At 45.4% G+C, this 71,485-nt stretch overlaps 1 protein-coding gene across 7 annotated transcripts; it reads left to right on the forward strand.

The window, feature by feature from the left end:
• The first annotated feature begins 1,542 nt into the window (after positions 1–1,542).
• Positions 1,543–49,197, forward strand: PIAS2 (protein inhibitor of activated STAT 2). 7 transcript variants are annotated; one of them, XR_013942892.1, is made up of 15 exons: positions 1,543–1,701; positions 13,705–14,179; positions 18,574–18,658; positions 19,865–19,915; positions 20,041–20,131; positions 31,135–31,269; positions 33,624–33,729; positions 34,341–34,414; positions 35,275–35,435; positions 36,022–36,155; positions 36,606–36,777; positions 43,924–44,063; positions 44,564–44,622; positions 45,875–45,912; positions 47,309–47,410. XR_013942892.1 is itself a non-coding variant. In XM_080572160.1 (14 exons), the coding sequence occupies exons 1-14, from the start codon at positions 1,678–1,680 to the stop codon at positions 47,489–47,491; spliced, it is 1,869 nt and encodes a 622-aa protein (XP_080428286.1). In that variant the 5' UTR covers positions 1,543–1,677; the 3' UTR covers positions 47,492–49,197. The 7 variants fall into 7 exon arrangements, 5 of the variants coding, with proteins under 5 accessions (XP_080428286.1, XP_080428289.1, XP_080428285.1 ...); XR_013942893.1 differs by having other exon boundaries at positions 47,335–47,372; XM_080572160.1 differs by lacking the exon at positions 44,564–44,622 and having other exon boundaries at positions 47,309–49,197.
• The last annotated feature ends 22,288 nt before the right edge of the window (positions 49,198–71,485 follow it).

Genomic DNA, 71,485 nt, shown 5'->3' on the forward strand with positions numbered 1-71,485 from the left:
TTCCCAACAAGTTAGTCCCTGCCTCGGTGCATACAATAATTGCCCAGTGATCATTCTATCCCTAGTCTCAGCTTGGTGTACCCAAAAAGTGGCACTGTTATCCCAGTCCCTTCTACCCCCATCACATTTAGGGTTTCATTAGTTAATTTAAGCCTTGATACTTTACAGGCCAGTAATGACCTAGCTCCCTCAGTGTATTGGGTTCACATGGCAAGGTTCTGGTAGCAGGGGGGGGCTGCAGTGGTAGCCCCTGTGAGAAGAATCCAGCAGCTGCCCCATGTTAGATAAGGGCCAGTTTCAGCTGGCTCCAAAGGGGCCCACCACTGCCCAGAACCAAGCCATGAGCAATGCAGTTTAAATCTCTATGAGAGCATATCCAAGAAAAGGAAAAAAAAAAAAGCTGCACAACAGCAGCTGGGAGAGTGAGGAGTGAGAAACCTCCCTGCAGACATCAAGGTCAGTGCAGAGGAGGGGGAGTGCAGTGCAGAGCAGAGGTGCTCCAGGTGCTGGAGCCAAAGCCCTCCCTGGGGGCTACAGAGAGGCCCCTGGTGGGGAAGGCAGACCCCCGCAGCCCATGGTGTACCGCAGCGGAGCAGATCTCCACGCTGCAACCTGTGGAGAGGTGCCCATGCAGGAGCAGGTGATCGGGGGGGAGTTGGACCCCAGGGGGTCCCAAGCCAGACCAACCCGGTCCTGATGAATAAACCCCATGGCACAGACCCACGGCTGGAGCAGCTCCCAAAGAGCCCGTTTTTCACTGCCTGTGGAGAAACCCACACAGGACCAGCCCAGGAAGGTCGGTACCCCACAGCAGAGCAGGGGGAGAGAATGACTGTGAAAGAGCAGTGGAAACAAAGCACCACGGACTGACGGCAGCCCCCACTCCTGCCCCCCTCCCCTGTGCTACTCATTTTGGAACAGTGAGGCTTTCTACTGGCCACTTATCTACTTAGCATTTCTCCTTATTATGACTATACAACTACCTTGGAATACAGAAAATTAGTTCTCTACTGAAAAAATACAACTTTGTTTCTCACACCGTGGCTTCACAGTGACATTTTTGCTTCATTTTTTATTAATAAGACATGTCACATTATCACTGTAACACAAATGATGTGTTTTTGATTAGATGGACAAAACTAGGAAAGCTATAAAATTACTGCTGGAGTCTGATCTTTTCATGTAACGCACTTGAACCACGAGTCTATGTGAGCTTTTGGTGAATAATTCTGCTTAAATCGTGTGTGAGGCCTTGTAGAATGCGTGTATATTTGCCTGTAGGATGGTGATGATTGAAATGCGGGACCTAGATGTTACCTAAAAGGCATATTTGCGTGCTTAAACTTAATTTTGGAAGAAGCGGCGCCCTTAATTGGGGGAGAAAAAGCAGTGCCCGGGGTTGCAGGATAGCGCCGGGCGCCCTCACAACGACGCCCTCCAGAACCCCTAGCCCTGAGATGGAGCAGGCCCGCAACTGCTCAGCAGGCCGCCTACTCCCTGCCTCCCCGAGGTTGGGGTACGGTCGGAGGCCTTTAATTTTTATTTGCCTGTTTCCCTCCCCTCCCCTCCCCTGCCGGAACCGCCCTCTCCCGTTACGTGGCGGGTGCGCGCACTGGGTTCACGATGGTGGCGGCGGCGGCGGGGCCCGGCGGCGGCGCGAGAAGGCGCGGATAGAAAATGGCGGATTTCGAGGAGTTGCGGGTGAGGAGGGAGAGGTGCGGCAGGGTCGATATGTTGCCTGGCCGTGGGGGGGGTGTGTGGGCTTTACCTTGGCCTTTTCCCCCAGGAGGAGAGGTCCCGGACTGGGGCTGCCTTCGCCCTCCCCGTGAGGAAGCGGGGCTGCTTTTTTTCTTTTATTTCTTTTTCCTTCTGTCTTCCTCCCCCTCTCGGCATCTTAGAAAGTCGGGGTGGCTGCCTGTTGCCCGAACCGGGGTGGAAGCCAGCGTCGGGCTCGTCTCCGTCGTGAAGCACAAATTGCTGTATTTCCTCGCAGCCATGTTGGCTTTAACCTTTTATCTTACAGCTCTTGTGTGACAGGCTTTGGCGGGGGGTGTCCTTCCGGGGTTTAGGTGTGTCCACAAAGAGCTGGCTGTGGTGCTTATTTCATTTTTTCCTGCCTTCTTCCCTCACATTTCTTGGCCGATACATTGGCACCTTTGATGAGAATGGAAGCATTGCCCTTGCCTGGCATTCCCACCTGCAGAAGCGCTGCCGACTGAGTATCTCAGGGATGCCGAAGCCCTCCTTGCCCCAGCCTAACTCTGCTGTGGGAAGAATAAAAGCCAGTGAAATATGGGCTGCGGAGTTAGGCTTCTGCGTAGAGAAAGGTCTGATGGCTGTGCTGCCTCATAATCTGACTAATGGTGGGAAATGTGCTGCAATCATCAGAGAATTTCCTATGCCGGGGCTTCTTCAGCACTAACGCTGCTCTGATGTAGTTGAGGAGTTCAGTCATGAACACCTCAGGGAAAGAATTGTGTTTCCTTACTGGAGAAAGCAGTGCTCTATCTCTATCTTAGGTTTAAGAAGCATTGCCTTATTTTTTCCTCAGTTGTTCAAAGGTTATTTTTAACTTGTGCTTGTATGTTTTCTTGCTTAGTGTTCTGACTCACTTGCAGCCTACTTTTTAAGAGCTCTCAGAGGGTGTAGCTCTGGAGGTGGCTAAACCCCTGCTGTTAACTAGCAGATATTGCTTTCCTTTTTGTAGCTCTTCTTGAGGTTTGAGCCAGGGCCATGATTTGCATTTTCTGAAGCACCGTGCTCCTTTATCTAGATATGTGTAAGCATTGATAGTTTGGGAATTGGGTACCTACATGCATTTGAGATTGTGTGCATCTGAGGTGCTTTCCAAAAGTAACACAGGAAATATGGAGGGGGGGAAAGGGAACGGGATTTCAGGCCAACTGCAGAACTCTACTTTCTTCACTGGAAATAAAGTATCAGCACTTTTTTTTTTTTAAGTGCTAGTCTGAACAGATTCCTCCTGACATTTCCATTCATCTTACTTTGTAACCTGGAGTACCTCGGAAATGAGTGTGCTAGCCTCTAAATGTCTGATCAACATGCAGATGATGGTCCATTTTGGGAAAGCTCTAATATTTTTTGGAAGATAATATGGTAGATTGCTCCATGTCTTTAAGGCCTTTACTGAGGTTAAGTCCCCCCCCCCCCCCCCCCTTTTTTTTGTTTGGAAAGAGGATATGTTTGCTTGTGTTTCCTTGAACACCATGCACTTGGTTTGTAGGTTTGTTTCACTTCAGACAACCGCTTCTTCCTGCCTCTGGTCAAAGAGGAAATATTACCAGACATTAAGATCACTGCCAAAGATCAAGTAAACTACTGCTTCATAGAATAACATGTGGGATGTTTTTATGGCAGTATTGTTTGCTGTCATGTTCACTGCAATTTTCTGTAGTATGTGATCTCTGCCTGCCTTATAAAAGGCCACTGGGACAATTTGAAGAGTTAAATTTATTTTATTAAGTTGTTCAGGACTTAATAAAGGAAGGAGGTCAGAGTTCTCTTAATTTTTTTATTTTTTTTTTTTTTACTGAGGGGAGCATATGGGGCAGCTTTTCTCTATTGTGAAGGTGGAGGATTGTTTTAATATTTGTTAGTATCATTCCTGCCATCCTCTGGATCTTTGAAATAAAAATTCTGGGGGCTGTGATCCAAAGGGACATGGCTGTAGTGGAACAAAACAGATTCAGAGGAACCTGCTGTTACATTGAGCCTTCTGAAAATCTTTAGATTTGTTTAAGGATTCAGGAATAGCTAACCATGGTCCCATTTTTACCAAGATACTGGTAAAATCTTGCACAAGATATTGGCGTATCTTGCACTTCAAAGCCTTAGATCTAGAGAGAAATTGCTATAACCCCCAATTAATTAGTAGTGTTTATTGCATTCTGTAGGTTCCAGTTTCAGAAATATTAAGAAGTTGCAGAGAAGACATGGTGAGCACAACTTTTCTCGTGTTTAGAGATGCAACTTCTAGAACTGCTGGTCACAGATTATTTTTTTTTAAACATGGTTCATGTTTTTATTCATAATCTTCACTCATGGGCAGCATAACAAATGTCAAAGGGGTTACGTGGACAAAGGTGAATGTGGCACAGACATCTGCAGCCTGTAGTGTGGAGGCCCAAGGTGGCATGTGGATGCTTTTTGTTTTTTTGAACAGAATATGCCCAGGAGCGGGAACTACAGCTCCTTCTGAGAGCCACCTGTGAGAACACGATTCCAACTCCCACCAAATTCTGAATTCACTGAGATTTGGCTTGAAGGTATGGTTTGTGTCCCAGAAAATACTGTGGATAAGAGGATTGGTCACATGTTATTCCTTGGAGGGAGAGCATCTCTTGGGTCCCAAGTTCCTACTGACATCCTGACTAATTTGGTAACCAATACAGTGTGCTTATTCTACTTGAACTGTTGTTGATTCCAGGTTTAGAAGATAACAGCTTCAGTCTGATACTTGATATTTAATCAGATTTTCAAGTAATGATAGTTTCATCTTTATGGAAAATAAAACCTCTTTAGGAAAATGCCTCTGCCAGAACTATTTTGTGTGACACTAGTGATTGGTTTCATGGCTGTTTAGAAAAGACGCTTTAGCAAGAAGAGATGAAAGCGTGCTCATACAACCTATGGAGAGTAAAGTCCACAAAATTTACAAATTTACTAGTTCAGGGTTTATAAATGCTGAAAGTCACACTTGAAATTGTTGCTCTTACACTTCCAGTATTTAAGTGATTCCATATGTGGAGAACTATATGGCTCAGTATTTGAGTACAGAAATTGAACTCTTGCTCTTATACCTCTTGTTCACAGCATGCTTGGTGTCTTGTCACTCCTCTGACTTCTCCGCTGGTCTGAGGGGACAGTGTTTTGCCTGTTTGCCAGGAGAAGTTGTGCTTAGCACTGTCCTTTGTGCCAGGAACGCAGCGAAGTGCTGTGTTGCTCCCAAGGAATGGGAGAGATGGGGAGCATGCAGCAATGAGGGCCCTTATAGGTGCGCAGCCTATTTAAGTCTTGTCAACAGTAGCGTTCAAACTGGTGACTATACTGTGTTGCAGATGTAAGTCTATATTTTCAAACTTAGATCCTGTATTGTTAGCCAGGAAGAAAATACTTATTTTCATGTGCCCTTTAAAAGTTCATTGCCAAGCCCACTTCGTACTAGTTTGTTTTGGCTGAGTCCATACCATTGTGTTATATGCCTACCAGTCTGGGATTTTGATGTGGAAATCAAGCTCTACATGTTAATTTTGGGGGTAAACATCAAATGATGGAAAAATAGAATAGATACTGAGAAGTTTCTGTTGGTGATGCAGTGGTCCTTAGGCTATAATTAGCATTCAGCGTGTTAAGTAACAGTATATTATGATAAGCTATTAATGGTATTTTATCAGAGGTTATCTTGCACTTGTATTTCACTTTTTCTGTGCTTTCTAGATGTGTAGTTACTTATACTAGTGAGTATTATTGTGGTAATTTGAAAGGCTTTCGTGTGCAGGTTAATTAATTATAATGGTTGTGCTGAGATACGGATGGGGGAAAGAAAGGCAATGTAGTTTATGGGGCTTTAAAAATGGGATTGCAATGAAACGAGTCAAGCTTTGTTTTGAGGGACTTGTGTGGATTGAAAATCTTAAGTCAAATACTGATGTTCATTGTGGTATTGGGTACATGCAGCTTCTCTGGACTTTTAATGTCTAATTTAAGAATCAAACTAGAGTTGGTTCAAAGTAAAAAGTTCTTTTAGTTCTGAGGACCTGATGGTCATGTTGCTTGAACCAACTGTTAGCACAGACCAGATCTGATGACTATGCTGCTTGCTGATACAAATTTAACTGGGGATGTCTTCATCCTTTCTCTGGACTTCCAGTTTTTTCATCTATAGCTACATCAGCTTCCTGAATACATTTATATCTTTATCTAGAGTCATCACAGAGATCTTTATCTGAAGAAATGAGTTGCTTTTCTTACCGGTGTTACTAATTTCTAGCCCACTCTAAATCAGTATGCATGCAAACTTATTGCAAAAGATGTAACAGATGTGCTGCTTTGCTGTAATGAGTAGTCAAAAAGGGCTCAAAGTCAGGAGTGAGGCCTTGTGAGGATTGATCCTTGATGCCTTTCTTCCCTTTGTAGCCTCCAGACATGTCCAGAAGGCAGTGGGGCTGAAGCAGGCTTCAGCAGGAACTGACGAGAACTTCTGAGTAAGCTTGTGTTGCTTCTCTGGGTTCAAATGTAGGGTTTGCTACGTGAGCAGCTACAGTTGCCCTAGAAATTAGTTATCAGTGGTTATTGTAGACATCTGTCAAGAATGTTTGTTCATATATATATATATATATATAAGTACGCTGTCTGTTAAATCGTAGGTAGCTTTGGCAAGGGGAACATGGAGATCACAGACTTCATTCTAGAGATGCTTTTCATCCTCATCCCTTATTTTGCTGTGAAACTTGCCTACCATTAATTTCAGTGGTGTCAGCATTTCCTGGAGTCCTTAAAATCATGATCCCTCTGAAATCCCACCTTTAAACTAGAGTTGAAGGGGGAAGGGGATAAAACCAGGCACGCCAGTGATGAGCTAAGGAATGGTGTGCTAGAATCAGAGGGACTGTGTGCCAGTGAGGTCCTTCGGTCGGCTCCACAAGGTGCTGTGTGTAGGGAAGTGCATTTGAAGTGCTTCTACACAAACACATGCAGTATGAGGAATAAAATGGATGAGCTAGAAGTCTTGGCCCAGTCCCACAGCTACAACATCGTCAGCATAAGCGAAACCTGGTGGGATGAGTCCTGTGGCTGGTGTGCTGCAATAGATGGTTACAGGCTCTTCAGGAGGGACTGGCGGGGTGGCCGTGTATGTGAAGCATGGGCTGGACTGTGTGGAACTTCAAGTTGGCGATGGGAAAGTTGAGAGCCTCTGGGTAAGGATTAAGGGACGAACAAATAAAGGGGATGTCGTTGTGGGAGTCTATTACAGACCACCTGGCCAGGATGACAACGCCGATGAATTATTCTTTGTGGAACTAAGAGATGCCTCGAGATCAACTCCCCTTGTCCTAATGGGGGACTTCAACTTGCCAGATGTCAACTGGGATCACCACACGGCTGACACGAGCAAGTCCAGGAGGTTCATAAAGCACCTAGATGATAACTTCTTGGTGCAGGTGCTAAGGGAGCCAACTAGGAAAGGTGCCCTCCTAGATCTGTTGCTGGAGAACAGAGAGGGTCTTGTGGGGGACGTGGCAATTAGCGGCCGTCTCGGTCATAGTGACCATGAAGTGGTTGAGTTTAGAATTTATGGTGACAGAAGGAAAACTGCCACCAAAACTTCAGCTGTGGATATGGGGAGAGCAGACTTCAGGCTGCTCAGGGAACTAGTCAGCAAGGTCCCCTGGGAAACTGCTTTTGAAGGCATTGGCGTCCACCAGTGCTGGTCAATCTTTAAGCACTGCCTCCTAAAAGCACAAGATCAGGCAATTCCAAAATATTGGAAGTCAGGCAGGCGGGGCAGAAGGCTGGCCTGGCTGACCAGGGATCTTCTTCTGGAGCTTAGGTGGAAAAAGAAAGTGTACGGCTGCTGGAAGGAGGGTCAGGCGACGAGGAAGGAATACAGGGATGCTGTTCGTGTTTGTAGGGAAAAAATTCATGTGGCCAAAGCCCAACTAGAGTTGAAGCTGGCCATGTCTGTGGGAGACAATAAAAAAGGTTTTTTTAGATATATGATCAGAAAAAGGAGAACCAAAGAAAACATAGGTCCGCTACTTGATGGGGAAGGTCTCCTCACAGACAATGACATAGGCAAAGCAGAGATGTTTAACGCCTTCTTCGCCTCTGTCTTCAGTGCTGATGATGGGCTTCGGGACCCTGGGTGCCCTGAGCTGGAGGACCATGATGGTGGGAATGACAAACTCCCAACCGACCCTGAACGTGTGCGGGATTTGCTGCTCCACCTGGATCCGTACAAGTCCATGGGTCCGGATGGGATTCATCCCAGGGTGCTTAGAGAGCTGGCTGACGTCATCGTGGGACCTCTCTCAATTATTTTTCAACGATCTTGGGAATCTGGAGAGGCCCCAGTAAACTGGAAGCTGGCAAATGTTGTGCCAATTTTCAAGAAGGGCAAGAAAGAAGACCCTAGCAATTACAGGCCTATCAGTCTCACGTCAGTGCCTGGTAAAATCATGGAGAGTATGATCCTTGAAGCTATTGAAGCGCACCTGGGGGACAATGCAGTCATTGGTCCCAGCCAACATGTGTTCACGAGGGGTAGGTCCTGCCTAACAAATTTGATTTCCTTTTATGATAAGATCAGCCATCTAGTCGATCAAGGGAAACCAGCTGATGTGATCTTTTTGGACTTCAGCAAAGCTTTTGACACAGTTTCCCATAGGATCCTACTGGACAAAATGTCCAGCATACAGCTAAACAAAACCATCATATGGTGGGTGAGCAATTGGCTGATGGGCAGGGCTCAAAGGGTTGTGGTAAATGGGGCCACATCAGGCTGGCGGATGGTCACTAGTGGGGTCCCTCAAGGCTCCATTTTAGGGCCAGTCCTCTTCAATGTTTTTATAAATGATTTGGATGTAGGAGTAGAAGGTGTTTTGAGCAAACTTGCCTACAACACCAAACTTGGAGGAGTTGTGGACTCGGATGAGGGTGGAAAGGCCTTGCAGAGAGGTCTGGACAGGTTGGAGAGCTGGGTGATCACCAACCACATGAAGTTTAACAAGAGCAAGTGCCACCTGGGACGGGGCAACCCTGGCTATACGTACAGACTGGGTGACGAGATGGTGGAGAGCAGCCCCACAGAGAGGGATCTGGGGGTTGTGGTTGACAGCAAGTTGAATATGAGCCAGCAGTGTGTCCTGGCAGCCAGGAGGGCCAACCGTATCCTGGGATGCATCAAGCACGGCATTGCTAGTCGGTCGAGGGAAGTGATTGTCCCGCTCTCCTCTGCGCTGGTGCGGCCTCACCTCGAGTACTGTGTGCAGTTCTGGGCACCACAGTACAAAAAGGACATTAAACTGTTGGAGAGTGTCCAGAGGAGGGCGACAAAGATGGTGAAGGGCCTAGAGGGGAAGACATATGAGGAGTGGCTGAGGTCACTTGGCCTGTTCAGCCTGGAGAAGAGGAGGCTGAGGGGGGACCTCATCGCATTCTAGAACTTCCTCACAAGGGGGAATGGAGAGGCAGGTGACCTATTCTCTGTAAACACCAGTGATAGGACCCGTGGTATTAAGCTGAGGCAGGGGAAGTTTAGGCTGGACATCAGGAAGAGGTTCTTCACCGAGAGGGTGGTCGCACACTGGAACAGGCTCCCCAGTGAAGTAGTCACTGCACCAAGCCTGTCTGAATTTAAGAAGCGATTGGACTGTGCACTTAGTCACATGGTCTAAACTTTGGGCAGACCTGTGCGGTGCCAGGAGTTGGACTTGATGATCCTTATGGGTCCCTTCCAACTTGGGATATTCTATGATTCTATGAAGTGAATGCCATTCCACATACACCTACAGCTTAATGCTTCAGAACAATATTTCTGCCCATGAATCATGGTTGCTGAAACTTGAAAATAAGAAACAGAATCCCATGAAACACATGACCTTCACGTATGAATCTTGGGGGGGTGGGAAGGAGGGAGTGTTTCCAAAGCATAAAAGTAAAGTGCTAGAATTATCCGGTCTTATTTCTTAAAGTTCTGTCAAACTACTTTGTGCTCATGGAGAGACAGTAAAAATAAAATGGCTTTGGTCTTCTGTGTTGAGGAAGCTTTTTATTGGGCTGTGCAGCTGTAAAGAATTTCTCTTAAGAGAAAATTGATGAAAATTACATGACACAACTTGAATGTCTCATCTTAATTCAGTGATATTAACATGTTTTTCACAGCTAGGCTGCAGTCTTTTGCGATATTGCTGAAACCCCAAAAGTAAATAACTTGGTAAGCTTTGTTGGAAATAGTCTGTCTTGCACCATGATTATAAATGCATATATATAAAAGCATATGTTATAATCAACAAGGATTTATGGAGGCATAACAAGCACCCACTTTGATATGTCTGTAAATGGAATAATAAGCTAAACTACATAGGTGAGACTACCTTTATGCTCATGGTTGCTGTTGCCTTAGAGGGATTACAGCATCAGTTTTACAGGGAAAAATGTTGCAAAAGACATTGTTAAATTATTTCCAGTAAAACTCACTTCTGCAAGACTCTTTTTTCAAAAAGACTCTTCTTTCAAAAGCACGTGTAAGATTTTTGTGTTGATGGACAAAAGCAAGTATTTTTATGGTCCCAAGCACTTTAATGTAGGAGGTGTCAATATAAAATTTTGCTGACTATGGTACTGAAGCCAGGCTGTGTCTTCTACTAAAATGAAATACGTCTTGTAACAAGATGGTAGTTTGTGGAATTCCCGCATAAAATGCTGGCTGTTTCAAGGCATGATTGACTGTACATTTCACCTTGATTAACTTGCAGGAATGCATAGAAGGCAGCAGTCAGGGTAATAGAAAGTCTTTTGCAAGAAAGACATGCTGTTTCCTTAATCTCAATTCAGTGTAAGGGGTTATTTCATTCATTTGCATTCTGATTATGGAATCCAGAATCATGCTTACTGTCTCCATCTGAATTAAAGGTGTTGATGTGGCTGTGAAGCTTGTACCACTATTTATGGAAGCACGCAATATGAAGCTCTCAGTAAATTCTTCAATATCAGTGTTATCTTTGACAATTACCACACTTACGTGGCATTACTATAAAGCTGTTCTAGTCCTTCAAGCTACTTCTAAAAATACCAAGAAACTTACTTTTTTCACCCTGCTTGCCTGTGAGACTAAGGACAAGTAGCAAGGGAAGGGCAGGCGGAAACATCCTTGCAAGCTTCACATTTCTTTTGTCTCCCTCTCCTTTTCCTGTATTGTTTCTCTATTTAGAGAAGTTGCTGGGATGAAATTAAGGTATCTGCTGTTGGCTTCTTCAAAAGTTTGGGTGAGCCACTCAACACCTCATGTGATGCTGCTTTTGCCAGCAGCTTTATCTGTAGTGCATTTATAGACGGGGCATTGTGGGGAATACCAGCCTGAAGATTGCTCAGCTCACCTCCTGATAGCAGCATCACTGTACCCAAATTGGCTGCCTGGAAACATTGAAATTTGCTATCTGAAATGTGTCCCCCTCAAAAATGAGGAAATAGTGTACCTGGTGGGAATAATACCATGGTATTTTAGATGTTGTTTTAGAATGTGTGAATTGATGTGACCTTTGAAAAGGCAGGTCCTAGTTGCTTGCACCTGTTTGCCTGTAGTGGCCCAAGCTGGCTTGGTTCCCTGATCTGTCTCCCTGGAGAAGTGATTCCCTTGATGTTCAGGAGAGAGCAGGGAGCAAGCAGTTGGGCCTGTGGGGGAGTTCCTGCCTCCTTTGGGGGCTGACAGTGGCTCTAACACAGCTGTGTTGAATGTGCAGTTTAAGGTGGAAGCTGTGTTAGAATATATCCATGTAAACTCTGCATTGGAGAGATGAGGGAAGATAAACCCAAAGTGCTCTATTTTGAGAGTTGTATCCCTCCTGAAATCAGTACCCAAAGCTTTAAGTATTGTATGCTGGTTACCAGTCAACAACACAACTTTTAAAAATCCATGTTATGCTTGCAGACTCTACTACTTCATGCTTTCTGGTTGAGTCCTTCGTCTGTTACTCCTTGAGTCTGGAGTTGGTGCAGTGCGGATTAAAGTTAGATGTTCATTCTTCTTTAAAACGTAACCTCCTTACAAAGGGGGAGTGTCACACAAATAGGAAGGAAATTGCCTAGGAGAATCTGGATGATTTTATGTCTCTCTGAATAGAGAGCTCCTTCAGAAGTGCCAGGGATGCACCTATGCCAGTGTACTTGGTTGCTCTGATCAGGGGAGAGGACCACTTCCTCTTGGGTAGTATCTCTTGTTTTAATGAGGATCTTTCTGTGTATAAACTTCATGGTTCAATCCTCTCTTCCACAATGAACTTTGATAACCAAGTAAATAGCATTATTTCCTTTGAAGTGATATTTTGGATGGTACCAGAGTATGATATGAAAGGACAGGAAGCTTTGTCATGGTCTGGTAGAATCAGTTAAATTGGTTAAATAGTGAGTTACTTTGAAATGGTGTACCTTTTAAAGCAGTTTCTGTCTTGCTGTGCCATTCTTTCAAGAGTGAAACCTGATGTGCCTGACTCTGATCAGTCATGCATTTAACATGCTGCCTGAAATCAAGGATGTCTGTAGTGGGTTTATGTGGCAAGGTTTTGGTAGCAGGGGGGCCATAGGGGTGGCTTCTGTGAGAAGAAGCTAGAAGCTGCCCCATGTTAGGTAAGGGCCCCACTGCTGACCAGAGCTGAGCCAATAAGCGATGTTGTTTTGCACCTCTGTGAGAGCATATTTAAGATGGGGGGGGGGGAACGCTGTGCCACACAGCAGCTGGGAGAGTGAGGGGAGTGAGAAACAGCCTTGCAGGTGCCAAGGTCAGTGAAGAAGGAGGGGGAGAGGTGCTCCAGGCACCGGAGCAGAAGTCCCCTGCAGCCTGTGGTGAGGCCCATGGTGAAGCAGGTTGTCCCCCTGCAGCCCACGGAGTACCACGGTGGAGCAGGTGGACCTGCACCGATGGAGACTGGGGCCTGTGGAGGGCCCCCGCTGGAGCAGATTCCGGGCCGGACTTGTAGCCCGTGGAAAGGAGCCCACGCAGGAGCAGGTGACCTGGCAGGAGGTGCTGCCCGTGGGGGATCCGGGTTGGAGCAGTGTGCTCCTGAGGGATGGACCCTGTGGTACAGACCTATATCTGGAGCAGTTCTTGAAGAGCTGCTGCCTGTGGGAAGCCCACGCCGGATCAGTTTGGAAAGGACGGCATCCCGTGGGAGGGACCCCACAGCACAGGGATGAGAGTGACTGAGAAGGAGCGGCGGCGAAGAAGCGCTATAGACTGACCATAACCCCCATTCCCCTGCGCCGCTCGGGGGGGAGGAGGTGGAAGAGGGTGGATGGGGGAAGGTGTTTTTGGTTTCTTTCCTTTGTTTCTCACTTCTCTAGCTTGTTAGTAATAGGCAATAAATCTTACTGTCTCCCTACTCTGAGTCTGTTTTGCCCGTCACGATAACTGTTGAACAATCTCCCCATCCTTATCTCAACCCTTGAGCCTGTTTCATTGTATTTTCTCTCCCTTTCCCTTTGAGGAGGGGGAGTGAAAGAGTGGTCATGGTGGAGCTTGGCCACCCGCCCGAGTAAAACTGCCACAGTGTCTCAGAATAAGCTATGCAGAACTTAAAAGACTTATTTTATTTCTTAAAATGTGCTGGAGAACAGATAACACTGATTCATCTTTTTTTTTTTTTCACGAAGTGAGATATTTTGTATCAGATGATGCTTCTAGTTTCCTGTGGAGTTAGGATAGCATTGCATTGTTTTTTTGGTGTTGAGAGTAGAAACAACTACAAGTCCTTATAACCAATAACACAACCAAGCTCAGCCTTCCTGGACATGTTACTACTTTGCTTTAAGTTAACTGTACTATTGTTCTGGGTTAAGGGTATGGGTAGTATCTAAGATGACTGGGGAAGAACTGGAATGATGGAAGTTCATATCTTCACCATGCCCTTCAGAACAGATGACTTACTGTAGTGTTGGTTCACTTACGCTTCTCTTGATTTATCTTTCCAGAGTATGGTATCAAGTTTTCGTGTGTCTGAACTGCAAGTGTTGTTGGGCTTTGCTGGACGTAATAAAAGTGGACGGAAACATGACCTCCTGATGAGGGCACTGCATTTACTGAAGAGTGGCTGCAGCCCAGCAGTTCAGATAAAAATCCGAGAACTCTATAGGCGTCGGTACCCAAGGACGATTGAAGGACTCTCAGACTTATCAGCTATAAAACCCATCGTTTTCAATTTGGACAGTAGTTCCTCTCCTGTGGAGCCTGACCTGGCTGTTGCTGGGATTCACACGCTCTCCTCTACTTCAGTCTCGCCTCAGTCTCATTCCTCCCCTGTCAGCTCCGTGCTTCTCCAAGACACTAAGGCTCGCTTTGAGATGCAGCAGCCGTCCCCTCCGATTCCACCTGTTCATCCTGACGTTCAGCTGAAAAGTCTGCCTTTTTATGATGTGCTAGATGTGCTCATAAAACCTACAAGTCTAGGTAAGTGTTTGATAGTACTGCAGGTTGTTTAATTTGGAGGATAGGTATTGCTTATGACAGTACAAAGTCCAGGCTTAATTTTTTTTTCCAGCTGGGGAAAAGTGGAAATTCCCTTCCCTTCTTAGTGCTGGCCCTGCCCTTTCTCTGCATCTTGCCCCCCAAAGTGCCAAGCCCCACTTTAGTAATAATAACAAGTATTCTGTTCTGCCGATACTCTACATTTAAAGATAAACGTGACTCTCTTTTCAGTATTAAGTTACTTCTGTCTGAATGATTTGGACCTAAAGTATCTGTTTGATACAAGGGAGGAACACCTCTGTCAGGGCCAGCAGGAGAAAAATTTCAGGGTCAGTAGTTAAGTTCCTGCAGTGTAAGGAGAACAAGTTCACTGTTTTGTTCGCTTGTATTTATCTCATTGCAACAGAGGCAACAGTTCTGCAGGTTCTGGCATCTTGCACTGAGATGCTTTCTTTGGGCATCAAATGCTGAATTTTGTGCTTGGTTTAGTGGTGGTTTCTCAGTCTGCTGGTTGTTGCCATACTGGATGTTAAAATGCAGAGAAGATCTTTGTCTTCCAAACAACCCAAAGTCTGAGTTAGCTTACTCAAATGCCTCATTCTTGAGCCTATTTATTTGGAAATAGGCTTGAAATTCAACCTGTTTTATAGGGTAGCAAATGTTCTGTAATGATTTAGTAATACTGTTTAGAAATGCTGTTAGCATTTTGCAAGTTGTTTGCATCCTGCTAAACTCTTTAGTTTCTTAAGTGATAAGTGTCTTAGGTTGTGACTTGTACCTAAGTGAGGTATATGCTAGTCATCCTCCAGTATCTAAAGCAGCAAGCATTACTAGCAAGCGTTCCTTACGCTACTTGTAGTCACTTGTGCTTGTGTCATGACACCCTGTTAGGGAGAGGGTCCCTCTCCCTGTTTTGGGTCCCTCTCCCTATTATTGTCCTAATGCATGGATGGGCTTGATATTAATGTGTGCTTTGGTATCGGCTGACTCTACAGCTCATCCTGGCTTCCTCCTCCTCCTTACGTGCAGTCTGTACAGTAGCTGAATATATTAATTATATTCCTTAATAATCCTGTATTACAGGACAACTGTTGGCTCATAGTTAACCAGGCTTGTTGCCAGCCGTGTGGTCACCTTCTCCCATCTAATGTGGTGTGTCCTCTGCATTGTATTTCTGTTATGCAGTTACTGGTTCTGGTCAATGATATCTGGAGGTGGCAGTAGTATGCTGGAAAACTATCTGTAACAGCTGTCTTCAGTTTTGGAAATGCTTGCTTCTTAAAATGAATGCTTCATCAGGGTGTCACTGTGTTATAGTTAAAGTTGCATGAAAATCTTCTTTTCCTTGAAAACCGTAGGCTCTCTTGGTGTTGCACAGCTCTCATAGAAGTACGGTTATCTGATTCTGCAATGTCTGTATGTGGGTGTGTTGTGGTTTAACCCGGCCGGCAGCTAAACATCACACGGCCGTTCGCTCACCCTCCCCCCTCCCTCTCTGGGATGGGGGAGAGAAACGGGAAAGTGAAGCCTGTGAGTTGAGATAAAGACATTCATCTATGGTATGTAGCAATCATGGCAGTGATGACATACAGTATTATATAATAATTAACATACTGCAATTCAACTCATGGGCTATTCTCACCCAGTATTAAATCCCCTTGAGGTACACACCGGACCTCCCCATTCTTTTGCATTACCCACCAAGTGCATCCAGGTCCCTGAGCAAAAGCAATTCCACGAATGGGTTTGCCTTTTCCTGAGGCAGGAGTAGCCCAGACTGTTTTACCCAGCATGTTTCTTACGTGCACTACAGGAACTTTATCCCCTTCTACAGTGCGTAACAGGTTTGATTGGGCAGGTCCAGCTCGGTTGGCAGATCCCCTGGTATTGACTAACCAGGTGGCCTTTGCCAAATGTGTGTCCCAGTTTTTGAATATCCCAGCACCCATTGCTTTCAGTGTAGTCCTTAACAGTCCATTGTATCGTTCAACTTTTCCAGAGGCTGGTGCATGATAGGGGATGTGATACACCCACTCAATACCATGTTCTTTGGCCCAAGTGTCTATAAGGTTGTTTCGGAAATGAGTCCCGTTGTCTGACTCAATTCTCTCTGGGGTGCCATGTTGCCATAGGACTTGCTTTTCAAGGCCCAGGATAGTGTTCCGGGCGGTGGCATGGGGCACAGGATATGTTTCCAGCCATCCGGTGGTTGCTTCCACCATTGTAAGTACGTGGTGCTTGCCGCTGCGGGTTTGAGGGAGTGTGATGTAATCAGTCTGCCAGGCCTCTCCATATTTATATTTCAGCCATCGTCCTCCATACCAAAGAGGCTTTGACCACTTGGCTTGCTTGATTGCAGCACGTTTCACAATCATGAATAACCTGTGCTATAGTGTCCATGGTCAGGTCCACCCCTCGATCACGAGCCCATCTGTAGGTTGCATCTCTACCTTGATGGCCTGAGGTGTCATGGGCCCATCGGGCTATAAATAATTCACCTTTATGTTGCCAGTCCAGGTCCACCTGAGCCACTTCAATCTTTGCAGCCTGATCCACCTGCTGGTTGTTTTGATGTTCTTCAGTAGCCCGATTCTTGGGCACATGAGCATCTACATGGCGTACCTTTACAACCAGGTTCTCTACCCGGGCAGCAATATCTTGCCACAATGCTGCAGCCCAGATGGGCTTGCCCCTGCGCTGCCAGTTGTTCTGCTTCCATTGCTGTAACCACCCCCACAGGGCATTTGCTACCATCCATGAATCAGTATAGAGATAGAGAACTGGCCACTTTTCTCGCTCAGCAATATCTAAAGCCAGCTGAATGGCTTTCACTTCTGCAAACTGACTCGATTCACCTTCTCCCTCAGCAGCTTCTGCAACTTGTTGTGTAGGGCTCCATACAGCAGCTTTCCATCTCCGATGCTTTCCCACAATACGACAGGACCCATCAGTGAACAAGGCATATTTCTTCTCATTTTCCGGTAGCTTGTTGTGCAGTGGGGCTTCTTCAGCACGGACCACCTCCTCCTCTGGTGATATCCCAAAGTATTTGCCTTCTGGCCAATACCTGAGGATGGCAGCAGCTGGAGCTGCAGCTCTGTGTGAGGAGTGGGTAAATGAGAAGTGAGGAACGGCTTGCTGCGTAAATAATGAATTAGTGACTTTAGCGTGGGTTCATGAGCAAATTTGAAAGAAACCCTTATTAAATATTTTCAGATTGATATGGGTAGATCATAGTCCAAGTTAATAGATATGAGTGGCTGAGACATGGAATAAATGTGTGTTTAAGAATTCAGAAATCAAACGGGCACATAGGTCAGTGCTAGGAATATAGTTTGCTTCACTGCAGCTCTTTGAAAGGCATCTGTGTATGTATTCTTTTATGAGGCCATAAGAGCAGGTGTGAATGTGGGGTTTAGCTTTAATCCACCGCTTGGTACAGTAACAGTTTCAATTTTAAATGTGTGCCAATATTTTGAAATATAAAATGCTGTCTAACGTGCATGATACCATGTATTTGAATTGCTTGAGGAACGTGCGTGTGTTTTTATGCCACCTGGATTTGTCCTTTTTGTGTTTTCCAGGCAGATTTTTCTTCTCTTAATGTTATAGTGTATGTGACAGCCTAGCTTTTCCGTTTGGCTGGTCTAATGGTGTTGTTTTCAGGCTTGTTCTCCTTGCTGGATACTTTAAACTGTTGGACAAGTCCAGTCTACCTTTATTTCAGGTCAAGTTTTCTAACTATTCAAGTGAAAAGAACTATGTACATACTATAAATCCTTAATACAGAAATACTATTGCCTGCCATCACTGACAGACAAGTAGGATTCTGATATGCAAGTTATCTTTATTTCTGGCACCATCCCTCCCCAAAGTTTAGTGCTGAGTATTCCCAGATGCAGAGTGCAGCTGGCTTCTTTAGCATTAGGAGTTGTTCCCTACCTTCCTCCCCAACAACTTAGCTACATTTAGCTGTTTCTGCACTGAGTAATTTTCCGGCCGTTCATTAATAGCTTCTGGGGTGCACTTTCCTATTATAGTACCTTAAAATAGTTGTAAACATCTCTCTGGTGGTACTTTCTCCAGGTATCCAGTGTTATATTTTGTTGTTTGTACCTTTCTTCCCCTGAGGATTACAGTGCAGGTTGCTAAGCTTCTTTAGTACTGAAAAGTAATGTGATATTAGCCATCTGAATATAGCTGAATGAATGATTTGTTCCATTGCTTTCCTGTTGACAGTGGCTTGCAGTTCAACAACAATTTGTGTTTTGAAATGACTTGTGCCTTGTTTCAGGAAAAAACTCACTTGCAGGTCCTGTTCTAATCAATGATTTTAGTCATCATGGCTAAACCTCCTCTTGTCTCTCTTTTTCTAGTACAGAGCAGTATTCAGAGGTTCCAAGAGAAGTTTTTTATCTTTGCTTTAACACCTCAGCAGGTCAGAGAAATCTGTATTTCCAGGTAAGAAGTGTTTGGCATAGTGTGGTAACCACTTTTACAAAAGTTCAGGACAAGGGGATTCTTTTCTCTTTATTTTTTGATGCGTCCCATAAGCTTGCAGGTGGGGAATGATGATCCTCACAATAGTTATGCTGAATTAATCTGTTCTGGCTGCTTCTGGAATTAGCACAGAATTTTTATGTAGTTGGGGTAAATCTGATGCCATTGAGGAGTTGACAATTATTTGAAACGGTAATTGTTACTATTTAGAGAGGTGGTAGGCTTTTATTCCCTGCATGTTTCCTGGCTGCAGGAATGGAAGGCTGCTTTTATCTCTTGTCCCGGGATTCATGTTATTACAGGACCTGTGATGTGAACAGAGTCTTTTTGGATAGCAAAAAAACTGTCCCCCCCACAGCATCATACTTTTGTTACTATAAGCCGTTGACAGAACTTGGTGATCCTGAAATCCTGCTTAACTTGCAGTACTTAATCGGGGTGTCACTCATAAGATTTGTTCATAACTTAATAAAATGTTGTGGTTTAACCCGGCTGGCAGCTAAACACCACACAGCCGTTCGCTCACCCTCCCCCCTCCCTCTCTGGGATGGGGGAGAGAAATGGGAAAGTGAAGCCTGTGAGTTGAGATAAAGACAGTTTATTAAGACAGGAATATAATAATAATAATAATAGTGATAATGATAATAGTATTAATAATAATAATGTGTAAGAAAACAAGTGATGCACAATGCAATTGCTCACCACCCGCTGACCGATGCCCAGCCTATCCCCGAGCAGCCGGCCCCCCCACCCCGGCCAGCCACCCCTATATATTGTTTAGCATGACGTCAGATGGTATGGAATACCCCTTTGGCCAGTTTGGGTCAGCTGTCCTGGGTCTGTCCCCTCCCAGCTACTGCTGCACCCCCAGCCTGCTCGCTGGCAGGACAGAGCGAGAAGCTGAAAAGTCCTTGGCCTGGTGTAAACACTGCTCTGCAACAATTAAAACATCAGCATGTTATCAGCGCTCTTCTCATCCTAATCCAAAACATAGCACCCTACCAGCTACTATGAGGAAAAATTAACTCTGTCCTAACTGGAACCAGGACATAAAATAAGAGCAAAACTTAGTGATGGGATAGGTGTTCTAGTTCTTTCTGCATATGACTGGATTATGAGACCTGCTGTCTAAATAGGTGCTTCTCTTTTCCTTTCTCTCTGTCATAGGGACTTCTTGCCAGGGGGCAGGAGAGATTACACAGTCCAAGTTCAGCTAAGGTACCTTTTTCATGATATTCCCTTTATGTTATATTAGCTAATCAAGAAGTTATGTCTTGATGTTTGTGGAGACGCATGAATGTAGTGACACTTGAAAATTATGCTTTCTCTTTTTTGGGATATAGGTTATGCCTGGCAGAGACAAGCTGTCCTCAAGAAGATAATTACCCTAATAGTTTGTGCATTAAAGTAAATGGGAAGCTGTTTCCATTGCCGGTAAGCTTGTGCTTGTACATATTTGTGGTTTCTTTGACTTGGGGTGTTTGTCTTTCTGTAATGCTAGCTTGCTAAAACAATCCAGCACTTCATTATCACTCAAATTTCTCCTGATATTGTTAACAAATGCACAGATGGTGTGCCTCTGTGAGGTAGCCATTACTGCTATCAGCTGTGATACAGCCATCGCATGGCTTAATTACATTTTAGCCAATTGTAGTAAGCCTCATCTGTGCAGGTAATACAACAAGAACACGAGAAATCTTCTTTATGGGTCTTAAAATTGAGTTTGACTTGATTGGCAGTAGCCCTCACTGGTTAGTATATCTATTTGTGTACTGGTGCGAGTTCCTACTCGTTGTGAGGAAACATCTTGTGGATGTTTGTATACTGTTCTGCACCTCTCTGGTTAGAGCAGTGTTCATTGCATAGATGAAGAGCAGGCATGTTGTAGGGCTCCCAGCAGTTGCTGGAATAGAACGATGTTAGCAGTCAGGCACTTTGGTTTCTACTGTAAAAATTACTGGGTGGGCAGGGCCACCTTGAGTCTTGAATATATACGAAAAGGGAGAAGTATTCTTATTTTTGAACAGATCTCTGAAACAGGTATTTCTGTACAACCGAAGGGGGGAAACTGTTACCCAATTCATTCTGAAATGCTTCTGGAAGATGGAAAAAGAGTGTTTTCAGCAGTATATGTAAAATGTTTGATGGGAATGGAGGTGTGAAATGTTATCCACCTTCTTGGCATGTCAGATATGTTTATCATGTCCTGTTCTTCCCTTGTGCTGCCTCCCCTTCACGTGCAACCATGGCTTTCTTGCCTCTCAACCTAAATGATTCCACCTAGCTTCTGTTCTACCTGCTTCTATAACGATTGCACCACTCTTCTGTCTTCAGCATCTAAAAGTGTTTCTTTGAGACATTTCCTGGTCAGTACTTCCTGCAGACACAAGCTGTTCTGTGATAAACTTGGAGGCTTTCCTTTCTTCAAGCAACCCAAAAGAATTGGGTCTGATGTTATCCTGTGGATATCAATGACTGATTCTTCTCAGTCCTGTTAATGTATCTTATACCCGTTACACTGTGTTATGCTATCCATTTTATGTGTAACATGCTACAGTTGTAGCAAAAATTGTCTGTGATTTTTGGATTTAAATCTGAAGCAAAGTGAAAGTCCTGTAGGTTCTTTCTGCACACTGTAAGGGCTTGTTGTTCTGTTCAATAGAAACTTTAAGTGAGGAAGTAAATAAATGACTTGGCAACTTTTCTGCCTCAGAGACAGCAATTGTCCAATTCAGTAATGTTAAGTAACTAATCGGTGATACCAGGCTCTGTTGTCAACTTGTACAATTCTTAAATTAGTACTGTTCTGCCTTTTCCTTGTATAGCAGTTCATGCCTCTGCAGATGTCTGAATTATTCTAGGTTATCTCCTTGGCTACGATTCTTATCAGAAACTTCAGAGAAGTACTGCCAGTGTGCCAATACTGATTTAGGTTGTGCCAGCTCGTGCTACCACAGTGTTTTCTTGTGTTCCTGCAACTGTCTGTGTCCACTTCTTTTCAAGTCAGAAGACACGCTGTAAGAATAAACATGGAGCATTGCATGCTGGTGTCTCGGCAAGTAACAAGGGTTTTATACATAATGTCTACAGCAGGTGATTCTCCTGTTGCCTTTTCATGTGAGTGTAGGCAAGACAAAACCAAAAAGTCCAAAGAAGTAACTTGCTTTTCTTCCAAGGAAACCTCTCTAGACCACTACAGGTCTCTTTCAAAGGACAAAAATGAAATCTGTTGAGGCAGGCTGGAAATGACCACATGGAAGAGCAATCAGACTTTCTTTTGATACTTTTTTTGGTTATAGCAGTCCACGTGTTTTGACTGTTATGGTTCTTGGAAGAAGTATGGAAGACTTAAACCCAAATAACTCTGGCACATGCTAGCTGCTAGAATTGGCAGCCTAACTGAGTAGTATTAGGCTGTGCTGGTTGTGATAGGCAAGCAGAACATTCTCTCTTTGAGTCCCAGAAGGCTAGGAACAGAGACCTTAATGTGTTTTAGGAGTACAAGATTGAGTCTGACCCCTGAGGGTCTTCGCTTTGTGGGAGAAAACATCAAAAGCTTGACTGAAATGAAGCATGTGAGCAGCGGTCAGCCTTCAAAAAGGGAAAAATGGGAAATGTCAAGAAAAACCCAAACAGTTGCATTCTTTGCTTTTTTACACATCTGCTGCTTCCATATTGTGTGATAAAGCACACATGGGAAGACTCCTTGTAGCTACTGTTGCTTATCTGGGGCGAGAACCAGTTTCGGAAGACTTCTTTCAGCAATTGTTGTCCTCTGCTCTGTCCTGGCAGACCTGGGTCCCTGTTCTGTTGCTGCAGGTAGTAGCCCTGTGCAAATAATAAAGGGCAGTACTGAAGTACAGTCATAGGTGGGCTTTCCAGGGAAGAGTATGGGCTAGTGGTAGAACTGCTCTGGAAACCTGGTAAATGACATGACAACTACTGAGTCCTCCCTGGATTAAGGGCAGTAGTTATCCAGTGGTTATCCTATGGTATGCTCTTCCAGTAAGCAGAAGAGGCCTCCAGTTCTAAGTTGCATGAGATGACTTATGTGGCAAGACAAAAGATACAGCAGAATTTCTGCTGGTCTTGCTTATGTGCTAGCTATGAAGGCAAATACTTGAAAAAAAGAAAGTGTCTGGAAACTTCAAAAATACTGCCTAAATGCTATGTGAAAGATATTCCTAAAATTCTTCCTTGGAGCTAAGAATTAAATGAAACATCAAGGCTATCATTTCTGATCCTTGAAACGAATTAAAAATGGCAAGACAGTGTTTTATACTGGGTTGCCTGATCCACTGTTTGAAGAGGTGGCCTGGGAACGTTGGCTGTGCTGCGCTTCTGGTGCAATAAAACTCTGTAGAGATGCTCCTGCTCAGGTTCCCATCAAAGGCTGGAAGTTGTGTTGACTCTACTAGTACAGGAGCTTTTCAGATTGCTTTCCCGTATCGTTAGGTGAACACAGAACATGCGCTGTGTGCTCTGTGGGAGAGTTTCTGATGAAGTAGCATACATCAGCAATTGTTGCTTATTTCTAGTTTTTATTTTCCGAACTCTTCTTTCACAGTAACTCTGTTTTTAAGCATTACACCACGAATATGTGTGTTGCGAGAGACATCTCAAATAATTTTCTTCAGACAGGATCTTCTGTGAAGGTATTTTATTCGCGATTGCAATGGCGGGCGTCCTGTCAATCAGGAGCGCATTTTAGTAAACAAATCATAACCTTTTATTCCCTGTTACCCGACACCTGATCACCTCCCCTGTTTCCTCATTGGCTGAGTGCTACAGGTTCACAAGCTACTCGACGCTCCTCTATACCATATATGTACAATTTTTTTCAACCCTTTAATTTCTCCTTTTCCCATTTTTCCCCTTTCTTATGTTTTGAGAACTTGTGATCTTTGTTTTACTGTTCTCACACTGCTCATCCTGTTTTTCTCAAGCTTCCACCTTATTTTGGAACAGTGAGGCCTTCTACTGTCCGCTTATCTACTTAGCGTTTCTCCTTATTATGACTACACAACTACCGTGGAATACAGAAAATTAGTTCTCTACTGCAAAAACACAACTTAGTTTCTCACAATTCCTCCCTCTTCTTTTCTTACTTCTATTGTTGTTTTTGCACCTCTTCACATACCGCGCTCTTGAGTTTTTCCAACATTAAGGTGCAATATTCTTCTTTGGATGTCACGGGGGATGATAGATATACAATGCCATTATTATTACAATACCAACAAATAGTTGTTTGAGCCAATTCTATTCAGGTAATCACGAAATTAGTTTCTCCCAAAAGTTTCTAAATCCCCAGGAAGTGTCATCTTGAACTACTCTATGTAAGATCTTGTTGTGTTTTTGTTTTTTTTTTCCCAAATATTTTTGAGATCAGTCAAATTCGTCCCATTTGATCTACATATATACAGCAACTAGTATTAATTACAGTGCACGCTCCTCCTTATGAGGTTATTAATAAATCTAATACCATTCAATTCTAGAGTACTATTTTTGCAAACTTATCTAACTTATTTTCTAGTTCTTCAATTATAGATGAGATATTTACAATAGCTTTTTCTAATTCACTCACCCCTAACCGAGGTAAAAACCACCTTGCAAAACTGTGAAATGCTAGAGAATTTTACTAGAGGATTATCTGGAGTCCGCTTAATTCTGTGTGTGGTCTCAAGTTGCTTTGGCTTTGTGGGTCTTCAGTAATAGTTACATTTGGAATTATTGCCTCCAGGGTGCAAGCTCCCTTCCATCCTAGGGGCAACACCTTCCTGGCTTTATTGCCATATTGCCACGTAGCCAGTACCACCCCTTGCCATTCGGGACAGGCTATCCGGTTACAGGATTCTCATGTTGTATCTGGTGTGCATTATGTATATTAGCATTCCCGTGGCTACCATATTCAGTACAGTATGGATTATTCCCTACTTCATGGATATTTCCACACCCAGGGTCAGTACTATTGCCCCCTGAGTTTTCTATCAATGTTGTTTAAAAGGCACCTTTGATAACACAGTATATTGTAGCCAGGACTATGTGTAGGGAGCTCAACTTCAAAATCTATTCCTTCCCAGGACTATGTATGATCTGTCATTTTTAGAAATCTAGAGAATCCAGACACAGTTGCTGCTGGAAATAGCAGTCAGGGACAAGGCCTTTTCAATCTTTCTAGGCATCTGGGTGCAAATCCAACAATTATTTCGAGACAGAACTTGAGAGATGTTCTGGATTAATTGGAAATGCTGGTTTTTCCCTCCATCCTATCGCTAATCCATTGAGAATAGGTATTACTAAGATAAACCTAAAATACATCATTTTTATATATATATATATATATATACACACACCCCTACAATAAAAATCACAAACTAATAAGGATTCTTCTGGTGGGGATTAAATACCCCCCTTTCTCCCGCTTCCAGGGAGTGTTCCCTGGAAACACTCCAATTCTGTGTCATTCAATCCCTTTTACTCATTAATTCATTAAGAATTCTTCTAAGGAGAAGTTAAAGGTTTACAATAGATAGTTTTAACAGTTTTAACCTTAAAAGTCTTTGTTAATGCAGTCTCTCAGGTATCAGGGTTAACTGATGCTTTTACCCAGGAATGAGTCCACCCTTTCTCAGCTGTTCTTACTGTCGTCTCAGTAGTCAGGAGCACTTGGAACAGCCCGTCCCACTCAGGTTGCAGTTTCAATTCTCTCCATGTTCGCATCAGAACCCAATCTCCTGCTCGGAATGGATGGATCAGGACTTCCAAGGGTGGGGTTTGAGCTAACAGTCCACGGGTCCTGAGAGATGACAAAGAGGACGACAGCCCGAGTATATAGTTCTTAAGAAAAGCATCTTTTGTCTTATTTTGAGGTAATTCATTCCCTTTGTCCATGTACAGCAATCCAAATAATATTTCATATGGTGAAACTCCCACATCTTTTCTTGGTGCGGTTTGAATTTGGAGAAGTGCCAAAGGTAAGCACTTTGTTTAGGGAAGCTGAGTTTCCAGAACTTAGTCAATTGCTTCTTTACTGTCTGATCCTCTCCACCCTTCCAGAAGAGGAAGGATGCCAAGGAGTGTGAAATTTCCACTGAATTCCTAGAGTCCACATTAGCCCTTGCAATATTTCTGACATAAAGCGATTTCCTTGATCGGAGTCACTATTTTCAACAATTCCATACCTGGGAGTTACTTGTTCTAGAGTTACTTTTGCTACTGTGTTCGCAGTAGCAGATACTGAAGGGAAAGCTTCCACCCACCCTGACAAATGATCTACCGAGACTAATAAGTATTTAAATCTACCTACTCTAAGGAGTTCTGTAAAATCTACCTGTACATTTTGGAAGCGTTGAATTCCTGGTTCTCGCCCCCCCCTTTGGGCTGACTGCGGATAATTTTCCTATTTACCTTCTGACATACTACACAACTCCTGCAAACTTGTTCAGCCAGAGTATATATTCCTACACATACACGTTTCCGTAGCACAGCGTCACACGTTGCTTGAATTCCCCAATGACCCTCTTGATGTAAAACAGTTAATATTTGCCTCATTAGTACTTTATTGAGCAGTTCTCTCTTATAAGGGAGTATCTGTTTTCCTTTGGACTTTGTGACTCCTAATTCCTTAAAAACCTCTTTCTCTGAAAAAATATTTAGTTCTTTTTAGTTTTGGGTAGGGGTAGCTCAAAAATTCCCTGAATCCTCTCTGGATTTATTCTTCATTCCCCCTCAGACGCTAGATGCCCTAAATGTGTGACTTCTCTTTCTATGAATTTTAATTTATTTTCCAATACTTTCACGCCCTGTTTTCCCAGAAAGTCGAATAGCTTGTTAGTGGCTTCCTTCACAACTGTTTTCTCCTGTCCTGACAATAAAAGATCATCCACATATTTGTAACAGTAATACCTCCTTGGGAGGTTGTAATTGCTCCAAAATCTGCTCTAGAACTTGCCCAAATAAATTGGTGGCCCTGTAAACCCCTGAGGTAAAATTGTCCATCTATATTGCTGCTTCCGCCCCATTTCAGAGCCTTTCCCCTCAAAGGCAAATATATCTTTGCTCTCAGGGTCTGAGAGCAGCCCACTGATAATACTGTTATTCCAGCCTAACAATTTACTATGTGAATGCCCAATTTAATTATCAAATCCTTTCCCAACAAGTTAGTCCCTGCCTCGGTGCATACAATAATTGCCCAGTGATCATTCTATCCCTAGTCTCAGCTTGGTGTACCCAAAAAGTGGCACTGTTATCCCAGTCCCTTCTACCCCCATCACATTTAGGGTTTCATTAGTTAATTTAAGCCTTGATACTTTACAGGCCAGTAATGACCTAGCTCCCTCAGTGTATTGGGTTCACATGGCAAGGTTCTGGTAGCAGGGGGGGGCTGCAGTGGTAGCCCCTGTGAGAAGAATCCAGCAGCTGCCCCATGTTAGATAAGGGCCAGTTTCAGCTGGCTCCAAAGGGGCCCACCACTGCCCAGAACCAAGCCATGAGCAATGCAGTTTAAATCTCTATGAGAGCATATCCAAGAAAAGGAAAAAAAAAAAATGCTGCACAACAGCAGCTGGGAGAGTGAGGAGTGAGAAACCTCCCTGCAGACACCAAGGTCAGTGCAGAGGAGGGGCAGTGCAGTGCAGAGCAGAGGTGCTCCAGGTGCTGGAGCTCAAAGCCCCCCCTGGGGGCTACAGAGAGGCCCCTGGTGGGGAAGGCAGACCCCCGCAGCCCATGGTGTACCGCAGCGGAGCAGATCTCCACGCTGCAACGCAACCTGTGGAGAGGTGCCCATGCAGGAGCAGGTGATCGGGGGGAGGGGGGGGGTTGGACCCCAGGGGGTCCCAAGCCAGACCAACCCGGTCCTGATGAATAAACCCCATGGCACAGACCCACGGCTGGAGCAGCTCCCAAAGAGCCTGTTTTTCGCTGCCTGTGGAGAAACCCACACAGGACCAGCCCAGGAAGGTCGGGACCCCCACAGCAGAGCAGGGGGAGAGAATGACTGTGAAAGAGCAGTGGAAACAAAGCACCACGGACTGACGGCAGCCCCCACTCCTGACCTCCCCCCATGCCACTCATGGCAGGGAAGAGGTGGAAGAGAGTGGATGGGGGAAGGTGCCCCCAGCTTGTTTCTCTGTTTCTCACTGCTCCAGCCTGTCAGCAATAGGTAGTAAATTTTATTAATCTTCCTATGCTAAGTCTGTTTTGCCCCTAACGATAATTGTAGAGTGATCCCCATTGAGGTACACTTGAGTTGCCCTTGAGGTATGCTTTTTCATTTATCAGGGAACTAGCTTTCTGAGAAGCCCTGACTCCCCTATTCTGAATTTATAACAGCAGTCTCTCCTCCTTCTTCCACTCCGGATATTCCTATTTGAAGTGGCTGGCCTGGCCACACTTAAAACATCTTCTCAAAGCCTGTCCCTGCTAGGATTTAGGCTGCAACACAGGTAGCTTTCCTTGTCTGTTATTCCTTCATCTCTCTTCCTCTCCTTTCCATCCTGGGCCCTCTATCTCCCCCTCTGCCTCACTACCCAGTACGCTGTGAATACCGTTTATTTCGCTCTCTGCTTTTCCTTCTCATCTCCCCTCCTGGCATACACCTTCATACTACCTGCACTGTTCACTCCATCCTCCCACCTTCTGGAGCTTTTTCTGTATATCTGGCCAGGCTTTAATCACAAAAGGAACTTTGAAGAGCCCTTGGGCTACTGGGTCCTCAGGATTCATCCCCGAGTACTTTCTCATTCTGACCCTGAGTCTCTCATAGGATTTCTGTGTTGTGGGTTGTTATTGTCGCAGTTAGATAAGCGGATATTTCTGCTCTATCGGAATTACTCTTGGTGTGTGTGGGGGGGAGAGTGTTAGTTCTTTCCCATTCTTGCATAGCTGCCTGCCGAATCATTCCCCTCCTAAACATTCTTCTCCAGGGAATAACATACTCAAGATTGACATTTCCCCCCCAGGAATACAAATTAGGCCTTGGAAACGGATTTGACTGTTCTGCTAGGCCCTCAATTAAAGACTTCCATTTCCTTCTTAAAACTCCTAAACTCTCTGCTGGTAAGGGGGGAGTGGCATTGGCCCTGCATGGCCCAGCTGTCGTCCCCCCCCCTCTGCTCCTGCCACTCCACGCTCCCAGGTGCAACTTCTCCAACTTCTCCAGGGACAGCATCAATTGCAGTCCCTGTCTCCCCTCCTGGAGCAGCTGCTGTTGCCTCCAGTGCAATATTAGGATTATAGGGACTATAACTTGATTCCTCCTCTGAAAAAGGAGCCTTATTGTTTACATATAAATTCAAAGCCTGAATTTTCATCAGACCCGTATTTTGGCCAAAATACTGAAGTTCCTTTTATTGGCTTTTTAGGCCAGAGAATTACACAATATCTAACCGTTTTTTTAATATGTTTTTAAAAATCTTTTTCCCTAGTTTTTGGGTTGTTTTTCCAAATCCTTGTCATTGTCCCAAAAGGACTATCTTTAGGCACAATTCCGGGGTCTCCACCCCCACCCTGCTGACTCTTGGAACCCTTAATCCCCAGCTCTTCCTGACATGCTGCTGTGGACTTTACCACCCACAGGGTACCACACGCCTTCACCTAGGATTAGGACAGAGGTGGGGTGTACTGCTGAGCACCTCACTTCACCGTGCTCGGGGTACCGTACACCTAAGGGCCCAAACCCCCGAGACTCTCTTTCACTCGTCTCTCTTTCGCTCCGTCCCTCTCCAGCTGAGGGGACTTCGTTCATCCCCTCGCGGGACTACAGAACCTTGAGGATCGGGACTCCACACTCGCTTCGCACTATAAGTGCGTCTCGTTCACGTTCCACACAAGAGTCTCCCCGAACCCAACCCGAGGCAAGATACGGTAAAGTTTCCATTACCTCGGTCTGGGTTATCAGCAGTAATCCCCGTGCCTGTTCCCGATCTGGGCTGGACTATATGTGGGCTGTGTCTGTGTATGTCAGTGCTGGCCTCCCTTCTCCCCAGAGCTTCGCAGAGCCTGTCTTCAGATTAACAGTCTCGGTCCTTTGCTGGCCGTACTGAGACAACCCACCACCCCCGACTGGACCGCTGAAATCAGCGGGGTGCACCTTCCTGTCTGTGGTGGCAAGAAATCTTCGGCAGGCGACAAGATCCCGGACGAGCCCTCAAATTGTGAGAAACATCTCAAATAATTTTCTTCAGACAGGATCTTCTGTGAAGGTATTTTATTCGCGATTGCAATGGCGGGCGTCCTGTCAATCAGGAGCGCATTTTAGTGAACAAATCATAACCTTTTATTCCCTGTTACCCGACACCTGATCACCTCCCCTGTTTCCTCATTGGCTGAGTGCTACAGGTTCACAAGCTACTCGACGCTCCTCTATACCATATATGTACAATTTTTCTCTTTTTTCAACCCTTTAATTTCTCCTTTCTTATGTTTTGAGAACTTGTGATCTTTGTTTTACTGTTCTCACACTGCTCATCCTGTTTTTCTCAAGCTTCCACCTTATTTTGGAACAGTGAGGCCTTCTACTGTCCACTTATCTACTTAGCGTTTCTCCTTCTTATGACTACGCAACTACCTTGGAATACAGAAAATTAGTTCTCTACTGCAAAAACACAACTTAGTTTCTCACAGTGTTAACTGTGCTTTAAAAAATGTATTTTTTCAGTGTATTGTTTCTGGAGAGTTTCTAGTGTAGAACAGCTGTCTTGAACAGGATTAAATTTGGCAGTCAATTCTTCTGTGCAAGATGCAGGCTCCAGTCTCTTATTGGCATCCTGATGCAAGATGAGATCGAGATGAGTGGACTGCAGGATATCTGCTTGATCTCCAGATTCTGGGTTCTTGTTACAGACTGGCTGCTTTCACAGTGACAGTTGCAGGATGAGATGAATAAGCTGCAGTTGGGCCACGTGCTTCACATAGCACAAGTATCCTCTGCTTGAAGTGTGCTTGCGTAGAAGCAAAAGGGAGCTGGGTGGCTTCTAATTCAGTTGGCAAGCATTATGTGTCTTAAAACTACAGAAAGTGGTCCAGATTATTTATGCAGTTTTGAAGAATTTCTTAGTACCTAGTAGATTTTTTCTTCTGCTGACAACAACAAAGCCTCTTAGCTCTTAAATACTCCTGGTATTCTATGCATAGCTCATCTTCAGGGCCCTCACTGGAGTGTACAAATAACAACCTGTTGCTTATGAAGCTAGGTGTAGCTAATGCAAAGCAGACATCAAGGGGTTGTCGATCTCTTGGGACAAGAATTGAATTTACTGTTTCTTAAATAAGATCAATGAACCATTCTTTAGACATGAAGGACTGAATTAACAGTTTGTGACTTGCTGCCTTTTAAACTAATTTGCTGTTGGTTTTAAACTAATAAATTGTTTAAGTAGGTTTCAGAGTACAGAGGGGAGACTTGGTAATGCTTTTTGTTTTGTCTCTTCTTCCCGTAGGGATATGCTCCACCACCAAAAAATGGAATTGAACAGAAGCGACCTGGGCGTCCCTTGAATATAACATCTCTAGTTAGGTTATCATCAGCAGTGCCAAACCAGATTTCCATTTCCTGGGCATCTGAAATTGGAAAGGTAAGCTGTATGTTTTGTAGGATGTGGGCAGTAGTCTGAATAACCTTGTCTAGTGTTCCTTCTAACCCACTGCCGGCAAGGCATGTGGTGTTACAAAGTGGCTGTGTTTATTTTTGATGCTGGGAAACAAAGCTAGCTCTAGAAGTACAGTAGCTTACAGCAACACACAAAACTTGCATACAGGTTGCAAAGACTTCCGTATAGAGTTCATGTAGATGAGGAGTATGGCTTTCTTTGAGAGCTTTTTTGGGCAAGTTTGCCATTAGGGGTTGCCTGAAATATGTCAGAAATAGTCTTTTTGTGGTGTAAACACAGAACAGTTCAGACATAAAAGGGGAAGCTACTTTGTAGCCTGATGGTGTAATCATATGAACATGAGGTTATGTAGCCATGTCTTAAAGGTTTTTTCTCAGTTTTTTTGTGGCAATCTATTGGAGGAAGGCTTTTTAAAGTGACCAGATGTGCTAAGGCCCTGTGAGTGGGAGAGGAGACGTATATTTGCTCTTGATGCTTTTGTATTTTCTAACCAAATGATACCAAATAGTTCTACAAAAGGAATTTTTATTTTATAGGGAGAACTAGTTCATGGATATTTCCATCTTTTCTTTTGAGATTCCTTATTTTTATGTGAAAATGTCTTTTCTTCATTAAAACTGCACTTGTAAATAAGGTAAAACAGGTGGAATTTCCAGCTTGGAAAGCTCCTTGGTGGCAAGTTCCTGGGAAGTGTACAGGGAAGGTGTCAGGCTGCTAGTGCCAACTGCTGCAGGGTGATATATCTTGGTGATGCTGTGCTTGGGCCATAGTGGTGAGCATTCGTAAGGCAGGGTATCTAAGCCATGTGCCCATTGTTAAAAAGGAAGAGTATTCCTGGAAGTTGGGGTAACTTGAGAGGGAGCTGACTTCTTGAGTGCAGATATAGGGAGTAATGGAGACCTGGGGGGGGGGGGGGAGAAAAGCATCTTCATAATGCAGTTCTTCATGGAGAGCTGCGCTGGGGTGGGGGGGGAAGTGTGTTGGAAGTGTGTTGGGCTTCAGTGGCAGGAGATGAAGCAGGTGGTGACAGGTGTGATACCTTTGGCTCTCCGGTCCCTGTAGGTAAATTTCTGGTTTTGGGGAAATGAGAAGTTATTAGTTTAAAAGGAATTGGCCCTTCAAATGGCCAGGTGACTGCTTAGGCCCTAGCTTTTCTAAGTAGAAGAACTTGCATAGCAGGCCTTTGCTATTCATCTTCTAAATGATGCTCCATGCTGTCCCCAAGGGTTTCAGCAGGCTGATACAGTAAGGGCTTATTGGCATCTACTTCTCTGATAGAGGAGGGCTTCTGAGAAGAGGAGGTATTCATCCCAGTCATCCCAGAGAGCTTATCTGGCTAGAGTCTGTAATATTAATCCTGTAGGCAATAAACACTACAAAGCAGTCTATCTTTGCGAGGATGGGGAAAGCAAGACATTTGTCTTAGTGGCTTCCTGTGCATTTTGATAACTTTATCTGTTCATCTAGGTAAGAGCTGTCTCTGGTATTGCTGGTAAAGGAGGAGCAGGGTGGTAGATGTTCTTAAAATTCCTGTGCAGTGTTTGGTTGTGTAAGAGCTACAAGAAGGTGGCTGGCAGGGAGTGGAAATGAGGGATTGCAGGTTGTGAGTGTTATGCAGATGAAACCATTATTATTCTGCAGTGGTAAGACTTGCAGATTCTTTTCCTCACTTGTGACCTTGGAGAGGAAATCCTGAACAAAGGAAGCTGGCAAGTGGCATGAATTAGGGAACAGCAGTAAATGCTAGGGAATATGGCCAGCCTGAGAGGAGTGGGTATGATATAATGAGGCTTGGTTTAAAAGCAGCAAGCTCAAGGTACAAAGAAATTGATGCTGTTGTGTGCCATTTGGAGGTGGTGTTTGCACCCAAAACAACGTCAATCATTTCTTTATAGCAAGTTTGTCTTTGAGCTCTGCTTTAAGAGAGTGACAGTGGAAAAAGGGAAATGTGTAGGAGACGAACACAAGAAGCTCTTACAGACTGCATGTTTTAAGAAATTGTATTGCCAGTCTAAGTCATCTTTTCAAGAAAAAGCACAGATTGTCTCTTGGTTGTGGAGAATATTTTTTGTAGTCAAGTCACAACTGGAGTGAGATAATTTGACTTGGATAGCAGAAGAATTCTGGCAGACTGCTGACTTTCATAGTAATGAAGTCATCTGTCAGTGCTTCACAAAGTATTTCCATAACTACCAAGCAAAAAATTCAGCATGATTTTTGTTTTTACTGTACGTTACAACCAGTGTAATAGTAACTTGTTGCTGTAGTAGAAGTACAGTGTTAAATCAATACTTCATCTTTAATTACTCTTTTTGTAGAATTACTCCATGTCTGTGTATCTTGTTCGTCAGCTCACTTCAGCTATGCTTTTGCAGAGGTTAAAAATGAAAGGTATCAGAAACCCCGATCATTCCAGAGCACTAAGTAAGTCAAATTAACCTTCCTGTTTGTCCTTACTGAGGGTGGTTGGCAGCTCTTTAAAACTAGAACTGGTAGTACTCAGGAGATTTGCAGCATTTTGAAAAGCAAGTCCATGCCCAGAGTATCAAAGGTTCTTTTTGCTGTTGCTGAGGTATTGTGCATTGATTCAGTGTAGGTCCCTAGCTAGGAGGGAGGAGTACTTAGGGATTTCATCTGAAATGTTCTCAAGAGAATTCTGAGAGCACTGCTTAGTGTAGTGGGCAGTGAGGTGCAGATAGATGGCCTAAATATGTGTTTTGTTCACCTGTATGTGCTGCTAATTGTCTTGTCTTTACACCTCACTCCCTGATGATTTTATCTCCTTGCATGTTGGGTAGAGTTTGTTCTACTGAATATTGCGGCCAGAACTGCATCTGCTGCACATCAAAACAGTCTCGTGATGCAGTTTGCCAGTTGCCTGTGAAGCTATTCTTATGTGGTATTTGCTCTGAACTAGCTTCCTTAAATGCTCAGGGCTTCTTAGATAGCTGGAAACAAAGTATATGTACTAGAGAATCAAGATTAGCATTTTAAATAGTTGTGCCCATCTCTAACTTCTTAATTTATTTTGGTAGTTAAAGAAAAACTAACGGCAGATCCTGATAGTGAGATTGCCACAACCAGTCTGCGGGTTTCTCTGATGTGTCCTGTAAGTAAGGCTGGAAATTACCATATACAGATTTGTGTTTTCATCTTTAGTGCAGAGTTGGTCTGCTTTTAAAACACCCTGCTTCAGAAACTTAACTGACTTCTGTTATACTGATTCATTAATGCAAATGAGGAGAAGAACCAACTATGGTTTAGACCCCTGAATACTTCAGCTGTAACGCAGTCAGAGTCAAGTTGCTACTTGTGTGTGTATTGAGGCCTTTAAAAGTAAAAGGAGTGATTTTGTACATGGAGGCATTGAGCCTACCTGGAAGGGTAATAGAATAATTAAGGGGCACAATGAGAAACAGAACTTCAGACCTCCTGGTCTTGGTGGTATTGCTTTTATTGCCAACTACTATAAAGGAAAAACAAACAGATCACCTAGCAACAAGGTGCTGCCGCCTTGGGTTTTCTCTTTCCAGGTAGAAACTGACCTTGTGTTTGTGACTGGTCTGTTTAAGTCTTACGCTGAAATGGGTATAATGCCATTCTCAGTTTAACGTAACTATAGCTCACAAAATAATCAAACCTTGAGGTATTTGGCAAAAAATGACAAAGTGGGTGCTTCAGTAGGTCTTCCTATTAAAAATAAAATCCTAGAAATAATGTTGATGCAGGTCCACTTGAAATGTTTCTGACAGTTCTTAACTTAGTAATAAGACTTTGAGGACTGCTGTATTGTTCATTCAGGTACCTTGTATGTGCTTTGGAGTGGATTTGCACGCAGTGACCTAGTGTTGGGCACTCTGTAATGAGAAGTGACTGTTACCTTGCTGGTTGCATCTGATTTCATTGTTAGCTATCCAGGTCTACTTTACTTTCTTTTCTTCTGACATTCTTTAAATGCACCTCCTGCAGCTGGGAAAAATGAGACTGACAATCCCATGCCGGGCTGTTACTTGCACACACCTGCAGTGTTTTGATGCTGCTCTTTATCTTCAAATGAATGAGAAGAAGCCTACCTGGATCTGTCCTGTCTGTGACAAGAAGGCAGCTTATGAGAGCCTAATACTAGATGGGTAAGAGACTGGGCTTGCAGAGTACAAAATTACTTCAGATTTTTCACATTGTACTAATTGTTTTTGTGACCTGAGGTTTAGCCATTTCTATTCTTGTTCTCAAAAGTACATTAGACTGGGAGGAACCATTAGAATCCTTTTGTTTCTATTCCCATGTAACAAACTGCAAGAAATCATCTTGTAACTGCATCATCAAACTCCTGAGCCTCAGCATATCCTCTCTGGAGAAAATCAAATGTGACACCTACGGATGTCTCCCTTTTACATGAACTATCTGCGAGGCTATTAACTCTTAAAATTTAGCTTATAAACTGTGTAAAACTTGATTGAAAGGGTGATTGCTTCTACTGCTGTATGGGAATCTCTAAACTGCGATAATGTTGGAGTAGAACATGGGTAGGTTGGGATAATTCTTTGATTTTGATGTATGGATGTCTGCAAAGGCTGTAACTGCAGGTCTTCAGGGAAGACAAATTAGGGGGAGAGTATGTATTGTAGGTCAGTGTTGATTGTAATCAACTTCTTAACTGTCTCCTTTTTGCTTAGGAAAAGCCTGGAATCAAAATCACTTAACTTTATTTTTCAGGCTCTTTATGGAAATCCTTAATGAATGTTCAGATGTGGATGAGATTAAATTCCAAGAAGATGGTTCCTGGTGCCCCATGAGGCCTAAAAAAGATGCTGTGAAAGTTTCAAGTCCACAGTGCACCAAAATAGAAAGTGAGTATGTCTTGGATATTGGTTGCAAACCACCAAAAAAGCTTGATGCCTTGAGACTTAATTGTAGCTGGGATAATGGGTATGGATGTTGATGTTTTTTGTGGGATGTGTGCGAAGTAACTTATTTAAACTAAAAAGAAAGGATTGTATCTCTAAAAATGTGCATTTGTGAGTTTTGTCTCTGTTCTTTATAATAGCACTTTAAAAAAAAAAAGTTGCTCTTGTTGTAGGTCCCTAAACTTAAGTGAAGATTAAAGCTTGTGCTCAATAATTCTCACACAGAATACTACTACTAATATTACTAATAAAACTGTTCCTGGGCCATGATGGCCTCTGCAGTGATCAGGAAGATGAGCTAAAACAGTATTTTGAGATGCTGGTTTTGCTTCAAATTGAAACTGCTGATGTCAATGGCCTTTTTAAAAAAAAAAGTGGTATTTTCTGGTTTAGGTTCCAGTGTTGTTAGCAAACCATGTTCTGTGACAGTGGCCAGCGAGGTAAACAAGAAGAAAGTTGATGTGATTGACTTGACAATTGAAAGCTCTTCTGACGAAGATGATGATCCTCCTGCCAAAAGGAAGTGCATATTTACGTCTGAAGCACAAGGAAGCCCAACCAAAGGGTTTGTCAATTTTAAAGTTAGTTATTCTGTAATGTCTTAGATAAACTGACGTGTAGACATATGGGATCTCTTTGGGATGCAGCTCTACTTCCCTTTCTTTACAGGGGGGATTTCGGGCCCTTGCTTTGCCAGGGGAGGCCCGGGACAGCAGTGTGACCAGGCAGCACCTGCCAGCTCTTGTGAGAGAGGCTGACAGGGAGTGGGCGTTGCCAGGGCAACAGCCCCATGCCCTCTGCCTAGAAACTGCCTCTGGGAGGGCAGTGATGCTCGCTGCTCACTGCAAGCAGGGAGGGGCAACCAGTGTGTGAGAACCACCCACAGTGTGCTGCAGCAGTGGGTGAGAGCTCATGCGGCGGGGCACAGGGATTCTGTCCCTCCTCCCTTTTGAGTCCATCCTATCTACTGGCAGTCTCTGTGACCACAGTTTTTACCATGGTCTCCACCAGGCAGAGAGCTTGCCCCAAAAAGACTGTGGTGACCCAAATGGAGGGGCTGTCCAAAGCTGTGGCTATACAGGTCTCTGGCTGCAGGGAGTGCCAGAGCCTGCTGCTGACGGGGGAGGGCGGCAGGTATTCCACCTGTGTGAGGTGCGAGCAGGTGGAAGATCTGGTCAGCATGGTGGCAGAGCTGAAAGAGTAGGTTGAGAGACTGAGGGTCATCAGGGACTCTGAGTGGGAGATCAACTGGTAGAGTAGCTCCCTGGTGTGCCAGAGGGAGAGGTGCCAGGGAGATATCTCACAACTGGTGCTGGACCCCCTGCCCTGCCCCTGTTGGGCAGAGGAGGGGGACCTGAGGGATGGGGAGGGTTGGTAGAGGGTCCCTGCTTGGCATCGTAGGTGAACCCCCCCACTTCCCTCACGTCCCCAGGTCCCCCTAAGCAATAGGTTTGTAGCATTGGACATTGAATGGGAGGTAAGTGGGGAGGCGTGGGAAGGTTCCTCAGAGATGTTACTAAGGACGAGGCAGTAGACTCCATGTATTCAGGCTGCCTCTGCCAGGAAAGAAAGAAGGGTGGTTGTGGTAAGTGACTCCCTTCTCAGAGGAACGGAGGGCCCCATTTACAGATCAGACCCGGACCTGAGCCATAGGGAAGTGTGCTGCCTACCTGGGGCTCAGGTCAGGGACATAACTAGAAAACTCCCAGAGCTGGTTCACCCTACTGATTATTACCTATTACTCATAGTTCAAGTGGGCAGTGATTAAATCACTCAGAGAAGCCCGTGAACTATGAAGAGAGATTTTAGGGGTTTAGGATGAATAGTTCAAGGAGCAGGAGCGCAAGTCGTGTTTTGTTCTATTTCTTCTGGGGAGGTGAAGGACATGGAGAGGGTTAGGAAAACACAGGTAATGAATAATTGGCTGAAAGGCTGGTGTTGAGACAGGAGCTTTGGGTTCTTTGACCATGGGGCAGTTTACTTGACCCCTGGCTTGTTGTCGATGAATGGAACTCACCTGTCTCAAAGGGGGAAATGAATCCTAGTGCAGGAGCTAGCAGGACTTGTGGAGAGAGCTTTAAACTAGCTGTGGCAGGGGAAGGGGGTAAAAACAGGGCTCACCAGAGCAGTGCATAGGGGAACAATGCTGAAGCTGGTAGTGAGGCAGATGTCTCATCTGAAGTGCATCTACACCAATGCATGCAGCATGGACAACAAACAGGAGGAGCTAGAAGTGATTGTGCGACAGGCTAACTACGACCTAGTTGCAATAACTGAAACATGGTGGGATCACTCCTACGACTGGAGTACTGTGATGGATGGCTACAAGCTCTTCAGAAGGGGTAGACAAGGTAGGAAGGGTGGTGGTGTGGCTCTTTAATATAAAGTGTTTTGATGTTGAAGAGCTTGCGGTTGGGAATGATAAAGTTGAGTGTCTATGGATAAGAATCAGGGGGAAGGCCTGTAGGGGTGACATCTTGGTGGGGGTCTGTTATAAACTGCCTAATCAGGACGAAGAGATGGATGAGGCATTCTATGAGCAGCTTGCAATAGTTACACGATCGCCAGCACTCATTCTCATGGGAGACTTCAACTTCCCTGATATATGCTGGAAGTATAACACTGTGCGGAGGAAGCAGTCCAGGAGGTTTTTAGAGTGTGTGGAAGATAGCTTCCTGACACAGCTGGCTCAAGAGCCTACCAGGGGAGGTGCCCCACTAGACCTGCTCTTCACTAACAGAGAAGGACTGGTGGGAGATGTGAAAGTTGGGGACTGTCTTGGGCGGAGTGACCATGAAACTGTAGAGTTTTCTATCCTTGGTGATGTCAGAACTAGCAAAACTGCTGTCTTGAACTTCTGGAGGGCAGACTTTGACCTACTCAGGACACTTGTTGCAGGGGGTTCCTTGGGAGTCACTCCTGAAGGGCAAAGGGGTACAGGAAGCCTGGATGCTCCTCAAGAAGGAAATTTTAAAGGCACAGGAGCAGGCCGTTCCTGAGTCCCATAAGGCCAGCTGGAGGGGAAGAAGACCAGCATGGATGAACCAGGAACTTTTATTGAGACTCCGTGAGAAAGTGTCTATGTCTGTTGGAAGAAAGGACAGGTTACTTGGGGCGACTACAAGGAAGTTGCTAAGATATGCAGAGAGGAAGTTAGAAAGACAAAAGCCCAGCTTGAACTCAGATTGGCCACTGTAGTAAAAGAGAACAATAAATCTTTTTACAAATATATTAACAGCAAGAGAAGAACCAAGGAAAATTTCCATCCTAGTAAAGGAATGCAGCAGGAAATGTGATCACTGAGGATAAGGATAAGGCTGAGGTTCTCAATGCCTTCTTTATATCTGTCTTTAATAGTCAGATCAGTTATCCTCAGGGTACTTTACTCCATTACCTGGGTGTCCCCTGTGATTCAGGTAGAGAATCCCCTCCCCCTATGGTCCAGGAAGAGACAGAGACCTGCTCCTCCATCTGGAATGTCACAAGTCCATGGGACCAGACAAGCTCCACCCTAGGGTGCTGAGGGAGCTGGCGGAGGTAATTGCCAAGCCGCTTTCCACCATCTATCAGTGTTCCTGGCTATCTGGGAGAGGTCCTAGAGGATTGGGAGTCACATTGGTAAGCCTCCATCTACAAGAAGGGCTGTAAGGAGGACCTGGGGAACTACAGGCCTGTCAGCCTGACCTCGGTTCCAGGGAAAGTTATGGAGCAAATCATCTTGGGTGAGATCATATGGCACTTGCGTGGCATTCAGGGGATCAGGCCCAGCCAGCATGGGTTCATGAAAGGCAGGTCGTGCTTGTCCAACCTCATCTCCTTCTATGATCATGTGACCAGACTGGTAGATGAGGGAAAGGCTGTTGATGTAGTCTACTTAGACTTCAGCAAAGCCTTTGACACGGTCTCCCACAGTATTCTCCTGGGGAAACTGTCTGCCCGTGGCCTGGACAGGTATACTCTTCTCTGGGTAAAGAACTGGTTGGAGGGCTGTGCCCAGCAGGTTGTGGTTAATGGAGTTAAGTCCAGCTGGCGTCCCGTTACAAGTGGTGTCCCCCAGGGGTCAGTACTGGGGCCTATCTTGTTTAATATCTTTATTGATGACCTGGATGAGGGGATTGAGTGGTACCCTCAGTAAGTTTCCCAACGACACCAAGTTGGGAGGTAGTGTTGATCTGCCTGAGGGCAGGGTGTCCCTTCAGAGGGATCAGGATAGGCTGGACTGCTGGGCTGAAGTGAATGGGATGAGGTTTAACAAGGCCAAGTGCCGGGTCCTGCACTTTGGCCACAATAACCCCGTGCAGCACTATAGGCTTGGGGCAGAGTGGCTGGAAGACTTGTGAAGAGGAAAGGGACCTGGGAGTGTTGATTGATGCTCGGCTGAACATGAGCCGGCAGTGTGCCCAGGTGGCTAAGAAGGCCAACAGCATCCTGGCTTGTATCAGGAATAGTGTAGCCAGCAGGAGCAGGGAGGTGACTGTCCCCCTGTACTCAGCTCTGGTGAGGCTGCACCTCAAGTACTGTGTTCAGTTTTGGGTCCCTCACTACAAGAAGGACATTGAGGCCCTGGAGCATGTCCAGAGAAGGGCAACAAAACTGGTGAGAGGTCTAGAGAACAAGTCTTACGAAGACCGACTGAGGGAGCTGGGGTTGTTTAGTCTGGAGAAGAGGAGGCTCAGGAGCGACCTCATTGCACTCTACAACTTCCTGAAGGGAGGTTGTGATGAGGAGGGGGTCAGACTCTTCTCCCAGATAACTAATGATAGGACTCGAGAAAATGGCCACAAGTTGCGCCTGGGGAGATTTAGATCAGATATCAGGAAAAACTTTTTTTCTCAGAGTGGTCAGGTGCTGGAACAGCCTGCCCAGGGAGGTGGTAGAGTCACCATCCCTCGCGGTGTTCAAGAAGTGCCTGGACAAGGTGCTACGAGATGATTTAGTAGCTTAGTGGGTAGTATTGGTGATAGGAGGATGGTTGGACTAGATGATCTTGTAGGTCCTTTCCAACCTTGTGGTTCTATGTTTCCAGAGGAGAATTTCTAGAATTTCTAGGCCTCTCTTTGCAGAAGGTTGTATTGATATAGCTACAGTACCTCTGTACAGGCAAAACTCTGTTAAATGATTTTATGTCTCACAAAAGACTTACACTGTTGCTGTGTTTGCAGGGATGTTTTTCCATGGAAAAGGAAATTGATGAAGATAATGGACAGGATTCCCCTTAGGATTCCCAAGTACAGGAGCATCATGCGTTCTTGCAAAGTTAGTGTCATCTTACAGGCTGTTCTCACTGGTTTACCCCTCTTATCTGCTCTGATGCCCAGGAAGAAGGCTATGTTACACGTTTCATCCATTCTGTTAGTCCTGGAAGGGAGGCGCTTTGTTTTCAATCAAAGCAATAAGCTTTTCTTCAGTCTCCATGTTAAAATCTGGAATGTCTTGGAATGGTGCTTGGCCCTGGTTTTCAGTCACTGCTGTGCCTTGGTTGGCACAACCAACAGCTCCCCAAGTCCCCTGTCAACTCCATCTTTGTAGTTGTGTCCAACTTTAGCACCACGACTGGTAAGGAGAGCAGCTTCTTCACTGTTGTGCCTTCTCCCCTCTGTCCCGGTCTGTGCAACTTGGCTGCAGTCATGGTATGTGGCTTCCATAAAGTTCTTGCTCTTAAATTGTAGGGTCCAGGAGAGCTGCAGGGTGCACAGGGAGAAAAGGGCATTCAGTCAGTGCTCTGCAAGGTGATTTCAAGTGTCAGCTTTCTGGTTAGTCATGCTGCATGCATGAGGTGTGTGTCTGTCTCTCAGCATAATGGCTTCTTTTATTATAGTAGTAGTAATAAAACCAAAACCCTTCTGTTCTGTCACTTCTGGAAGTTGTGAGCAGGTGTGCCGTCTGTAGTCTACAGGAATGTGCTCTTTGGTAAGCAAATAGTTGGTCATCAACTACTTTCAGCAGTGATACTGAAGTGCTGTTGCTTGTTGTGAGTACTCTTGCCAAAGGACGCCTTCGGAGACACACTTCTTAATTTTTATAAGAAAAATAGCTACAAATACATCTTTTAATGAAGTTTCAGAAGGCACCAGGACTTCCTTCCATGCTCCTGTGTTTGCCCAAGATGTCAGCCTACAGCCATAACCGTAGAAGGACTGAGTTTTCTTGTTTCTCTGACTGTTTTCCTTACTGCTTGAGTGTGGAAACAGCATGTTTCATTCTTCAAATCAAAGCCTAAGCTTTTGGAGAAGAGCTCATCTCCTGTAAACAATGTTGCCTGAAATGCTAATTTTGGCAAAGCTGTGGGGTGGCCTCCTGTTGGTAGGAACTGAATATGCTGAGATTTAGGAGGGGCTTGAGAAAGGAGGGTCTGAAATCCAAGCTTCTGAAATCAGCAGTAGTATAAATGCACAGTGGAGCAGTCTGGGGAGGAAAACGTGAGGCGATAACTTGTGGTTGGTGGGCTGGAGGGGGGGATGTGGGACATGTGGGAGTGGGACTGTTGGTGTTTTCACCTAACTGGAAGTTTATGAAACACTTTATGCATGTGGCTGACTACCTGTGATGTCTTCAACGGTGCTGCAAAGAATCGGTGTCCTGGTTTCAGCTAGGACAGAGTTAATTTTCCTCCTAGTAGCTGGCAGGGTGCTATGTTTTGGATTAGGATGAGAAGAGCGCTGATAACATGCTGATGTTTTAATTGTTGCAGAGCAGTGCTTACACCAAGCCAAGGACTTTTCAGCTTCTCGCTCTGTCCTGCCAGCGAGCAGGCTAGGGGTGCTGGGAGGGGACAGACCCAGGACAGCTGACCCAAACTGGCCAAAGGGGTATTCCATACCATCTGACGTCATGCTAAACAATATATAGGGGTGGCTGGCCGGGGTGGGGGGGCCGGCTGCTCGGGGATAGGCTGGGCATCGGTCAGCGGGTGGTGAGCAATTGCATTGTGCATCACTTGTTTCGTACACATTAGTAGTAGTAGTGCTATTATCATTATTATTATATTCCTGTCTTAATAAACTGTCTTTATCTCAACTCACAGGCTTCACTTTCCCGTTTCTCTCCCCCATCCCAGAGAGGGAGGGGGGGAGGGTGAGCGAACGGCTGTGTGGTGTTTAGCTGCCAGCCGGGTTAAACCACAATGGTCCTTTTTACTATCCCACCTCAGGACAATCGGGCAGAAGGTGGGAATGCAGAAGGACTTTAACTGGCTGTGTGTTCCTAGGGAGCTGAACTTAGCTTGGGTTCAGCTGCGAGCAAAGATGGGTTTGATACTTAACTCTTGCGTTGGTATTCTGTGCTCCAGGGGTTGAATGATGTCAGTTGCATCCTTGGCAAGACAGGTTATCCCTGAGGAACAGTGATGTGGAGAAACTTAGCGTCCTTCTCTTGGCTCAGACTACATGTGCATCCCTCCCAGGGTGCTCTGCAGATACAGAGAGCCACTTCTGATCCCAAATGGACTGTTGTCAATGACTCCAGCACTGTACTTTGTTTTAATACCAACTTGCTCTTATGTCACAGCTGCTGTTGAGAGCCAAGATGCGATCATGTTATTATGAAGACTGTTATGAAAGAGGAAATTAGAGTGGAGTACTGTGTAGTGAGTAGCCACACTGTAGTTGTGTTGTAACACAGTGACTGTGTGAATGAGTGCACAGCTGTGCATAATTTCTCTTCTGTAACTAATGGCCAGGCTGTTTGTAACATCCCATGCTGTTTAAAACAGGGTTCTCATGTATCAGCCATCTACTGTCAGAGTGCCCAGCGTGACAACAGTTGATACTGCTGCTATTCCTCCTTCGTTAACAGACTACTCAGTGCCATTCCATCACCCACCAATATCTAGTATTTCCTCGGACTTGCCAGGTAGGTGGTGGCTATTTTTCATGTGCATTCTGACAGCCTTATTAAATCTGTGGGGTGGGTAAAAAAAAAAAAAAAAAAAAGAAATGGAGATCAAGTTTTTTTTTAATGGGACAAGACCGTATGTAGTATTGCACTGACGTGATGTCTAGACAAGTTTAGTACAAGCTGTCGTCCCAGTGTGAAACTATGCTTCAACGGTGATGTGAAAAACCTTGCCTCTGGGGTACACCCTGACACTGGCGCTCTGGAACGGCAGCCAGAAACACTTCTTGCTGTATTCAGTTAGACTTTATGTAAACGTCCAATTGTTACGCGTGGTAGATGTGAGGGAGAGTAGCTGCTTATTTAAGTTCTAGAAATATAATGGCACTGGCTCATCCCAGCCCTTAATGTAGAGATTTCTGCTAGCTGATTCTAGTGGTGCTCTGTCTAGACTGTATGAAAAAGGTTAAGGTGAGCTACAATATGTAAGCTGACCTCTATTGACTTTCTTTACCTAGACATGCCCTAAATGCCTATGATGTATTCTTCAACACTGCTGCTAAATATCAGACAAAAGGTGGGGATACTGATTGTTTTCTATCCTGGCTCCTTGAAAAGAATTGTGTAGGGGGACTCTGGGGGTTCTCTTTGGCCATAGTGAACACAGAGCCCAGGAAACAGTGACTTGTGACAAGAGGTGTCACATGGGCCTCCTGTACTTCCCTCACCCACTCTGTTGCCTGTCTCCTTTTTTCCCCTGCAACATCTCTGGGTTTTTTCCTCTTTTTTCAGTACCAGTTTGGCAAGGGGATGGATATCCTTCCCCTTGTTTCTCTGTTGCCTTACTGCTCCCTCCCTCCACTTCTCCCTTGGTAAGAAATCCATTGTATTTCCAAATTGGATAGGAGACTAAGCTGAGAGAACAGAAGCTTAGAACTGTTTTGTTTATCTTGTTCATCTCTACCAATTGAAGTTCGAGAGTATGCGTGACCAAAAGCTGTGAATTCTATAAAAGCAGCTGGGCTTAAATCTCCTTCAAAACTTTTCTGTGACTTTCTCTGATGGAGGAAAGGAGAGATGCCACTGGCCAGAACAGACCTGGAGGGTAATGGGAGGGGGAGGGAGGGAGGAAGCTTACCATTTCTTTCCGTTGACATAGCGAACCCAAGGCCAAGATTTCAAAACAAAAAAAAAGGCTGTGATTTCTCATTGGTTTCATATTTTTAAACATCTTGCCTTAAATGCTTATACACTAATGGTGTATAAGATGGACACTAGTTCTCGCTGCTCGTAGAGGATATACCTTGAACTACTTGTAGTTTCCTCTTCATTCCTTTTATCTGTCTAGACACAAAGCGGGGCTGATATTAGAAAAGTTTCCTTATTGGCTGCCCATGGGTGGAGGAAGAGACCTGCTGCTTGTTTTTGGACTTGTGCATGTTGTGACTTTACTTCATTCCAGCATCTTTAATGTGATGACACTCTTCATGTCCCAGTTTGGCCAAGTCAGGTACAATATGCAGTGAAACTTGCATTATGAACCAACAGCTCCAAATGGCAACCTCCATCTAAGCAACCACATTGAACCACCCTGCAATGTCCAGTGAATAATACATTGTCATTCTCATTCTTAAAAAGAGCCACTTGTACTAGAAAACATGTTTTGCTGCTGCCTGAAGTCATTAAGAGTTGGTGTTACAGTGATATACTTCATTTAGAAACTATATAGCAATTGCAAAATCTGTTCTACAACAACAACAAAGTTCCTTAAACTTCTTCTTTATGAAGAGAAGAAAGATGCATCAGTTTATTATCCTTCTTCTTTCTAGGTCTGGATTTTCTTTCAATAATCCCAGTTGATTCACAGGTATGTTTTTGAACTGCTGTGGGCTTAACTTCTAAGCCTGTTTTTTGTGACATACTGATCAAGTAACTGTCAGGATGTTGTCATCCATATTGTGCTTGCAATCCACTTGCTTAGACCTAACCACAGACCAGGAAAACGCATTTGCCCAACAAGAGGTGGTAAGAAGAAAAGAGGCATTAAGGGAGGATTCAGTTTGACTTCGCTATGATAAATTCAAGCACAGGAAACTACTGATAGTTTATCTTTGCCTTACAGAAGCAGATACTTGCACACATGCTGCTGCCATGAATACAACCATGCATTCATGCTCTTAGTTCACACTCTATCTGCAGGCCAGATTGACTTTTGTAAACATACTTCACTGCTGTTTCTGTTGGTTTTGATATTAGTTGTGGATTGAGTTCTAATGATGGGATCTTCATTAGTTTGGGCATGTTACCTAACACTTTCACAAGTCCCTCAGTGTGATTACTGATGCCTCACTTATAATCCAAAGCCAATGGAGTTTATGGAAATTTTGTAGGTCAAAAGTAACCAGTTAGCGCTTTTCCTTCCATGGAAACAAACTTTATACAGTTAAGAATGTAAGAATCTAGTTACAGTAAGTATCACAGATGGGCTACAGCCTTCAAGGGGGGAATGTTGTCTCCCTAACTAAGATAGTATTCAACCTGGGGCCTTGTAAGAGCAGAGCTGAGGGAGAGAATCACCTCCCTTGATCTGCTGGCCACCTTGAGTTGCAGCCTGGGATATGATTGGCTTTCTGGGCTGCAAGTACACTGCTAGCTCGTATCTAGCTATTCATTCACCAGCACTCCCAAGTCCTTCTCAGCAGGGCTGCTCTCAACCCATTCATCCCCTAGTCCGTACTGATATTGGGGATCACCCTGACCCATGTGCAGGACCTTGGTCTGCTCCTCAAGCCTGTCAAGGTACCTCTGGATGGCATCCCATCTTTCTAGTGCATCAAATGCACCTTTGAGCTTGGTGTTACCTGTGATTTGCTGAGGGTGCACTCCATCCCACTATCTGTCATTAATGAAGATACTAAATAGTACTGGTTCCAGTATGGACTCTTAGGAGATGCCATTCATTACAGGTTTCCAGTTGGATGCTATGCTGGGGGCTGTGGTCATGGTAGTGTTTCCTAATGTGCCAGTAAATGCTTGAGCTAGCCTGTTCACAGGAGATATAACAGGGAGGAAGAGGAAGGAAGGGTTTATGCTACCACCTCTGCAAAACAGCAAGCAAGCAGAACTCTGGTCTTGCTGTGCATGTGTTAATGAAGTTCTGCTAATAACCTGTTTTGCGCTTGTTGTAGGGAAGATGTATCTTCAGAGCATACATTTCCCTTGTGCAGTTAGTCTCTTCATTCTTCATTGTTTGTTTCAAACAGTACTGTCCTCCTATGTTTTTGGATAGTCTCACCTCAACCTTAACAAGCAGCACGCCTGGCAGCATCATCACATCAGCCAGTCACCACGAAAGCAGCATGCACGTTAGCTCCTCCAGCAGGAGCAAGACAGGAGTTATAACCAGCAGTGGAGGCAGTGCTCCTGACATCATCTCGCTGGACTGAAACAAGAGGCAGCCTTGGAACTCCAGGAGAAATTGCACAGAGCTGCTTGTTGTATCTCTGGAACTTCAGCATCTCAGAACTTACGCTGATATTTATTGAAAGGATTTGTCTTCTGGAAATGGAGTAAACTCATCTACACTAGGAACAGAAGTGATAGACTTTTTTTTTCTTGCTTGTTAAATAGCTGGTAGAGAAAAGGCCCGTTCAGAACATGCTTTTATGCTTCTGGCTTGTTCTGGGGAAACTGACTTTTTGTTGTTAGATAGATTCCACAAATGGTTTTTAATTTTGTTGTAAAACACAGCAATAATGTAAAAAACTTTTTTAAATAAAAAAAGGCACTTAACCACTCTAGAACAACAACCTGGACGACGGTGCAGAAGTGTATGCATTGGCGAATTTTTAATATTTTCACTGGGGCCTGTAATAAACTTCATTTAAGACAATGAAGCTTTGTGAAATAGCCATGACTTGTGTTTTATGTTTTCTGCTCCCCACTTTTCCCTTACTGGGGAAAGTAGGGAAAGCCTCTGTAAATGTTTTTTTTTTCCTTGATTTCATGTTGTTCACAACTGTAACACACTCCAAACTGTGATTTTTTCCTCTTTAAAGTGTTTTGAGCTGGGGGAGGGAACAAACTGTCTGTGCAAACCTTGCATCATACACATACAATCTCTGTGCTGCCATGTTGGAAGTGGGACACCTTCCCATTACCACCAAAACCCCCAAACTATTTACAGTTGAACCATAGTTGAGTTTCTGGTTTGGTAACCTTAAGAGGTGATAGAAAGAAAACCTTTCAACTTCTTAAAGTCCTTGGTGCCCTTCTGTGCCATTACCAGTGAGGTACATGCTTTCTATGGTACCTGTATGGAGTCTGTAGTGATTACTTTCTCCAGAGTGGAAGTGTTTTCTAGGATGGCTTTGCCACTTCAGTAACTGCTGTGTTCTGCTTGGGCATGCTGCAGTCTGGCTTGCCACAGTGGAATCATGGCTTTTAGGAAGAAAAAAAGCTGTAGCTGCACACTGCTCCCACCAAACTGGAACTGTTTAGGGTTTAATGATGCTTTGTCTTACAGTAGAAAAGCCATGATTAAAAGGCCATGTAATCAGCTAGGAATAACTTCCTCCTCCTTTTTTACTCTGAATCGGCTGCTTTGTTCAGTATATGCGGTGTCTCCCTGCATATTTCTAAGGGTAATGTTGGCAGTACTGTATTGGAAGAGATTACAGACCAGGAAAATCAAGTAATTTCCATAGAGCTGGAATAATGATATTGTCTATATATGTTGACATAGCAACTTTTCCATGCATTGTTTCTGAGTAACTGTATTTGAGATTACTCTTCTCCCTAGTTATCAGCATTCATTTTGCCCTGATTTTGTTCTGTATTTTTGTATTTCTTTAGTCAGATGTCTGGTGCTTTTTGCCTTCTATTACTGTTACAGTATTTGAACTAAGTACATGGATAAGAAATATTGAAGCAGGATGTATTGTATCTCTTGTTTGTCCTGTAATTCCTTCAGTAATGCTGCATTGCTATTTTTCATTGCCTTTTTTGTATTACCTTTCACATCAATCTTCAATTCACCTGTTGGTCTTATTGCATCCATTTTATTCTCCTTTCCTTATCTGTTAAATTTTTGTACCTGTTAAGGATCAGTTTTTAGCATGATTTATTTCCAATAAAGCCATGTGACTCATGACATTTTTTCCTAATGCCCTGCAGCTGATCAGTGCTCTCTGCATCACAACTGCACAGTAACTTGAACTAGAAATAGAGGGGGGGAGAGGTTTGAAAGCCATTGTGAATAAACTGTTTAAAACTTACCTGTTACTGAAGATGCTGTACTATTAATTTGCAAACTGACTGGCTGAAGTGAGGTAAGCATCTGTGGTGGTTTTACTCGGGTGGGCAGCTGAGATCCACCACGGCCGCTCTCTCACTTCCCACTCCTCAAAGAGGAAGGGGGAGAAAATATGACACAAAGAGCTCAAGGGTTGAGATATGGATGACTTAATTAAAGGGAAAAGGGAGAGGGAAGAAAAAACAAAACAAAAAAAAAAAACAAAGGCTGTGCAGAAGCACAGAGAGAGAGGGGAAAAAAAAGTTACTGTTTCCTTGGTTGTGTGTGTGTGTTTGTTTGTTTAAACAGAAATATGCACCTAAAATAATTTTCTATCAATTTTAACATCTGTAAACATATATATGTCTTCACAGCGGATGCTTCAGACAACATTAAAGTAGTTTGGCACTGCTCCCTTATCTAAGCCAGCATTATTTCGATAACGGTCACTTAGGGGCTTTGTAAATTTTATATATTGTTTTCTGCTCCATAATTTTACACCATTATTATAGCAATTTAAAGGGGCAGGCAGGTCCAGCCTATCCAGATCCTCCTGCAGAGCCTTCCTACCCTCGAGCAGATCAACACACGCACCTAACTTGGCGTCGTCTGCAAACTTACTGAGGGTGCACTCGATCCCCTCATCCAGATCATCGATAAAGATATTGAAGAGAACCGGCCCCAGTACTGAGCCCTGGGGGTCTCCACTAGTGACCAGCCTCCAACTGGATTTAACTCCATTCACCACGACTCTTTGGACCTGGCTATCCAGCCAGTTTTCAACCCAATGAAGCGTATGCCAGTCCAAGCCACGAGCAGCCAGTTTCTTGAGGAGAATGTTGTGGGAAATGGTGTCAAAAGCCTTACTGAAGTCAAGGTAGACCACATCCACAGCCTTTCCCTCGTCCACTAAGCGTGTCACTTTGTCACAGAAGGAGATCAGGTTCATCAAGCAGGACCTGCCTTTCATAAACCCATGCTGACTGGGCCTAATTGCCTGGTTGCCCTGCAAGTGCCGCATGATGACACTCAAGATAATCTGCTCCATGAGCTTCCCTGGCACTGAGGTCAAACTAACAGGCCTTAAGTTCCCCGGGGTCTACCCTCCGGCCCTTCTTGTAGACGGGCGTCACGTTTGCTAGCCGCCAGTCGACTGGGACCTCCCCTGATAGCCAGGACTGCTGATAAATGGTGGCTTGGCCAGCTCCTCTGCCAGTTCTGTCAGTATCCTCGGGTGGATCCCATCTGGCCCCATCGACTTGTGTACATCCAAGTGCTGTAGCAGGTCACCAAACATTTCCTCGTGGATTATGAGGGCCACATTCTGTTCCCCATCCACCAGCTCAGGGTACTGGGTATCCAGAGAACAAATCACTATAAACCATCTCCAGCACAGCTAATTCCCTCAGTTGCTGGAGACCTTTCTCCATGGTGGTCCACTTGCCTACTTGATATACAATATCTTCCTTGTGGGGATACCCGTCTTTCACAGCTGCCAGGAGTTGCCTCCAGAGGCTGAGAACTTGTGCCTCTCTCCCAATTACTCTGTCAATGATCCTTTCTCTAGAGAGGGATCCCAGCTGCTTGGCTTCATTGCCTTCTAGTTGTTGGCTATTGGCCCCAGTGTCCCAGCATGGAAGCAGACAGGTGAAGATGTGCTCACCTGGGTGTCGACCATAATCCTTTTGTATTTTTCACAACTCACTCAAGGATAGGGATCGGGTGGTTTCTGATTCATTTATGATTTCCATCTCTTCTCCCTGATGTTGTTGTGATGGCTCTGCTTTAGAGCTGCCTGCCTTTTCCTCTTCTCCGTCCTCCTTAGGAGGAGCTTTTTCCCTTACTAAACAAGCTGACTTCTGTTTCTGTTGTTTCGTCTTGACTATGGGGATGACTGATACCGTGGATGGTTGGTCCTCTGGGATGGTCACAGTGTGTGTTATCTGGTCATCAAATTCAAAGATGTCTCCATCCCCTTGAGGGTGCATTTGGTTGGTTGAAAAGCATTTGGTTGGTTGAAAATAAAAAAGGGGGAATTGTGGGAAAGGAATTTGCAGGGAGCTTTGCGCTGTTTCACATGTCCCTGAACTAGAGATAATGAGGAAACAAGAAGCAGAACCAAAAACTTGAGCAATGTCGAGATAAAGTAAATTGGCTACAGTGTTAAAGATGAGCTTTGGGCAGTGGCCAATTGCTGGCTGGCTCGAGGCGTGTCTGAGGGTCTCTAACCAATTGTATGACAGATTCGGGCATGTGGACAGAGTGTGGGGCTACGGGGAAAGTATATGTAGTAGTGAAAAAGGCCAATAAAGGTCTCCTGTTCAAGAGCCATCAGGAGTCCGTGTCTTGCATCCCTTCAAATGGTGACCCCGACGTGGGAGGAGCAGCGCAGCACGAACGTCCGAAGGGAACCCAGCCGAATGAGTCAAGCTCGCAGCTGGACTGCAGCTTCAACCCTGGGACATCACCTGAAGGACAGGTGAGCGGCTGGGCATTGATCATGGGAGCTAGCCTTTCGGCAGAGGAAGAGGCTATAGTGAAACTACTAACGCAACTCCTAATAGACAGGGGAGTAAAAAATGATCCATTTAAGATAAAGCTATTATTGAAATTTTTGCGAAAACAAGGGCTCCCCTCAATGGCTTCCACAGTATTTGATGTAAAAACCTGGGACCAAGCTGGGGAAAAAGTATGGGAAGCAGTGTCCAGTGGGGATACTAATGCTGCTGAGGGGATGACTACGTGGTGGCTGGTGACTGAGACTTTAAGATCGTGGCAGGCAGAAAAGGAAGTACAGAACGCCGCTGCCCAGGCAATAACAGCAGCCGAACCCTCGGTTCAGAGCCTGCAAGGTCACCAGAGCGGTGCAATTTGATAGACCTGGGGGATGACAAGGAAGAGGGCCGCGGACCGCCGCCGCCGAGCCCCTCCCCGCTGCCGCCGCAGAGCCCCTCCCCGCTGACCCCCTCGGCTCCCGCCTTGCCTACCCCCGATAATGCCTCCCTGGGGGCCCGAGCTTTCGACCCACGGGAACGATGGGAGCTGGTGCGCCGGGAAGCGCTAAAGGACGCGGACCCGGTGGGAATGGCTTTCCCGGTACAGGTGCGACCCAACGGTCCAAATGAATATAATGCCTTCCAATGGGACCTAATTAAAGAATTAAGAAAGACTGTGACTACATATGGATTACACGCACCATTTACTCAGTCACTGTTAGAAAATGTTATGACTGGTCAATTGTTGGTGCCATACGACTGCCGTCAGATAGCCGCGATGATTTTAACGCCAACACAAAAATTACTCTGGGAGCAAAAATGGAAAGAAGGGTGCGAATTAGCCGCCCTGGGTAACATAGAACGGCAGCCTGGCGACCCCCTCCGGGGAGCCGGGATCCCACAGTTGGTGGGGTCTGAGCCGTTATTTGATCCGAGATCGCAGGCTAGGCTCGACGATGCCATCCTGCGGCAGTCCGCGTCTCTGGCCCTCCAGGCTATGCTGAAGTTGCCTGAAGTTGGAAAAGCCGAGCCATCATTTACCAGCATTAGGCAACAAGTTACCGAGCCTTATATGCAATTCATTGATAGATTGCGAGACGCTTTGGACAAACAAAGTGACAACCGCGAGGCCAAAGAGGCCCTTATACTAAAACTGGCAGTGGAAAATGCAAACACAGACTGTAAGAAAATACTCCAAGCCCTGCCTGCTAATACTACACTGGTACAAATGCTAGAGGCTTGCAATCGAGTCGGATCCATAGAACATCACGCTGCCGCTTTGGCCGGAGCTTTTGCTGCTGCGCTTCAAATCGGAGGTAAACGGTGTTTCCGCTGCGAAGCCACGGGACATTTTGCTGCTGAATGCCCACAGCGAGGACGTGGTAACCCTGCCCCTCCCGCTGCTTGCCCACGGTGCGGCAAGGGATGGCACTGGGCTAGCCAGTGCCGTTCGAAGTATAATGCAGAGGGACAACCTTTACGACCGCGGCAGGGAAATGGGAAGCGGAGCGCGAAAAGGCAATGGGTGTAATTGTTAATAGTTTCCGAGATATGGTTTCCAAAGTATAGAGTCGAAATGCAATGCTAACGCAGGGTCCAGCGCCACCTGCACCCCCGCTGTCACCTCCGGGCACCCGCCCGCCCGCCCCGTCGCCGGCTGCTGCGTTTCTCAGGTTTGAGCGCCCGCCCGCCCGCACCGGGCGCTGCCGTGTTCCGCCTGCTGCTGCGCCCGGGCCCGCCGCTCTTCGGGCCCCCGCTCGCCGCCGCCCGCCGCCGCCGCCACTGCTGCCCCCCCGCCATCCCCCCTACTACCCGGGCCGGCCCCCCCTCAGCCCGCCGGCCCCTCTGCTGGCGCTGCGGGCCGCCGCCGGCAGCTCGGCCAGGGATGTGGGTGGATCTCCTGAAAAGGCAGCCACAGATCTCAGCAGTGAACACAAACTCCATAAATCCCAGCAGCTGAAAAAAGTTTTCAAAGAATGTGGTGCTGTAGGGGTTTCATTCCATGTTGGAATGTCATTAGTATCTCCAGGAACCTTCTACCTGGCTGCGTCAAGTGGTGTGGACATGACTGCAGTTCTCTTCAAACTTGGTTTCAGTGAATCATCGCTGCAATCTAAAAGGGCTGCTGGTACAGGCACATTTGTTATGGCATATGCTATTCACAAATTGTTTGCTCCAGTACGAATAATTTGTGTGCCAGCGATACGGATGGCCATGTTTAACAACAGGAAAACGTTACATTGTTCCTTATCCAGCTAAATTAGACGGCTAAGTACCTAAACACGCTTTCTCACAAACCACCGTGTCCCCTGCTCACCACCTTTGGGTTTTTCCAACTGAAACAAGAGTTGCTGTTGTAACATCACAATTTGCGTGAATAACAATCTGTGTAGCTCAAAAGATTACACTGTTTCTCTCTCGGGATAGAATATTTGCATTGTGCCAAATGCTAGTAGATATTTTCATATATTTTCTATGCTCTGTGATACCTTAATATATGCAGATTTTCAGACTTGTGTCCTCTTGTGTTAGAGATAAAAACCATAAATGATGGAGGAATTACATTGTGAATGTGTCTTAGGCTGTTAAATATTTGTTTTTCAGATTTTTTTTTAAATGTATTTAAGTAAATTTGTTAGCATATTTTTGACAATTTATGTTCATAAATGTTTTGAAGTAATTGTTTCAGGGAAAGTATCTGTGCTGCACTCTCAATAAAAATGTGTTAAATAAATAAAAAAAAGAGAAAAAAGGAAAAAAAGGAAAAAAGAGAAGGAAAAAAAGACAGACAAAAAAAGAAAAAAGAAAAAAAAGGGAAACCTAGTAACTTTGAATATTGTATCGGACTCGCAATATGCTGTAAGTGTTGCTCAGTGCATTGAGCGGGCACATTTGAGACATATCCCAAAGGAAAACTTGTTTCTAAAATTTAAAGACCTGTTATTTTTGGTAGAGCAGCGAGTGCACCCATGTTGTATTATTCACATGCAGAGCCACACCATGTTACCTTGGTATTTTTGCAGAGGGTAACGCACGCGCTGACTAGCTAACTAATATGACCCTGACTGCCCCGGTGCCTAAGATGCTGGAGCAAGCACGGTTATCCCATGCCTTTTTCCATCAATCCGCCAAAGCCTTGGCGAAACAATTCACTATATCGATCACTGACGCCAAATTGATTGTCCAAACATGTCCTGACTGTTTCGACCAACATGTTTCGACCCTGTCTTTAGCAGTAAACCCTAGAGGTCTATGGTCCTTACAGTTATGGCAGACCGACGTAACGCATATTCCAGAACTTGGTCGCTTGAAAAATGTTCACGTATCAGTAGACACTTTCTCTCATGCTATTTCGGCGACAGTTGCGGCCAGACTCACTTCCGTGTTGCTTTCGCAGCACTAGGCATCCCAAAGGAAATAAAAACCAACAGTGGCCCCACCTATGGTACTCACTTCCTTCAAACCTTTTTTCAAACTTGGGGTATCCGACACATCACAGGCATTCCTCATTCCCCCGCAGGTCAAGCCATTGTAGAGCGCACACATCGCACCTTGAAAACACTGCCAAATAAACAAAAAGGGGAAGACACCCAGGAAACACCACAGAACAGGTTGGGAAAGGCACTTCACATAATGAATCAGCCATCATTACCCTTTCCTCACAAAGAGGTACCGCCTATAATAAAACATTACAAAAGTATGAATTCCGCGCTGTCACAGGTGCCACAGTCAGAGCAGGCCTTAGTAATGGTAAAAAATTTAAATACAGGTCTTTGGGAGGGACCCCAGCCGCTAATAACTTGGGGTCGAAGGCATGCATGTATCTCCACAGGTCACGGACCAAGATGGGTACTAGCAAGGGGGGTAAGGCCATGGTTGGCCTCCTCCTCACAATCGCCGCTGTCATCGGTTATTGCCAGCCCTGGGTCTCCATCCAACCACGCCGCAACATCTGGGTCACCCTCGCCAACATGACAGGACAAGAAGCGATGTGCCTGTCCCGGGCTAGTGCTAACGACCCATTCACGACATGTCTGGTGTGGAACCCAGCAGATAACAAAGACTGGACTGTCTACTTGCCGCAAGCGCCCCTAGAGCCACAGGAATTAGATATCCCGGGATGTGAAACAGCAACAGCATGTGTAAGGTTTAATTGCTCAGGCAAAAAAACAAATCATGAAACAAATGGTCAATGCCGCACTTGCTCCTTATTGCAATGCATCTCTTTGCTGTAATTATACAAAACTATAATAGCATCCTTCCTTGCGCCAGGAGCCGCTCTGCTCGGCTGTGGGATTGACTGTGGAACGGACGCCCCTAGGTGCACCCCGAGCATTTTCCTCGGAGGGGTCTCCACTCTCAGCCGCTCACCGCGGGAGTAGACAAGGACCTCCTGAAGCCGTGGACAAATTATTTTAAGTGATATTTTCTTGTGGTATGAATGAGAAGTGCAAGAGGCCTCTTTGCGTGATTGTGTGATTGTGCCGTGCGAGTGAGATGCAGCATCTCTGCAAAGCAACATCCCTAGCGCTTAGCGGCTTGTTGACCGATGTAGATTCTAGTAGGCACCCTACTTTACAATCGTAATTCTGCATGTGATTTTCACTCTGTTGCTTATTGTATCTTGCTTATTGCAATGTCTGTGGTGATTGATAGAAAAATCTATAGAAAGCATTTGGTTGGTTGAAAATAAAAAAGGGGGAATTGTGGGAAAGGAATTCGCAGGGAGCTTTGCGCTGTTTCACATGTCCCTGAACTAGAGATAATGAGGAAAAAAGAAGTAGAACCAAAAACTTGAGCAAGGTCGAGATAAAGTAAATTGGCTGCAGTGTTAAAGATGAGCTTTGGGCAGTGGCCAATTGCTGGCTGGCTCGAGGCGCGTGTCTGAGGGTCTCTAACCAATTGTATGACAGATTCGGGCGCGTGGGGCTACGGGGAAAGTATATGTAGTAGTGAAAAATGGCAATAAAGGTCCTGCTGTTGAAAAGCCATCAGGAGTCCCTGTCTTTCATCCCTTCACAGGACTAGTAATAGGAGGATGACAGTTGACCAAGGATATTCAAGATACTCAAAGGCTTCTGTAATTAGCCCACAGGGAGAGAAGAAAAAGGTACCATTCCTGATATTATTCACAAATTGACTTCTAGAGGAGAAAAAGAAGGAAGTGTAATTCTTAATATTTCCAAAAAGATAATCTCCAGGAGACCAGAATAATAACAATGCAGGACCTGAGGACCAGACTAAACTCAAGGCCACTGTGTTACAGCACAGTGTGATAAAGAAACCAAACACAGATTTTAGCATGTTCTCTGATCAGATATAGAGGAGAAAATAGAACATAGGACAGATTACATATGACATATTCACACAGAAAAATGTTAGCAGCAAGCCGAACATTGTGACTAGGAAGTGTGTTAGTCGTAAATAATTTAATCAATTCTACTGTTATCTCAACCCTCGTGCCCTACGTTGAGCGCCAAAAAGGACTGTGGTGGTTTTACTCGGGTGGGCAGCCGAGTTCCACCACGGCTGCTCTCTCACTCCCCCTCCTCAAAGAGGAAGGGGGAGAAAATACGACACAAAGAGCTCAAGGGTTGAGATAAGAATGACTTAATTAAAGGGAAAAGGGAGAGGGGGAAAAAAAAAGGGCGCGCGGAAGCACAGAGAGAGAGGAAAAAAAAAGTTACTCTCTACGTCCCATCAACGAGTGATGTTCGGCCATGTCCTGGGAAGCAGGGCCTCAATATGTGTAACGGTTGTTTGGGAGGGCAGGCCCTTCTACCACGAGAGCCCCCCTTTTTATTGCTGAGTGTGACGTCAGGTGTTATGGAATATCCCTTTGGTCAGTTTAGGTCAGCTGCCCTGGTAATGTCCCCTCCCCATCACTTGCCCACCCCCAGCCTGTTGGCTCTTGGGGGCTTGGAGGGAGTCCTGATGCTGTGCCAGTATTATGCAGCAATAGACACAACACTGGAGTGCAGAGCACAGCACTGTATGGGCTGCTGCTCGGAAAGTTAACTCCATCCCAGACAGACCCAGCACAACATCTTATGCATAATTCAGAAAAGTTAATGCAAGGGTGCTATTAAAAGTGCTATTTTTAGGACATATGCTCTAAAACAGTGGTGGTATTAATAAAATACAGTTAGAATGTTTTTAAGTGAATGTGCCCAGTTAATAGTTACTTATAGCTATGTATCAGGGCTGTGATCTCTAGCTAGTTAGGGCAGGACTTCTGCAGCTGCCTTTAGTTTTAAATAAACCTTCTAGACCTACGACAGCTATATCAAATGCAAACTTAAGGGATGTGAGTTCTACCCATCTAGGAGAGAACTAAACTGTTAGGGCAATGTGAGGCAAGCGTTATTGTGAACAGTGTAGTTTTCCTACCATGTTGATATAAACACTAATTACCAAGTTTTAGTAATACCTAAATCCTTTAATTTACTTGTTTGTGGATGATATGCATCAATGATCTGAAGTAGTGTGGTACAGTCATGTGACCTATTTGATATATATTTTTTTCCACCAGACAACAAAGCCTTTATTTAAGTAGTGGTGTGTGCAGAGGAGACTGGGAGTTCCAACTTAATGGCACAGGCCTTGATTCCAGGTGTGCTTCCTGTGCTAAGCACACCTGTCCATTGTATCTAGATGAGTTTTTGCTTTACTCTTCCTTAAAAAATTCTATGTGGAAGTTAAAATGCATCTGACTATTTATCCAAGTAGTTTGGACAGGAGAAAATCTCGTAGAAAAGGTTCGATGACTTCTTACCTCTCTTTCCACTATGGAAGTATCTGGTTACTTCTCTGAGTGGATTCTATCAGAAATACCTTTAAGCCAACTACAGAGGGAAAGTTTATGAGACTAATATAAAGTCCTTTTTCTTGCATGAATAACCAGCGCACAAACAAAGTCATGCTGCAAGAGAGCGCCCTTTTTTCTGAAAGTTTTCTGAAAGCGAACTTGCTTAAGAGGGCTAGCTGCTAAAATGTGAGTCTCAGAGAGGCCATACCTGTATACCTGAAGACTATTAGCTCAAGCTGGTTTACAAACTTTCATACTTCTATAGAGCTGTCCAAAACTATTATGTCATGTTGGCAGGGCTTTGCCCAACAATACAGCACTGACCACGTGAGGTTTTGTACCTGTTCAGCAGCAAGAATTCCGGCATTTCTCCTTGTAAATCTGCTTTTAAGTCTAGGCTCTGGATGCTAGAAAGTTTACCTGTAACTGCAAGCCTTTCACTATCAGTCTTCAACAACACAGAGGATTCAAGTTTGGAAATGAGTGAATGCGTCTTCTGTCTGCGAGGACAAAAACTGACCATTCAACAAGAATTTCTGCAAGAGCAACAATGAAGGGAGCTCCTTCCTAGGTTAGAAAACAATTGCGGATTAGGCAAACTGGAAAGAACACCATTAGAAAGAACAACTTCTTTTTTGTGTATTTTTGCTACAGGCAGCAATGGTCACAGACAAGATACAGGCAACAACAATTCCATAAACCAAATTAACGCATTATTTTTATTTTTTCAGTAGGTGATTATGCCACAATCACAATATGTTAAGACTATCTTTGTATCCAACGTGATATTCTAAAAACTTTCCATTTTCTTCCTTGGTTTTATGAGGAAGTGGTCTCAGGACAAAACTGGGCAGCGTATCACACAACATGAAACAGATGTGATTACAACTTATATAGGAAGTTATCTAGAGGTGCAATGCCTTCCTTCAAGCCTTTGCATTTATGCATTTCAGTGACAACTTGCCAAGGATGAGAATTTGCATCACAGGCATATCCAGGCAAAATCTGCCAGTGATCAAAGATGCACTGTGGAAAAGCCACTGGTGTTGGATCTCAAGTCAGCAGTAAAACCTAATGCATAGGGGAAAAAAGAAATGAAGAAAAAAAAAAGGATGATTCAGCAACAGAAAAATAATGGTTTATTGTGAATTTCTGCATAGACAGGAAACTGCTACTTTCTAAGCCATTCTTTCAAGCAGGTAAAAATGCAGCCAGCTCCACAAAGCTGCAGAAAGACCAATAAACTAACATTAAAATAGCATGTAAAAGTCGATTTAGATAATAGAATATATAAGCATATGGGAAAATTATGTTTAACATGTAATGAGGCCTGCACTGATCACTGCCACTCAGTGTGAAATCCTAGCATCACAGTTAGCAGTACAAAAGCGTTCAATGTTCAGAAAGAAGCAGGCAAAAAAAAATCAAATGCTAGAACCTGTTAGGAAAGGCACAGAGAACAAAACATCACGGCTAGTGCAAGCCTGCGCCTTGAATACTGTGTGCAGTTGCAGTTCCTTTATTACTAACACAGTTACTGCAGAACTGGAAAAAGGTTCAGAGAGGGGGAATACAGATGACCAAAGCCCTGAACTGGCTTCCATGCAAAGACATAAGCTAGGATTCTTTAGAATGGAAAGAGTAGCAATGTAGCAGGAAGGATACCATAGAGGGCTAAAAATTGAACTACATTGACACAATGGGTGAAGATCAATTGCTCATGTTCATTTCTGACACGAAGCATTAGTTGATGCTAGCAGCCAGATTCAAGAGACATAAAAGGAGTCAGTTCTTTACAGAAGTGTAGATCTGTGGAACTCCTTGCTGCTGCTGTGGATGCTGATGTTTTACATTGAGGGGGAGACTGAGCAAATTCACATGAGCAATCACAGACATATTTCTAATATTGGACTTCTTGTCCATGATCACTTGGATCTGGTCTACTGTGAAATTCACCTGGGTGGGGAAGGAAAAAACATACTAGTTTCTTTTTAAAGCAAGTCTATGTGACATTTAAACTCTTACTACTTGATTTTAAATTATCGACCTAAAGAAGAAATGAAGTTGTTCATAACATTAAGTATTACAAATAGTTCACATTTTTGACATGTTTTTGTAAGTGCAAAGAGTGAAGGTACACTTTAAAATACAGCTCAGACTTAGCATCATGTCAACTGCCACAAAAAGGGAGAATCACCCAGTGGAGACAGAACAGCTCGTCTCTGCCAAGCGCTACAGGAGTGGTGGCACACCCAGCTGTAAGCTGCAGCTCAGGAGAGTTCCCACAAACAGCCTTCTCCTCTCCTTCCAGCGTTGCACCTAGCTTTGCCAAGTCTTCCTCCGAGACTTCTCCCCACCTCCTGAGGCTTTTGGTGGCTTTGACAAGGGCCTGGCTTTTCTGCTTCTGCAGCCAACACCCCAGAAATTGATACTTCACCTCCGCCAAAAACCTCTTTAAAGACTTAATTGGTGAAACGCAAGATTTTCAGAGCCTCTCTCACAAATGTTATCCCAGAAAGAATTTTTCTTATTTCCATAATGACTCTGTCTGTTGCTAAGAGCTATTCCGCTCCTTTGATTTGCAGAAGAAAGTACCTGGCCCTGGTAATTATGTGTTAAACACGTGACACAGCAAAGGAAGATGCAATTTTACTAATTTAGGCTTGACTCATTCTGTACTGAGACACCTGTAGGTCACAGCAGTGCAGTTAATGGGGTTATTCTTGAAAATCCTTTTAATGCACGAAGTGCCACATAGGGAAAAAAAAAAAAGAAAAAAGATGGGTGTTGTGGTTTAACCCGGCTGGCAGCTAAACACCACACAGCCGTTCGCTCACCCTCCCCCCTCCCTCTCTGGGATGGGGGAGAGAAACGGGAAAGTGAAGCCGGTGAGTTGAGATAAAGACAGTTTATTAAGACAGGAATATAATAATAACAATAATAATAATAATAGTGATAATGATAATAGCATTAACAATAATAATGTGTAAGAAAACAAGTGATGCACAATGCAATTGCTCACCACCCGCTGACCGATGCCCAGCCTATCCCCGAGCAGCCGGCCCCCCCACCCCGGCCAGCCACCCCTATATATTGTTTAGCATGATGTCTAATGGTATGGAATACCCCTTTGGCCAGTTTGGGTCAGCTGTCCTGGGTCTGTCCCCTCCCAGCTCCTGCTGCACCCCTAGCCTGCTCGCTGGCAGGACAGAGCGAGAAGCCGAAAAGTCCTTGGCCTGGTGTAAACACTGCTCTGCAACAATTAAAACATCAGCATGTTATCAGCGCTCTTCTCATCCTAATCCAAAACATAGCACCCTACCAGCTACTAGGAGGAAAATTAACTCTGTCCTAACTGGAACCAGGACAGATATCCACCCCTTATTCCATACCATTTATGTCATGCTCAGGTTACACTCTGTCCAATACATTCTAATTAATCACCATTTTCATCTATGATATATAGCAATCATGGTAGTGATGACATACATTATTATATAATAATTAACATACTACAGTTCAACTCATGGGCTATTCTCACCCAGTATCAAATCCCCTTGAGGTACACACCGGACCTCCCCATTCTTTTGCATTACCCACCAAGTGCATCCAGGTCCCTGAGCAAAAGCAATTCCACGAATGGGTTTGCCTTTTCCTGAGGCAGGAGTAGCCCAGACTGTTTTACCCAGCATGTTTCTTACGTGCACTACAGGAACTTTATCCCCTTCTACAGTGCGTAACAGGTTTGATTGGGCAGGTCCAGCTCGGTTGGCAGATCCCCTGGTATTGACTAACCAGGTGGCCTTTGCCAAATGTGTATCCCAATTTTTGAATGTCCCAGCACCCATTGCTTTCAGTGTAGTCTTCAACAGTCCATTGTATCGTTCAACTTTTCCAGAGGCTGGTGCATGATAGGGGATGTGATACACCCACTCAATACCATGTTCTTTGGCCCAAGTGTCTATAAGGTTGTTTCGGAAATGAGTCCCGTTGTCTGACTCAATTCTCTCTGGGGTGCCATGTCGCCATAAGACTTGCTTTTCAAGGCCCAGGATAGTGTTCCGGGCGGTGGCATGGGGCACAGGATATGTTTCCAGCCATCCGGTGGTTGCTTCCACCACTGTAAGTACGTGGCGCTTGCCGCTGCGGGTTTGAGGGAGTGTGATGTAATCAATCTGCCAGGCCTCTCCATATTTATATTTCAGCCATCGTCCTCCATACCAAAGAGGTTTTGACCGTTTGGCTTGCTTGATTGCAGCACATGTTTCACAGTCATGAATAACCTGTGCTATAGTGTCCATGGTCAGGTCCACCCCTCGATCACGAGCCCATCTGTAGGTTGCATCTCTACCTTGATGGCCTGAGGTGTCATGGGCCCATCGGGCTATAAATAATTCACCTTTATGTTGCCAGTCCAGGTCCACCTGAGCCACTTCAATCTTAGCAGCCTGATCCACCTGCTGGTTGTTTTGATGTTCTTCAGTAGCCCGATTCTTGGGCACATGAGCATCTACGTGGCGTACCTTTACAACCAGGTTCTCTACCCGGGCAGCAATATCTTGCCACAATGCCGCAGCCCAGATGGGCTTGCCCCTGCGCTGCCAGTTGTTCTGCTTCCATTGCTGTAACCACCCCCACAGGGCATTTGCTACCATCCATGAATCAGTATAGAGATAGAGAACTGGCCACTTTTCTCGTTCAGCAATATCTAAAGCCAGCTGAATGGCTTTCACTTCCGCAAACTGACTCGATTCACCTTCTCCCTCAGCAGCTTCTGCAACTCGTCGTGTAGGACTCCATACAGCAGCTTTCCATCTCCGATGCTTTCCCACAATACGACAGGACCCGTCAGTGAACAAGGCATATTTCTTCTCATTTTCCGGTAGCTTGTTGTACAGTGGGGCTTCTTCAGCACGAACCACCTCCTCCTCTGATGATATCCCAAAGTATTTGCCTTCTGGCCAGTCCATAATCACCTCCAAGATTCCTGGGCGACTGGGGTTTCCTATTCGAGCCCGCTGAGTAATCAGTGCAACCCACTTGCTCCATGTAGCATCAGTTGCATGATGTGTAGAGGGGACCCTTCCTTTGAACATCCAGCCTAGTACCGGCAGTCGGGGTGCCAGGAGGAGCTGCGCTTCAGTACCGACCACTTCCGAAGCAGATCGAACTCCTTCATATGCTGCCAATATCTCCTTTTCAGTTGGAGTATAGCGGGCCTCAGATCCTCTGCATCCCCGACTCCAAAACCCCAGGGGTCGACCTCGAGTTTCCCCAGGCTCTTTCTGCCAGAGGCTCCAGGTGGGACCATTCTCCCCGGCTGCGGTTTAGAGCACATTCTTTACATCTGGTCCTGTTCGGACTGGCCCGAGGGCTACTGCATGAACTATTTCCTGCTTAATTTGTTCAAAGGCTTGTCGTTGCTCAGGGCCCCATTCAAAAGCATTCTTCTTACGGGTTACTTGGTAGAGCGGGTTTACAATCAGACTGTAATTTGGAATATGCATTCTCCAAAACCCCACGACACCTAGGAAAGTTTGTGTTTCTTTTTTGCTAGTTGGTGGAGACATAGCTGTTATCTTGTTGATCACATCCATTGGGATTTGACGACGTCCATCTTGCCATTTTATTCCTAAAAACTGGATCTCTCGTGCAGGTCCTTTGACTTTATTCTGTTTTATGGCAAAACCGGCCTTCAGAAGGATTTGGACTATTTTCTTCCCTTTCTCGAAAACTTCTTCTGCAGTGTCACCCCACACAATGATGTCATCGATGTACTGCAGGTGTTCAGGAGCTTCCCCCTGCTCCAGCGCAGACTGGATCAGTCCATGGCAAATGGTAGGGCTGTGTTTCCACCCCTGGGGCAGCCGATTCCAAGTATATTGGACTCCCCTCCAAGTGAAAGCAAACTGTGGCCTGCACTGTGCTGCTAGAGGGATGGAGAAAAATGGATTAGCGATATCAATTGTGGCATACCACTTGGCTGCCTTTGATTCCAGTTCATACTGGAGTTCTAGCATGTCCGGCACTGCAGCACTCAGTGGTGGCGTGACCTCCTTCAGGCCACGATAGTCCACTGTTAGTCTCCACTCACCATTAGACTTTCGCACTGGCCATATGGGACTATTAAAAGGTGAATGAGTCTTGCTGATCACTCCTTGGCTCTCCAGTTGACGAATTAGCTTATGGATGGGACTCAGGGAGTCTCGGTTGGTGCGATATTGCCGCCGGTGCACAGTTGTGGTAGCGATCGGCACTTGCTGTTCTTCAACCCTCAGCAACCCCACAACAGAAGGGTCCTCTGAGAGACCAGGCAAGGTAGACAACTGTTTAATGTCCTCTGTCTCCAAGGCAGCTATGCCAAAAGCCCAGCGGAACCCTTTTGGGTCCTTGAAATATCCTCTTCTAAGATAGTCTATGCCAAGGATGCACGGAGCATCTGGGCCAGTCACAATGCAGTGCTTTTGCCACTCATTACCGGTTAGACTCACTTCAGCCTCCAATACAGTTAACTGCTGGGATCCCCCCGTCACACCATAAATACAGATGGGCTCTGGCCCTTTATAGCTTGATGGCATTACAGTACACTGTGCACCAGTGTCTACTAAAGCCTTATACTTCTGTGCATCTGACGTGCCAGGCCATTGAATCCACACAGTCCAATAAACTCGATTGTCCCTTTCCTCCCCCTGGCTGGAGGCAAGGCCCCTCTAATCTTGGTCAGAATCTTCGTTTCTGTGTCTAAAGGACTGCTTGCTGGAAGTTGGAGCAGCAAACTTTTCAGAGAATTCCTTTTTCCCAATTGTTTTCCTTTGCAATTCACGTACCCGTGCCTCTAGGGTCGCAGTAGATTTTCCATCCCATTTTCTCATGTCCTCTCCATGGTCACGTAGGTAAAACCACAGGGTGGCGCGGTGTGTGTGCCCACCATATTGTCTTCCTTGCATAGATGAACGTTTACCCCTAATAGCTGAGACACTGGTTTGTACAGGTGGGGAGGAAAATAATCTCTCTTCAAGTTGGTGGATCTTTTCAGAAAGTTTCTCCAAAGTATTCTCTTTTAGCTGGTGGACACTGGTTCGTTCAGGTGGAGGGGAAGATAATCTTTCTTCAAGTTGGTGGATCTTTTCAGAAAGTTTCTCCAAAGCATTCTCTTTTAGCTGGTGGACACGGGTTCGTTCAGGTGGAGGGGAAGATAATCTTTCTTCAAGTTGGTGGATCTTTTCAGAAAGTTTCTCCAAAGCATTCTCTTTTAGCTGGTGGACACTGGTTCGTTCAGGTGGAGGGGAAGATAAATTCTCTTTAAGTTGGTGGACCTCTTCAGAGAGTTTCTCCACAGCCGAGACACAGGCCTTTAGGGAAGATGAGAGATTTCCTTCGTACTGCCGGAGTAATTTAGCCACTTCATTCACTGGGGGATTCTCCTCCGCTTTCCAGGCTAGTATTGCCAATGAGCTGGCATATGATGATGGTGCACTCCGTACAAACTTCCGCCACATGGGTGGTGTACACCGGACTGCATCTGGATCTGCAGATGTTTGTGCATCGTCTAGGTCCTTATAAATTACTTCCCGTACGGCCAATTCCCTCAGGTACTGAATTCCCTTCTCCATGGTGGTCCATTTGCCTGGTAGACATACAAGTTCTTCCTTGAAGGGATACCTTTCCTGCACAGCTGACAGGAGACGCCTCCAGAGACTGCAAGATCGTGCTCCATCTCCAATTGCTTTGTCAATGCATGCGTCCCTAGCAAGGGATCCCAGCCGCCTGGCTTCCTTGCCCTCTAATTCCACATAATTGGCTCCAGCGTCCCAGCACCGGAGCAGCCAGGTGACAAGCTGCTCGCCTATACAGCGACCAAAATCTTTTCGCACATCTCGTAGCTCACGCTGGTATAGAGTCCGGGTAGTTACTGTTGATTTTTCGACACCCTCATCCTCATCTTCAGTCTCCTTTGATGGCTGGTGTAGAGTCCGGGTAGTTACGGTTGATTTTTCGACATCCTCAGCCTCATCTTCAGTCTCCTGCACCTTTGATGGCCCAGCCTCGTCTTCACTATGCCCAGACTTAGCAGAAGACTGTTTGCGTTGTAAACGACCTGAGCCTCTATACCATTTCTTCACCTTGTCTACAGGGGCAACTTGCACTGCTACAGCTCGTTTCTCTAATCCAGACACAGGGTCTGCCACAGGGGTTGGAATACCCTCTGCGGGGTCAACTTGCACTGCTACAGCTCGTTTCTCTGACCCAGACACAGGAGTGGGAGCAGCTGCAGGAGCTGGAGCAGCTGCAGGGGCTGGAGCGGCTGCAGGAGCTGGAGCTGGAGCGGCTGCAGGAGCTGGAGCGGCTGCAGGAGCTGGAGCTGGAGCGACTGCAGGAGCTGGAGCTGGAGCGGCTGCAGGAGCTGGAGCGGCTGCAGGAGCTGGAGCTGGAGCGACTGCAGGAGCTGGAGCTGAAGCGGCTGCAGGAGCTGGAGCTGGAGCAGCTGCAGGAGCTGGAGCGGCTGCAGGAGCTGGAACTGGAGCGGCTGCAGGAGCTGGAACTGGAACGGCTGCAGGAGCTGGAACTGGAGCAGCTGCAGGAGCTGGAACGGCTGCAGGAGCTGGAGCGGCTGCAGGAGCTGGAGCTGGAGCGGCTGCAGGAGCTGGAGCTGGAGCGGCTGCAGGAGCTGGAGTGGCTGCAGGAGCTGGAACTGGAACGGCTGCAGGAGCTGGAGCGGCTGCAGGAGCTGGAGCGGCTGCAGGAGCTGCAGCTGGAGTGGCTGCAGGAGCTGGAGCTGGAACGGCTGCAGGAGCTGGAGCGGCTGCAGGAGCTGGAGCGGCTGCAGGAGCTGGAGCTAGGTTGCTAGTAGCATCAATTGCAGCTCGATAGGCACAAGCCAGACCCCAGCACGCTACAGTGATTTGTGTCACTTTGGAACTGCCAGAATCATGACACCTTTTTTTCAAGCATTCTGCCAGCTTTTTAGGATTTTGCAGTTGTTCAGGGGTGAATGTCCAAAACACTGGAGGTGACCACTGCTCTAGAAACCTGCCCATATCCTCCCACACTCCCTGCCACTCGCAACTATCCCGCCTCAAGACAGATCTCCGGATGAGATTCCTAAGTAGTTGTTTAACCCTCCACAAAATCTGAAGCGCATTCAGGAGGCATAACAACAAGAGCAGGCTGGTCTGAGTATCCCAAGGATATTCAACGTCTCGGAGAACCACCGTAACTAGCTCGGGGGATAAGAGGGTGGTGGTGAAGGAGAAAGGGAGAGTGAACAGGTAGGGAAACATGTCTTCCCCTGTCCCCTTCACAGATTGGCTCCCTAACGAAAAAAGGCAATAGGTGTAATTGCTAATAGTTTCCGAGATATGGGTTCCAAAGTATAGAGTCGACGTCAGTGCTGAGTACAAATACCAGGTTAAAGTCGTGACCAGATATTTCATCATTTCATAAGCCATTGCTACACCGCACAGTACCATAACAATCTTAAACCAGGGCCCGGAAAGGATAAACAGTGCAACAGGGAGCACATACAGAAAGTAACGCGCTATAAAACTCAATTTGGAATACAGGTACAGCAGACTGGAGATTAAGGCAATCAACATCGTGACTAGCAACTATTAAGCAGGTCCAATACTTATACCAATTTTAGTTTAACACACTCAGGTCAAATGTGTCGATATCTCAACCCTTCGAGCCCCACGTTGGGCGCCAAAAGGACTGTTGTGGTTTATCCCGGCTGGCAGCTAAACACCACACAGCCGTTCGCTCACCCTCCCCCCTCCCTCTCTGGGATGGGGGAGAGAAACGGGAAAGTGAAGCCGGTGAGTTGAGATAAAGACAGTTTATTAAGACAGGAATATAATAATATAAGGAATATAAGGAATATAATAATAACAATAATAATAATAATAGTGATAATCATAATAGTATTAACAATAATAATGTGTAAGAAAACAAGTGATGCACAATGCAATTGCTCACCACCCGCTGACCGATGCCCAGCCTATCCCCGAGCAGCCGGCCCCCCCACCCCGGCCAGCCACCCCTATATATTGTTTAGCATGACGTCAGATGGTATGGAATACCCCTTTGGCCAGTTTGGGTCAGCTGTCCTGGGTCTGTCCCCTCCCAGCTCCTGCTGCACCCCCAGCCTGCTCGCTGGCAGGACAGAGCGAGAAGCCGAAAAGTCCTTGGCCTGGTGTAAACACTGCTCTGCAACAATTAAAACATCAGCATGTTATCAGCGCTCTTCTCATCCTAATCCAAAACATGATGAAATATGATGAAATATCTGGTCACGACTCTAACCTGGTATTTGTACTCAGCACTGACATCGACTCTATACTTTGGAAACCATATCTCGGAAACTATTAGCAATTACACCTATTGCCTTTTTTCGTTAGGGAGCCAATCTGTGAAGGGGACAGGGGAAGACATGTTTCCCTCCCTGTTCACTCTCCCTTTCTCCTTCACCACCCTCTTATCCCCCGAGCTAGTTACGGTGGTTCTCCGAGATGTTGAATATCCTTGGGATACTCAGACCAGCCTGCTCTTGTTGTTATGTCTCCTGAATGCGCTTCAGGTTTTGGTGAGGGTTAAACAACTACTTAGGAATCTCATCTGGAGATCTGTCTTGAGGCGGGATAGTTGTGAGTGGCAGGGAGAGTGGGAGGATATGGGCAGGTTTCTAGAGCAGTGGTCACCTCCAGTGTTTTGGACATTCACCCCTGAACAACTGCAAAATCCTAAAAAGCTGGCAGAATGCTTGGAAAAAGAGTATCATGACTCTGGCAGTTCCAAAGTGACACAAATCACTGTAGCGTGCTGGGGTCTGGCTTGTGCCTATCGAGCTGCAATTGATGCTACTATCAACCTAGTTCCAGCTCCTGCAGCCGCTCCAGCTCCTGCAGCTGTTCCCGTTCCAGCTCCTGCAGCCACTCCAGCTCCAGCTCCTGCAGCCGTTCCAGCTGCTGTGGCTGGGTCAGAGAAACGAGCTGTAGCAGTGCAAGTTGCCCCTGTAGACAAGGTGAAAAAATGGTATAGAGACTCAGGTCGTTTAGAACGCAGACAGTCTTCTGCTAGGTCTAGGTATAGAGAAGACGAGGCTGGGCCATCAAATGTGCAGGAGGATGAAGATGAGGATGAGGATGCTGAAAAATCAACAGTAACTACCCGAACCCTATACCAGTGTGAGCTACGAGATGTGCGAAAAGATTTTGGTCGCTGCATAGGTGAGCAGCTTGTCACCTGGCTGCTCCGGTGCTGGGACACCGGAGCCAATTGTGTGGAATTAGAGGGCAGGGAAGCCAGGCGGCTGGGATCCCTTGGTAGAGACGCAGGCATTGACAAAGCAATTGGAGATGGAGCACGATCTCACAGCCTCTGGAGGCGTCTCCTGTCAGCTGTGAAGGAAAGGTATCCCTTCAAGGAAGAACTTGTATGTCTACCAGGCAAGTGGACCACCATGGAGAAGGGAATCCAGTACCTGAGGGAATTAGCCGTACGGGAGGTGATTTATGAGGACCTAGACAACGCACAAATATCCACAGATCCAGATGAAGTCCAGTGTACACGACGCATGTGGCGGAAGTTTGTACGGAGTGCACCATCATCATATGCCAGCTCATTGGCAATAATGGCCTGGAAAGATGATGAGGAACCCACAGTGGATGAAGTGGCTAAACAACTCTGGCAGTACAAAGAAGGTCTCTCCTCTTCCCTACAGGCCTGCGTCTCAGCTGTGGAGAAACTTTCTGAAAGTGTCCATCAACTAAAAGAGAATACTTTGGAGAAACTTTCTGAAAAGGTCCACCAACTTGAAGAGAGATTATTTTCCTCCCCACCTGTACAAACCAGTGTCTCAGCTATTAGGGTTAAGCGTTCATCCGTGCAAGGAAGACAATATGGTGGGCACACACACCGCGTCACCCTGTGGTTTTACCTACGTGACCATGGAGAGGACATGAGAAAATGGGATGAAAATCTACCGCGACCCGAGAGGCACGGGTACGTGAGTTGCAAAAGAAAACAATCAGGAAAAAGGGGTTCTCTGAAAAGTTTGCTGCTCCAACTTCCAGCAAGCAGTCCTTTAAACACAGAAACGAAGATTCTGACCAAGATTAGAGGGGCCTTGCCTCCAGCCAGGGGGAGGAAAGGTACAATCGAGTTTATTGGACTGTGTGGATTCAATGGCCTGGCACGTCAGACACACAGAAGTATAAGGCTTTAGTAGACACTGGTGCACAGTGTACTGTAATGCCATCAAGCTATAAAGGGCCAGAGCCCATCTGTATTTATGGTGTGACGGGGGGATCCCAGCAGTTAACTGTATTGGAGGCTGAAGGGAGTCTAACCGGAAATGAGTGGCAAAAGCACCGCATTGTGACTGGCCCGGATGCTCCGTGCATCCTTGGCATAGACTATCTTAGAAGAGGATATTTCAAGGACCCAAAAGGGTTCCGCTGGGCTTTTGGCATAGCTGCCTTAGAGACAGAGGACATTAAACAGTTGTCTACCTTGCCCGGTCTCTCAGAGGACCCTTCTGTTGTGGGGTTGCTGAGGGTGGAAGAACAGCAAGTGCCAATCGCTACCACAACTGTGCACTGGCGGCAATATCGCACCAACCGAGACTCCCTGATTCCCATCCATAAGCTAATTCGTCAACTGGAGAGCCAAGGAGTGATCAGCAAGACTCATTCACCTTTTAATAGTCCCATATGGCCAGTGCGCAAGTCTAATGGTGAGTGGAGACTAACAGTGGACTATCGTGGCCTGAATGAGGTCACGCCACCACTGAGTGCTGCAGTGCCGGACATGCTAGAACTCCAGTACGAACTGGAATGAAAGGCAG

This window comes from Anser brachyrhynchus, assembly GCF_964034855.1.
Source record: "Anser brachyrhynchus genome assembly, chromosome: W".
Taxonomy (NCBI): domain Eukaryota; kingdom Metazoa; phylum Chordata; class Aves; order Anseriformes; family Anatidae; genus Anser; species Anser brachyrhynchus.

Coding starts and splice junctions, on each gene's coding strand:
- PIAS2 (XM_080572159.1), top strand. CDS start 1,678: ATGGCGGATTTCGAGGAGTTGCGG. Junction 33,730..34,340: donor CGATCATTCCAGAGCACTAA/GTAAGTCAAATT, acceptor TTATTTTGGTAG/TTAAAGAAAAACTAACGGCA. Junction 36,156..36,605: donor ACAGTGCACCAAAATAGAAA/GTGAGTATGTCT, acceptor TTTCTGGTTTAG/GTTCCAGTGTTGTTAGCAAA.